General features: G+C 49.8%; 1 protein-coding gene across 1 annotated transcript; it reads right to left on the bottom strand.

Annotated features, from left to right (window-relative positions):
• Positions 1–13881: 13881 nt before the first annotated feature.
• On the bottom strand, positions 13882–47154 carry MUC16 (mucin 16, cell surface associated). Its single transcript, XM_074977921.1, has 50 exons — positions 47073–47154; positions 46621–46809; positions 39444–39586; positions 39283–39350; positions 38988–39160; positions 38696–38725; positions 37999–38141; positions 37838–37905; positions 37528–37700; positions 37236–37265; positions 36539–36681; positions 36378–36445; positions 36068–36240; positions 35776–35805; positions 35079–35221; positions 34918–34985; positions 34608–34780; positions 34316–34345; positions 33619–33761; positions 33458–33525; positions 33148–33320; positions 32856–32885; positions 32159–32301; positions 31998–32065; positions 31688–31860; positions 31396–31425; positions 30699–30841; positions 30539–30606; positions 30229–30401; positions 29937–29966; positions 29240–29382; positions 29079–29146; positions 28769–28941; positions 28477–28506; positions 27780–27922; positions 27619–27686; positions 27309–27481; positions 27017–27046; positions 26145–26287; positions 25975–26042; positions 25396–25568; positions 24885–25048; positions 24094–24161; positions 22900–23054; positions 22217–22377; positions 21685–21752; positions 20768–20943; positions 20601–20645; positions 19583–19662; positions 13882–14010 (listed from the first exon to the last, which is right to left on the bottom strand). The coding sequence occupies exons 1-50, from the start codon at positions 47152–47154 to the stop codon at positions 13882–13884; spliced, it is 5427 nt and encodes a 1808-aa protein (XP_074834022.1).
• Between the last annotated feature and the right edge of the window lie 22551 nt (positions 47155–69705).

Genomic DNA, 69705 nt, shown 5'->3' with positions numbered 1-69705 from the left:
TATTTCGATGTGGTGCTGCCCAACGTCGAAGTTGAACGTCGATGTTGCCAGCCCTGGAGGACATGTAGACGTTATTCATCGAAATAGCTTATTTCGATGTCGCTACATCAAAATAAGCTATTTTGATGTAGCGTGCACATGTAGACGTAGCCCTTATGTTCTGCTCTGCTCAGTGCTCATTAGGCCTCAGTTGGAGTATTGTGTACAGTTCTGGGCACCACATTTCAAGAAAGATGTGGAGAAATTGGAGAACATGAGCTATGAGGGACGACTGAAAGAACTGGGCTTGTTTAGTTTAGAAAAGAGAAGACTTAGAGGGGACATGATAGTGGTTTCCAAGTATCTCAAAGAGGGTTACAAGGAGGATGGAGAAAAATTCTTCTCCTTGGCCTCTGAGGATAGGAGAAGAAACAGTGGACTTAAACTGCAGCAAGGGAGGTTTAGATTAGACATTACGAAAAACTTCCTAACTGTCAGGGTGGTTAAACACTGGGATAAGTTACCTAGGGAGGTTGTGGGATCTCCATCACTGGAGATATTTAAGAGTAGGTTAGATAGAGACCTACGGGGGATGATCTAGATGGTGTTTGGTCCCTGCCAAGAGGGCAGGGGACTGGACTCGATGACTGCTTGAGGTCCCTTCCAGTTCTAGTGTTCTATGATTCTGTGATTCTAAGTTGAAGGCTGCTATCAAATCGCCGCTCAGTCATCTCTTCCGCAAACTAAACAAGCCCAAATCCCTCAGCCTCTCCTCATAGGTCATGTGCGCCAGCCCCTTAATCATTTTTGTTGCCTTCCGCAGACCTGCTCCAATGAGTCCACATCCTTTCTATACTGGGGGGGCTCAGAACTGGATGCAATACTCCAGAGGTGGCCTTACCAGTGCCCAGAAGAGGGGAATACTAATTTCTCTAGATCTGCTGGAAATGCTCCTCCTAATGCACCCCAATATGCTGTTAGCCTTCTTGCTCTCAAATGCTCTTGAAGGGACAAGTATCGCACTAGCTTCTTGTCATGGGTTAACATTTCCTGATCCCTTTGAACAGGTCTGAGACCCTGGAACAGAGCAAGACCATTCTAAGGAGTGAGGCAAAAGTCAAAAATCAGAGCTGTTCGCCACCAGCCCCACTACCCTGACTCTGCCACTGGCCAAAAGCCAGTGATTCAGAAGAGGATAATCCCATAGTGCACCTGGCTAACTGTGCTGTTCTGTCCCTCAGGCTGTCAGTTTGGGCCCGGAGATGTGAGCCCTGCTCAGCAGGCTGAACCCTAGATGTGCTTGTGCTGGGTTCCCCTGGCCCCACGAACTGGGCTGCAGGCTGGAGAGGCTGCAGTGGAGATGCAAAGGGAGGGCTTGGCTAGTAAAAGGGGCAGAGGATGGGGAGGGTTGCTAGGGGAGTGGGCGCTCTTGGGAAAGGATTCCTGGATTTTAAGGCGCTCCCCTGCTCTGTGGGGTTTGAGTCCTCGGCTTTCAGGGTGAGACAGATGCTGAAGGCGGTAGCCGGGCCTGGACCCCCGAGGGTGTGGGAGGAGTGGTCAGGAGATTCTGGGCCCCTGGAAAACACGGTGCTGAAACCCTTCCCCCCAAGTCATTTGCTGTTAGGTGCTTGTGAGGGGTCATGCCGCATGGCCAGGGCAAGGGTTAAATGGAGCCAGAAGCAATCAGTTGCACCAGGGTGGGCCAGGCCCCAGTCAGAAGGGGGCTTGCTGGGAGGGCTGGAGCCAAATGATGAAGGCAGGGTGGGTGGGGGAGTCAGAGGCCTTGGGGAGAGAGGGGTTGGGTGCACATGTGGGGAGCCATGATGGGCGTGCAGGACAGAGCCTTCTGGGGCCACAGAGCTGGGAAGGGGCTGAGGCAGGGTGGTGTAGCCAAGGGAGGCAGCCCTTAGGCTGGGTGCAGGGGGAGCCCTGGAGGAAGGGAGTCAGGAGGCTGGCCGAGAGCTGTGGCTGCCGTCCCAACACTAGGCCATCAGACAGTTGTTTGAGGAGGGGACGGGGAGTCTTTGACACCCGGGAAGGGCCTGAACCTGAGCTGTGGTCTGAGAAGAAGCAGAGTGCGGCCGCCTGGCAGGGTCTCAGCTCCTGGCTGGCAGGTGGCCCAGGGGAGGCGAGCCAGCTGGCTGGGGGGGGGAAGGGGGGAGGGTGCACACGCTGGTGGATCTCCATGTGCCTCAGTGGAAGGCCACATTACGGAAAACACCGTGGCCTCTGGCTCCCCAGAGATGGAGGGAAATGATGGTTAAAAGGAAGGTGACACGTCCTCACAGCAATAACCTCCATTCCCACACCCAGCCTGGAGCCACGTGGCCGAAAGCTCCACAGGCTCGAATCTGGGCCTCTCTGGGGCCTGCAGGTGGTTGGGCCTGAAGGACGCTCTCTGCTAAGGAATCTCCTTGGTTGGGGTAGAGCTGGCCTTGCTCCCTGGACTAGCGGCTGGACTGATGACGAAAGCCCCACATTAGAAGACAACAAGAAGTCCTGTGGCACCTTACAGACTAACAGATATTTTGGAGCATCAGCTTTCATGGGCAAAGACCCACTTCATCAGATGCATGAGTGGGGGGTGGTGGTTTCAGAGCGGTATTTAAAGAGTGGGGTCCCAGTAAGAGGGAGGGCCAGAGCTGACAAGGTCTATTCAGCAAGGTGGAAATGGCCCAGTATGAACAGTACTTATCAAAAGAGGAAAAAACAAGTCAGATCAGACAGGGGGTTGTGAGCCTTTGTCAGAGTCTAATGGGGAGATATTAGCACCCAGAACAGAGAAGCTGCCTTTGTAAGCTGTGAGCCACTCCCAGTCTCTGTTTAATCCATGGTTAATGGAGTCAAAATTTGCAAATAAATTGCAGCTCAGAGATTTCTCTCTCCATTTGATTTTTGAAATTTTTTTTCGTTTCAGGACTGTTACCCTTAAATCTGCCACTGAGTGTCCAGGGAGATTGAAGTGTTCCCCCACAGGCTTCTGTACGTTACCGTTCCTGATGTCTGATTTATGTCCATTTATTCTTTTACGGAGAGACTGTCCAGTCTGGCCAATGTAAATTGCAGTGGGGCATGGCTGGCACATGATGGCATATATCATATTAGTAGATGTGCAGGTAAAGGAGCCCCTGATGGTATAGTTGGTGTTAGGTCCTGTGATGATGTCACTGGTGTAGATATGTGAGCAGAGTTGGCAGCAAGGACTGTTGCAGGGGCTGGTTCCAGGCCTAGAGTCCCTGGTTTGTGATTTGTAGTGGCTGGTGAGGATTTGTTTAAGGCTGGCAGGCTGTCTGTAGGCGAGGACAGGCCTGCATCCCACGGTCTGTGAGAGTGAAGGGTCATTGTCCAGGATGGGTTGCAGATCACTGATGATGCGCTGGAGAGGCCTTAGGTGGGGGCTGTATGTGATGGTCAGTGGTGTTCTCTTGCTTTCCTTGTGAGGCCTGTCTTGTAGCAGGTGGCTTCTGGGTACCCGTCTGGCTCTATCAGTCTGTTCCCTCACTTCCTTAGGTGGGTGTTGTAGTATGAGGAAAGCTTGGCAAAGGTCTTGTAGATGTTTGTCTCTGTCTGATGGATCAGAGCAAATATGGTTGTACCTTAGTGCCTGGCTGTAAACAATGGATCGCCTCCCTGATACTTGCCACATTAGAGGGTTTCTTTAATCACCACAGATGGTGGGAAGCGCCGTGTGACTTAGGGTAGGAGGTGACAGCAGAGGGATGGGCCAGCAGTTAAAGCATTTGCTTAAAGTTTGGCAAACTTGGCTTTAAGTCTTTTCTCTGCCACAGACTCCCTGTCTGGCCTTGGGTGAGTCCTCTAGTCTCTGTGTGCTTTAGTTCCTCGCCCCTCCCCCTGTAAAATGGGGCTACTCGGCACGTCTGTACTGCACTGAGGTGTTGTGAGAAGGCAGATGCTTGTGGGAGAGGGCTGCTTATGTGCCTGAAATAGAACTGCCCGAAAGCCGCTTTACTGAACACAGGAATCTGGGCAGTCTGCTGCAAGACCCAGAAACAGACTTCTAGGCCTGTCATGAGCACAGCCAATTGTCAGCCCTCATTTATTTTGTCCTGTGCCTTGTGGCACTCCACTGCCAGGCGGGCCCCCGGGGCTTTTTCCTCAGCCCACGTCCAGATTCCAACCAGTCCCTCTGGATGCTGTACATCGGGGGCAGGGAGGGAGGGAGCTTCCTCTGGCTCCGGAGTGAGGAATGCAAGCCCTGAAACTCCTCATGGCCTTCCTTACCTGCCCTCCCCGAGCCCTGCTGGGACAGGCAGAATAGTCACGACAGATGCCACTAGGTGAGATTTTAACTCTTCGTTTCCTCCAGTTTATAATTTTTGCTTATGCTTAACTCAGAACCCCCTGTGCTTTCCCCAAGGGGCGTGGGCATTGAAGCCTGGTATTCTGCTGAGTTATGAATAACTGTGCTGTTGCTTTGTGGTATCATCTAGGAGCTGCAGTTATGGCCTAGACCCTATTGGGCTGGGTGTGAAGAGGTGGATGCTAAATTCAGTGTACGGATTATCTACCCCAAGCACCCCCAAACCCTGAAATTGGCTTAAAAAGCCTGTGGATTTACAAAAATAGTACCTTTGGGTCCTCTTATTGGCCTTCTGGGTTACTGAACTGTCCTCCTCTGAAACCCCCCACTCATGCATCTGATGAAGCAGGTCTTTGCCCCCAAAAGCTTATGCTCCAAAATACCTCTTAGTCTGTAAGGTGCCACGGGACTTCTTATCCTTTCTGTGAAATCACAGGGGGCTAGAAACTTCCTCTTCCAACTCCACAGATTTTCACATACTGCCATGACTCCTGGAGCTGGGGCTTTAAGAATAATGCTAAATGTTACTTGAAATCATGATGTGGTGACATTGAGCATGGAATGGCTACACCAGTGGGGCCTGATCCCGCAAAGACTTAACGTGCTTAACCTTGGGAATCAGAGAGGTAGCCATGTTAGTCTGTATTTTCAAAAACAACACAAAGTCCTGTGGCACCTTATAGACTAACAGATATTTTGGAGCATTAGCTTCCGTGAGCAAAGACCCACTTCATCAGAACTTTGAGTGAACTTTGGGTATGTGAACAATCCCTTTTAGGTTAATAGGGAAACTCTTATTTACTCAGTCTCTGTATTTATCTTCTGGTCTTTCATGAACTGGGCTCCCTCAAGGGATCCAGTTTTATTCTGCCTTACGCAGGTGTAAATCTGATACTGATGTAAGTGAGGGTGAACTGAACTGTTCAACAGCCCGTGCAAGCTGCATGATCAAAGAGCTGTTGTTTCTCTCCCTCAATTTCTGCTGTGAGCTCTTTGGCTGCAAGCCATGTGGGAAGGAAAACACCACTTACCAGGCTCCTTTGTTGCAGTGGTACACGCCCAGGAACATGCCACTCTTTTCTTCCAGCGGCAGTGCTTGCGCACGCAGATGGGAGCGGTCTGAGCTGGAGAGCTCAGCAGTTTGCCCGTTCTCTGTCACTCTCCCTCACACGAAGCAGTCAGGAGCCTGTCATGAAATAATCTCAGCAACTTTAAATAGTTTTGAAATCAGAGCAGCCACTGCAGAATAAAGTCACATATTTCAGGGTTGAGTTATTCCCAGGTATCTGTGCAGGTCAGTTTCCGTAGGTGGACAAGCCCTAAGTGTGTAAGCCTTACGTCAATGACCTCCTGAATCCCAGTCTACAAGGCTATCCTCCCTCTGGGCCGGGCGGGCACAGCCTGTGTTCTGTAAGCTAAGGCATTAACGAGCCCCATGCACATGCCCGTATCAGACGGCGGTGCTGGCATTGGCTGAGGGTACTCGGTGCTCTAGGTTGGCTTAAGGTGCTCTGTAAGAAGGGTGTGCCAAACACAGAGTGATGCAGAAAGCTGCCCTCTGAGACCAGGCAAGTTATCCTCTTCAGTCCCAAGAGCAGCACTGGCTGTGTGGCACACCAGGCCCAGGGAATGGCTTGCACATGGCTGCAGGATCAAGGCCAGACAGTGCAGCAACAGAAGGGAGATGCAGGAAAAAATGGAGCAGAAAGCCCTGCACCATTGGAACCAGGGCTCTTAGTGGGGTCAGGGCCAGGCACTAGGCACCTGTCTAACAGTCTGGGACTCAGATTCTGCACCCAGTGCCAGGTGCAGCATTGCTGGCCGCTAAGCTCCGTGCAAGGCTGCTCTTGGAGCCAGGTGTCCTCCGTGCAAACTCCTGATGGTGCCAAATCAGAATGTGGCCAGGCTGGGGGTGCCGCATCTCCTGGCTTTTTTCCTTGGACTTTGGGGAAGGGGCAGTGCCAAGCCCACACTGTTTTCTGCCCGTAAGCGGTAAAGCATCTAGGGCTGGGCCTGGCTCTGCAGTTACTTCCCTCCCGGAGACTGGGGGGCTTCACTGACCCTGAGGGAGCAGGAACTGCTGGGTGGAAGTCTCTGGCCTTTGATCAGCAAGAGGTCAGCTGATATGCGCCCAGCTACTTGGATCAGCAGCCTCCTCGTGGGGGGAGCTCGGGTCTGAGGTATGGCTGCAGCTTTAGCTAACGACATATGCTGCGGTGACACCTCAGACGGCAGTGCGGATGGAGCCTGGGGGGGCGGTGCCCACCCGCTCTGTGAGTCAGTCACAGAGGCTGGCCCACGCTGGGGTCGCGCGAGGCCTCCGTTGCAACGTGTGCTGCAGGGGGAATCTCTGAAGAGCCAGCTGGCCACAGCCACCAGCCCTTTGTCACCCGGGCACTAACTGGAAGGCAGCGTGCGTTGCTCACTGCCGGCTCCGGTCAGGTGCTGCGCTGCCCAGCCGCAACCAGGAGACGATGCGGCTGACGGCGAACTCCTGCGGCTCTGCCTCTGCAGGCACAGCTAAGGATGCTTCCTACCTCGCAGACAGCATTGCTCCTCTCCCGGTGCTTGCCACGGAGAAGCTGAAGGGCTGCCGTGGCTGCCAGGTCAGGAGCTCAGCAGACCATGCTGCCATGCCCGTGGTCTGAACAGTGGTGAACAGTGAGCGATTCCCAGGCAGGGTATCTGTGAGGAGGGGCTGGTGATTGTAATGCCATGTCTATGAGCACACAGCTTTTAGGGGGCCCTGCTCCACCCACGGCCAAGCCCCGTTTGGATTATCATAACATTGCAGAATCCTGGGGCTGGAAGGGACCTCAGGAGGTCATTGAGTCCAGCCCCCTGCTTCAAGCAAGATCAACCCCCACTAAGTCACCCCAGCCAGGCCTTTGTCAAGCTGGGACTTAAAAACCTCTAGGGATGGAGATTCCTTTCATTCCACTCACCCTCACTCTGACCCACCGCCCAGGCACTGCGCTGGCTCCGAAGCTCCACAGACCTTGGCCTGTGCTGGGCAGTTGGGCTAGCCAGAGCTCTTTGTCTCATTTGGCAGCCACTGGCACCCATTGCTGTGATCTCTAGCTGCTTGTCACAGAGCCTGGCTGGGTGCGTTGGTGCATCCTTCATTAGACGCATGCTCATGTTGCTTTACTGGCTGTGCGCCTCTCTAACTTTTGGGGGCAGGGTGGCACAGAGGGAGGGCCAGAACATCCGTGGCCACTCAAGACCCTGCCCCTGCTACACATGCCTCCCCCACTGTAAGGAGGAGGGTGGATTGGACCCCCACCCCCCACCACGAAGCATGGTCTGGCCTGGCTCCCACCTCTTTGCATGTTATATACATGGGATAAAGAGGGTAGAGCTTCCTGCTGCCTTATGGGGTGGGGCTGTGGGGCTCAGGAGGAGGGAAAGTTTGGTGGAGCTGAACTCACAGGCCTGAGTGGGACCTGAATTGCAGGACAGGCAGATGGGAATGCTGGTCGGGGAACCGGCTGGAGCTGGAGGTTAGGGGCAGAATTAATTGCTAGGCAGGGGATGGGGGAAGACGGAGTGAGAACTCCTGGGGGTGGGGTAGGGCTGAAACCAGCTCCCCAGTCCTGCGTCTGCCTTGAGCAGCCTGTGCCTGTAGCCACCTTGTACCAAGGCAAGAACGCACAAAGGCTGGCCAGGGGCTCAGCACCAGCGCGCAGCAGGTGGTGATGTGATGCAGAGGCGGCTGAGGGGCTGTGAGGCGTGAGAAGTGCTGCTGGAGGGCAGCATGGGAAGAAGAGGCTGGGGAGGTGGGCACTCCGACCCCCACGGAGCTGTACTGGGGGGTTACCAGGCTGTTCGTTCTTCCTCTGGGCAAGAAGAAACCTGACCAAACCACCCAGCTGTGCACACTTCCTCAGCTCCCGTGGCTGGATGCCCCATCTGATGGGCTGTGGTAACAGCAGTGGCTGCAAAAAGGGCCCTGAGGGGGTGACAAGGGCAGGGAAAAGAAAGCATCCCCTTGCCAGACCCCTCTGACCCAGAGGGCCTAGCTCTCTGGCCTTTGGCTTCTGCGCACACTGGGCCCTGCGTGGCCCGTCAGTGAACGAGGCACGCCCGGGAGAAGACATACGCCTGGGGCACCTCGGTGCTGCCCCAGAAATGCCCCGTTAACATCACTGCCTTCACCGCAGCAGCCAAGGAAAGGAAACTGCCTTGGGGCCCTGACTGTGTTCATGGAGGTCGGACTCTGAGCCACCTGCCAAACCGGTCAGGCTGGCGCTGGGAAATGCGTTTCTTTCTCCAAGGCTGCCCTTGCCAGGCGGCTGCAGCTGCCCCCCACCTTCCCCCGGCAGGGTGTCCCGTATTTGGCACAGGGAAATACCATCACCCTAATGTGGGGGCAGGGGAAGTGACCTCTTCTGCTGTGCAGCCTGCAGGCACCGCACGCTGCCCAAGGTATCCCTGGCCTGGGTGGTTGGGTGGCAGTAAGGGGGAAGGGTGAGGGAAGAACGAGGGGGAGGCAGGACTTGTGGCATGGGGAGGGGGGGTTCTAGGGTCCCATCCCTGGGGCACTGGGGGCAGGTTGCCAAGGGCCCCACCCTGCCTTGGGGGGGCCCTGCCCTGCCCTGCACTCACAGCAGCACTGTCTGACCCAGGCCACCCCAGATGGGTGGTTTCCTGACTTGCTCTTCCAACTCTGCAAGGTCGGCCGGAGCGGCACGCTGCAGAGGAGGAAAAGCCCAGCAAAGGGAGGCGGGTTTGGAGCAGGCAGCCCGCCAAGGGAATGGCTCCAAGCCCGGCGCCCAGCTGCAGTAGGAAAGACATGACGGACCAAGGGTGCTGGGGCGAGAGCTGTGTTCAGATGCTGGCGTGTCAGTCACCAGGCCAGAGCCCAGGCTGCAGGTTCCTGTTTCGCTCTCTCGGCCCTGAAACACCGGCAACACCAGGCCTGGAGACTGACACGCCAGCATTTGAACACAGCTCTTGCTACAGGGCTCGTGCCAGTCAAGCGGCTGCTCAGAGGCCTGGATTCGTTTGATTTTCAGCCTGTGCCCCTTGCTGCGTTGTCAGGAAGAAAAGTCCAAAATGTTTGGCAGAGAAATAGAAACATCCCCGGCCTCCCGGCCGTACGTGTCAGACCTCCCTACCCCTGGTCTGTGTGTGTCAGACCTCCCAGCCCCCTGGTCCATACGTGTCAGACCTCCCCACCCCCTGGTCTGTACGTGTCAGACCTCCCCACCCCCTGGTCCGTACATGTCAGACCTCCCTTCCCTCTGGTCCATATGTGTCAGACCTCCCCACCCCCTGGTCCATACGTGTCAGACCTCACTACCCCTGGTCTGTGTGTGTCAGACCTTCCGGCCCCCTGGTCTGTGTGTGTCAGACCTCCCGGCCCCCTGGTCCATACGTGTCAGACCTCCCCACCCCCTGGTCCGTACATGTCAGACCTCCCTTCCCTCTGGTCCATACGTGTCAGACCTCCCCACCCCCTGGTCCATATGTGTCAGACCTCACTACCCCTGGTCTGTGTGTGTCAGACCTCCCGGCCCCCTGGTCCATACGTGTCAGACCTCCCCACCCCCTGGTCTGTACATGTCAGACCTCCCTTCCCTCTGGTCCATACGTGTCAGACCTCCCCACCCCCTGGTCCATATGTGTCAGACCTCACTACCCCTGGTCTGTGTGTGTCAGACCTCCCGGCCCCCTGGTCCATACGTGTCAGACCTCCCCACCCCCTGGTCCGTACATGTCAGACCTCCCTTCCCTCTGGTCCATATGTGTCAGACCTCCCCACTGCCCGGTCCGTACATGTCAGACCTCCCCACCCCCTGGTCTGTGTGTGTCAGGCCTCCACACTCCCTAGGCCAGACATACTGAACCACAGACACTGTACAAGCCCTCAAATGACCATCTGAGAGCCTCTCCAGCATCATGTGCTCTTCACAGCAGTGCTGCTCACTGCGGTTCATGGGAGTCTTGGCTATCTGCAGTTCTGTGTGTAAATAGCTCAAGACTGGGGCCCTGGGGTGTGTGGTGCTGTACATACACTTGCTGTCAGTCCCTCCCTGAAAGAGCTAAAAGACAAGGCAGAGGAAGGGAAACAAAGGGCTCACCTATGTGGGATGACTGTCTGTCCTGTATTAGGCAGGGAGCTCCCATATTTGGGATGCCAAAAAGGCATCTCGAGTTATTTTTTAAAAGGGACAAATTGTCCCGTATTTAGGCCCTCGGGGGGGTGAGGGTGGGAGCGGGAGTGCCCACGGCTGCCACTTTCTCAGGGCTCTGGGGCTGGGAGCGCCCACGGCCACTGCTTCCTCTTGGTAGAGTAGGGAGGAGCCAACCCTCCCTTTCCATACCTCCCTGTCCTGTATTTGGGATAGAGAGATCTGGTCGCCCTACATCTAAGGCCAGAGCCACGAGTAGAACTCAGCTCAGAACTCCAGTGTCCTAGTCCAGCCCTGGGCCAGGGCCCCTGTGTAGTGCTGCTCTGAGCATATCCCTGTAACAGGGGTCAGACCACAGACGAGCTGTTCCACAGCCTGCTGCTTTGGTGAGGCTAACTCTGTTTTGCCCCATGGGATTTTGGTAGAGCCTCAATTTCCGAGCCTGGGAGTACTTTCAATTCTATTGATGCCCCTGTAACCTGTCTCCCCGGAGACACCCAAAAGATCTTTTCATGCTTCATGCACCACTGCCAGGCCCTTTCGCAAGTGGCTGTAAAAACACCAAGCTTTTGAACAGACACCAGGCTGGGTGTTGTCTGTAAGGGATTAAATAAGCAAGTTTATAATCCACTGCCTGAACTGTTCTGATCCGCCTTTAGAAACCAGGCCCAGGAGCTGAACGGAAGCCAAGATGCTGTCATCTGCTCATTTGGTGCCAAGGCTGCTAAGGAGGTTTGAGCTGCCAAGTGAAAACGTGAGCCGGGATGAAAAGATGCAAGGCCGTTGTATAGCACTGGCGCTAATGCTTCTGTTTGCAGTAGAGCAGAGGGTTCAGCTAACAGAGCCAGAAGCTTCCTAAAAGTGTGGGCGTCACAGGTGCTTGAACCATGCCCCCTCACCCTGCCAGCCCGTCCTCTCCAAGGCCCTGACCCTGACCCTGACCCTGACCCACTCCTTCTTTCCCAAGACCTTGCCCACATGCTGCCCCTTCCCCCAAAGCCCTCATGCCGTGTCACCCATTCCTTCCCAATGACCACTCCTGAAGTTCCCCTTCCCTCTCCCCCACCCTCAAACTCTTCTTTCTCCCTCCTCTCGTCCTTAGGACCATAAAAAGTGAAACACTTTAACTTCCAGGGACACTCAAGAATGGATTTAAAAGCAGCCAGCCTTCTGTAAAACATCTTCAACACCAGACTACAAAGGGAAATAGCAGAGCTGCAGTTCATTTGCCTGTTTAAACACACTTATGTTAGGCCCGAAGAAGGACTTAGAACAGGTATCTCACCACAAAGGTAATTCTCCTTCACTTGGTATTCTAGCCTCCTGTTCCACTGCTGGGAGAAAGCCATATCCATCCTGCCTGAATTGGCCTCTGTGCAACTCCCTTCTTTTGATATGTAACCGGTTACCTCTGTGACTGCCACTTCATGGATATGAAGGCATGTTTTTTATGCCCACACATACCTGTTAGGGTTGGTGGACACAGCAAAGTTATTTCAAAATACCTTTCCTAGGCACACACTATTTTGAAATAAATTCAAAACAGCAGTTGGTTTACTTTGAACTAGGTAAACCTCATTGCACGAGGAATAGCGTCTATTTTGAAGTAGAGGCTGTGTAGACAAGAGCCTATTTCCGAATCAGCTGTAGTACATTCAATGCCTGTGTTTCAGAATAAGCGCTATATTGCAGACGCTGTATTTCAAAATAGCTAAGTGCTAGTTCAAAATGCATTTTGGCTGTGGCTACACTTGCATTCCTCTTTTGAAGGAGTCATGCAAATGAAGGAAATCGAAAATGCAAATGTGGTGCATATTTACATATCTTGTGCCTCATTTGCATATTCTTTCAAAAGAGCTTGTTTTGGAAGAAGAAAAGCGGTGTAGACGCAGCTCTTTCGAAAGTAACCTCTATCTTTGAAAAAGTTGCATCTACACCGCTTTTCTTCTTTTGAAAGAAGGATATGCAAATGAGGCACCACATATGTAAATTTGCCCCTCAGTTGCATTTTTGATTTCCATCATTTGCAGGCCTCTTTTGGAAGAGGAATGCAAGTGTAGACACAACCTTTGTGTGTAGCTGTGTTTTTTCAAAATAAGGCTGCTGTGTAGACATCCCCTTTGTCTTCAAGGTGCTGCAAGACTCCTCATTGTTTTTGCAGATTCGAACTCATATGGTGACCTCTCTGAAATAATGGTCTGATTTTGCCATGCTCCTCACCCAGTGCCTTACCATGCAAGAAGCCCCAGCAATTTGAATGGGACTGCTTGGGGAATAAGGTGCTCCCCAGAGTGAGCAGTGATGGACCCAAGGGCCAGTATCTGCATGTGTCATCCCCCAGGATCCCAGACTTGCCCTGAAATGAACACGGCCCTTGTTGTGGGGCTCACGCGGGCACCAGCAAATGAGGAATGAAGAAGTGCAACCAATTAAAACTTCACAAGGGGAATTTAGAGAACCGAGAGGTAATGACCCCAACTGGAATTTGACGAGAACAAAGAGGGTGAGGTTTATTCCTCAGGCAAGATTTCATACCCAGGAATGCTCAGGGTTCGATTTTAGATGCCCTTTCAGAAGTGCCCTGCCCTAGGAGGTCACTGGCCCAGGAATGACTCAGAAATGCCCCCCTGAACCATCACTTTCTGAGTCACCAGCCCTGTCACGCCACTGACCTGTGAATGGAGATGCCTCTAAGTAGCCCTGGCAGATGGAGCTGTTTCAGCTGCTGTGCTACTGAGGAGTGGCTGACCAGGCCTTGCACACCACACATTGCTGGCTCATTAGAAAAGGGACTGACATTGTAGAGGCTGAACGTCTCCAGTCCAGCACTCTCTCATCCAGCAACCCCCCACAACCCGCTCTGATTTTAATTAGCTGGACGACCACTTATAATGGGTGTTGCCAAGTTTCCTGTGGTCCCATCAATGTTGTTTCCAGCCACCACCAGCCCTGGCTCTCGGTGTTCTCTGCTGCTCCTTAGTTGTAATTTACTCCTAAATGTCTCCTAAGAGCCTGGTGAACCGTGGAAGTGTTGGTGATGCTGCTAGACAATATTGACCTCCTGCAAGAGTGCCAGAGGAGAGAGGTTCAACCTGCCATTATCATTGTAAACCCTGGTTATTACAGAATTGCCTCTGAGGAAACCAAGAGTGGGGCCCCCGTAGGACAAGTGCTGCATGGCTGTCCTAGCAGACGTTCCCCGTCCGGAAGAGCTCGATCAGGCAGCCGCAGGGTTGGCGGGTAGGGATAGCCAGCAGTGGTTTATGTGCTTTCCCGTTACAAATTGCTAGGCTCAGTCAGTCACTCTGAGCGTTGCCTCGCTCTGAAATTGAAGTTCACTGTCATGCCCAGCTACCGTGTGTCTAGCCCTTTTGTGGTGCTGAAAGCTGTGATTGGTCTGAGGTAAAGAGTAGCAATGGCCCACTCTGTCCCCAGCTTGGCTTGCTAACGATACTGCCCTGCCCTCTGGCTCGCCTCAGTGCACTTCATCACCAAAGTGCCATGGCCAAAGCAGAGCTGCGCTGAGTGGACCGACACTGTCGGGCCGCACTCCACCCTGGTGGCTTTCTGAGCCTATCAGAGGAAAGGTCATTGACAGAAGACAACCCTTTACGGCTCAGCAAATATGTGCCCAAAGGGCTGCGCCCGCTTACGTAGCTGGTTGGAATCTGGACTAAGCTAGTGGCGACTGAGAGCTGTTACCATCCGATGGCCTTTCTGATGTCGCTGTGTGGTAAGATGGGCCCCTGGCTCCAGCCTTTGTTGGATAGGTGAGTCCAACTTCTTAACTGCCTCCCACTGATGTTACTCAGAGAGCCTCTCTGTGATCTCCCCAGACAGTCACCAAGCACAAATCAAGGGAATCCCTTATTGGTGGATAAAGTCCACCATCGTAATCTGCCTGCTCGTTTTATCATTAACTAAATCCCTTCCTAGTCCCCTCTCCCTACCTGACGCAAGCTGAGCCGGGGGCAGGTCAACCTGAGGCTTGTTTTAAGAGTCATTTTAAAATCCCGCCTCAGCACATGGGGTTGGCTGGAGCAGAGGTCCCCCAGCACTTTGATGCTGTACTTGATACCTAACCCACAGGTGAGAGGCATTGCGTGGCCAAGCCCGACAGCTGTTGGCTCTGTAGCTCCCTACAAGGATCCTGGAAAGCCTGTTGTGATTTCTACCCTCCTGTAATATATTATTCATTTGTCATGTGAGAGCACTTTGGGGTCCTAGTCACGTGACTGCCCACAGGCAGACTCAAGCCTGGGACCTCTGGAGTTTAGGGCAGGAGCCTCTACAGCGTGAGATAAAGGCCACAGACTCTTGGCTAAGGCTGCAGAGGAGACTCCTTTCTTCCCGTAGGTGGTCTGGGTGCCAATGTATGGGAGAGTGAAACACACCTAGGTGTGTGGGTGACGGGCACAGACCAGCACCCACCCCATGGCACTTGGTGCTGTACGCAGAGCAAAAAGGCAATCCCTGCCACTAAGAACATCCCCTCTCAGTCAGTGTCTCTTAGGTGATAAACCTCCCCTGGAATCTGAAGCACTTTAATGGCTGTTTTCTGTTGGTTACTGAGCCAGAAAGAACAAAAAGTCCTGTGGCACCTTATAGACTAACAGATTGTTTTGGAGCATGCATCTGACAAAGCAGGTCTTTGCCCACGAAAGCTTATGCTCCAAAAAAATCTGGTAGTATTTGAGGTGCCACAGGACTTCTCGTTGGTTTGCAGATAGAGACTAAGACGGCTGCCCCTCTGATATGAGCCAGAAAGGCATGTGGGTGCTCCAGTCAGCTCCCATAGGCTCAGCACAGGCCAGTGCAAGGCGATGGGATGAGACTCTTAGAATCACAGAATCACAGGGCTAGAAGGGACCTCAGGAGCTCATCTAGTTCAGCCCCCTGTTTCTAGCAGGATCAACCCTGACTGAGTCATCCCAGCCAGGACCTTGTCAAGCCAGGACTTAAATACCTCTAGGAATGGAGAATCCACCACCTCTCTAGGCAACTCATTCCAGTGCTTCACCACCCTCCTGAGGAAGTAGTTTTTCCTAATATCCAGCCTGCTCCTCTCCTTCTGTAACTTCAGACCATTGCTCCTTGTTCTGCCATCTGGCACCACTGAGAACAGTTTCTCACCCTCCTCTTTAGAGCTCCTCTTCAGGAAGTTGAAGGCTGCTATTAAATCATCCCCTGCCCCAGTCTTCTCTCCTGTAAACTAAATAAACCTAAATCCCTCAGCCTCTCCTCAGAGGTCTTGTGCTCCAACCTCTTAATCATTTTTGTTGCCCTCTGCTGAACCTGCTGCAGCACATCTACATCCTTTTTATACTGTGGAGCCCAAAACTGGACACAATATTCCAGATGTGGCCTCACTACTGCTGAATAGAGGGGAACAACTACTCTAGATCTGCTCGAAATGCTCTTCCCAATACACTGTAGTATGCTGTTAGCCTTCTTGGCTACAAGAGCATGCTGCCTACTCATATGCAGCCTTTCATCCATCGTAACCACTAGGATCCACCTTAACCCCTAAGAAAGCACAAGCTGGCTGTTCCAGCCCTAAGAATAGAAAACAACCGGCAGTTGTGTGTTGCATCTGTTCCCTACAGCAGCCCGAGATTAACATAAGAACGGCCACACTGGGTCAGACCAAAGGTCCATCTAGCCCAGTATCCTGTCTGCCGACAGTAGCCAATGCCTGGTGCCCCAGAGGAGGTGAACTGAAGATTGCACAAGTATACTCTAGTAATCGTAGAATACAACTATTACTAGTGCTTTTATGCCTGCCTCTGTAATTTCCCCTCCATGCCTCTGACAAAGTGGGGTTCTGCCCATGAAAGCTCATGCCCAAATAAACTTGTTAGTCTTTAAGGTGCCACAGAACATAAGAACAGCCAGACTGGGTCAGCCCAAAGGTCCACCTAGCCCAGTGTCCTCTCTGCCGACAGAGGCCAATGCCGGGTGCCCCAGAGCGGGTGAACAGAACAGAAACTCGTGTAAGTGATCGTTCTGCTGGGGACACCCTCACTGCCCAGCCTGGATAACACCCATGGATGGATCCAGCCTCCAGGACTTTATCTCGCTCTTTTTTGAAAGCTCTTAAAGTCCTGGTCTTCACTACCTTCTCGGGCTCACTCACATTGCACTGCTGTGAATGGCTGCGCTCCACATAGGGCAATGGAGAATCGGGGTCTCAAGTTACAAGTAAAGAGGGACTGGGTCAGATAATATGATACAGTGGTCAGCTCCCTGTTGATCTGAAATGTATGAGATGTGTGCATTAGTAAGGGGTGAGAGGGGGCCGCAGATTTGCCTGGCTGCTGGGCAAGGTGTGGAGGATACCTCCAAACTCCGAGGCGGGGCAGGGCCTCGAGCAGAAGGGGTGGGGCCATTATGGCAGGTACAGTGGCTGGGAGCCCTGGGCCACTTTGAATCTCTGAGATACCCCCTTTGCCGCCCTCCCGTTTATGGCCCTGGCACTAGGCAAAAGGAGAACTGATTGAATTTCCTGCAAGGGGTCTTTAAGGCCAAACTTCGACCCCAAAGGGTTCTCAGCAACTTCACCACCAGCCAAAAGCAAAGAAGCAGTTTTAGATGCTGAGTGCGAAAAACCCTCCCAGCCTCATTGGAATGATTCCAGATGCTTTATTTCTGAATAGCAGTCTGTGTTGCAGTATGCTGAGTGACAGGAGACAGCTATCTCTTCGATTCATGGAGTTGTGTTTAATAATGCATATTGAATGAACAAAAAATCTGGTGTCATTTAAAATAAGAAATTATGTTGCTCATTTGTTTAAAACAGCTACATATGTAATTTTTTTTAAATTATAAAGCAGGAAAAAAGTAGAATTAAAGTGCTTTTGTCTTGGTTTTGTTCATTTAGAATAGTCAGTACCTAAAACACCACTAATTAACATAATTTTAATTTCCCCCTTCAGAAACACTATATAACACTGAGTAGCATATAGGCTGCGTTGATTCAGCAGTCACTCCATTTTCTGCTCCCTTTTTTAGACGTATAATATTTGCTCAAAACCCCACAGTGCATAAAAAAATAAATATCTTTTCCCAACACATCTGCATTGCTGGCAGTTTCCCACAGTACAAAATAATTGCTGAGATAAGTGAAAAGTTTTCCTGTATCAAGGCCAAAAGAAAAGATGTATCCAGGCTAACCATAATTTACTACAAGAGCAACAGAATATTCTTTTGAGCAGCTGTAAACATTTTTTCTTTTTTGGTGGATGAATGGGTCTGGGAGAAGAGGCACTTCTGGGTGCATCTGAGTCCATCTCTCCAGTACATCAGTGCGTTTTGCTCACATCTGGGTGTGGGAAATAAACCCCATAGACACTCTGTTGGACCTGGTACATGCCTGCCTTTCTTCTCAGACAAAAGGCGATCTGGTGGGAAGAAAGCACTGTTAATGAGGGAAATGTGAGCCTCTGTATCAGCTTTCCTCTAAGGGCCTAAAAGTGCTTTCCAGGCTGGTAGATATTATCCCCATTTTACAGATGTAACTCAGTGGCAGAGAGGCCCAAGGCCACAACACTACTACACAACAGAGCATTCGCTTTCATCCCATGAAGTCTCTCTCTTTTCCAAAGTTCCCTCTTCAGAATGGCCAGCCCTTGCCTTCTTGCACCTCTGCGTACAATGAACCAGTTTTCTCTTGGCAGCCCTTGCTGGCCTCTCTGGAAAGCAGGCTATGCAGCTTGTGTTGTGAGATCCCTGTGAATGGAGGATTCTAAGGCTGTCCATCTGGCAGACCTATTCTGGGATACTTTGGCATCCCGAAATAGCTACTCCGTGTCTGCAAAATTAACCCATTTTTTCAAAATAGTTTTGGAAATAATGGGCCTGCTATTTCAGCATCGCTGTAGTCCTCATTGCAGGAGAAGTAGGGGATGCTTTGAAATAGTGCATTATTTCAACATTTGGCACTGTTTAGACAGCACCAAATGCTGAAATAACCTGTTTAGAAATAAAGTCAAAAAAAGATATGCAATTTGATCAGTGCAAATTGCGTATCTTATTTTGAATTTGGGCGCCATGTAAATGTAGCCTAAAAAGGAGACACTTTCCTCCCTACCCTCAGGCCCCCAGCAGCCACCCTGCTAAGAGACTGGAAGGGGATCCACCTTCCCACACCCCAAGCAGCAGAGGTGCGGCTGGAGTCTGACCCTTGTTGCTCAGACGTTTGAATGGGAAGCAGTCAGTATGATTCTGGAAGCTGGTTATACTTTTTTTTTAAAGATACCGAATCTTCTGCACTCAGCTGCACACCCACCAAGCAGAGATTTGGAGGCATGGGGGCGGGAATATTTACAAAGAACAAGGACAAAAAGCCACTGATCTTCTTTGGGCTTGACCTCACCTTCACTTTCCTGGATTTCGCCATCTCGCTTCTTCAGCTTTTCAGCCTCCTTCCTTGATAGCTGGAACTCCACTAAACTCACTTTTGTTCCTTTTGTCAATCGCACGGATGTTTTGATCTGAGCTATTTAACTCTGAAATATCACCGCACTGTAACTGGAGGGGCCCTGAGCCGAAAAGGAGCCGTGGGTGGGTTGCAAGCTTCCTGTAGAGGGAGCTGCTGGCAGAGGTGCTGCCTCCAGAGCCAGGCACTGAAGAAAGGCAGGTGCTGGCTGGCAGCTCCCCCTATGAGGGCAGCGTGGAACTTAGGACGTCAATGACCCCTCCTAAAATAGCCTTGTTATGAGCCCCTCTTCAATTCTCCTTTGGGTCAGGACCTCTAAGTTGGGAGAGGTTTGTCTCTCCTGTGAACTCTGTGTTATGCAGGGTAAAAGGACACACAAGGGCAGATTTCATGGGAAGAGACAAGATTTCATGGCCTGTGAATTTGGTAGGGCTCTAGTAATAACTTATTCAATGGAACAGACAAATTCCTCCAGTGCCTTGGAAGTCACCTCAGTCAATCAGGGAAGATTTGTCTTATTGTTTTCCTGTATGCATCCATCCCACTGGTGTTCTCCATTTGCTCCTAACTTTCTACTTCATTGGTAGGATTTACATTTGATGTGTCTAAAGCAGCCAGAATTTCCTGGTTCTCTGGCTTGGCCCCAGCCACTGGGCCCCGAGGGTAGCTGAGAATCTGAGGAGGCAGGGCAGTAAAGGGGCCACTTACCAAGAAACACAAGAGGAAGAGGATGATGAAGCTGAGCAACGCCGAGAGGCAGATGAGGATTATCGCCCAGAAAGGGAGCTCTGAAAGCACAAAGACATAAATTACAAAGCTCTCCATTCAGTCCTTTTGCTCTGAAGTTTAAGGGTGGGGTTGGAGTATGTGGAAAGGGAAAATGCTCCCCATGTGTTTTCAGGCTTTGGTCTCCATAAGTGCCAGAATTATGGGACAGATGGGCACTGGCCTGCGTGAAGGAGAGCAGGGGGGTCTGGAGTTTCTAGTGTGAAAATGTCCACATCACTACAACACCACGACAACCGGCACTAACTGGGCGGCAGCAGCAGCAGGATGGAAAGATTCATGGATGACCAACTTCTCTGTTAGCCACTGATCAGGTCTGATGGTACACGTCAGTCCTTGCTCAGCTCTCCCTGCGACACATGACAGGTGAGGCTCCTGAGGGCTGTAACACTTGGGTCAAATTCTGGCAGTCAGGCATGGTGCAGGGTAGCTGGATGGGGCTGGTGGGCCGGGATGTACGAAAGTCAGACTAGATGGCCTGATGGTCCCCTCTGGCCTCAGACTTTGACTCTCCAGGTTGGAGGAGAAGCCTGGTGGTGCAATGGAATCATGTGCAGCTTCTCCCCAGGGCGTCTAGTCAGTGGGTAGGCTGTAGTGTTGGGTGCATAATGCAAAGGTTTCCCAGAAACATTGCACCAAGTTTGTCATGGGTGTGTCATGGCTGGGCTCACCACACTTCTGCATGTGGTTTTTGCAAATACTGACATGGCCATATGGTGTCTGGAGCAATCTTCTGAGTTGTTCTTTCCCCAGGGCATCTGTACCTGATACTCATCCATGACTTTAACTGCCCCTTCTTGAGTGCTGGGAGCCAGTTCCCTACACTCCTGACCCTGAAGCCATGAGTACATCAATCCAAACCCATGTCTGTACTAACTTTCTGGGGCTTGACATCTTTTTCTGGAGCCTTCAATGTGAATGGCTTCTCAGAAACACTTACCAGATCTACGGGATTCTCCCGTCGTTGTGTTGAGAGGAGAATAGTCTGGAAAGAAAAGAGGACCTTGTGAAGGCAAGGGAAACAGAGAGAAAGTGGATTCAAAAACTCCCGTGGAACCTTGGTCCCAGCAATGTGCTCGGATTTCATGGCTCTGCCGTGCCACTCACCATTCACAAGCAAGCTGTCCTTGTCTAGAGAGTAGCTGTTCCCTAGCTGAGTGACTCCATTGGTTAGACGTTTAAACTCTTCATACACTTCTTCTCTTTGAAAGCTCTTTGAGGTGCTATCCAGTGTAAATTTGCAGACGGCATTAATACCAGTGTAAGTTTTCCCGGGGATGAGCCTGGAAAATGCAAGCCACACACCACTGATGTAGGAGGAGGAACACACAACAGAAATTGCTGAAATACACCGAGTGAGATAGATCAGGAGTGTAAAACAGGGCTGAAAGTCAGTAACAGAGTGAAGAGTAAGCCACGGCGGTGTTCACACTCAGCTCATGATTGCAGATCTCAGAGCCATATTTTGTTAGCACACTGGCCAGGTTTCTAACTTTTTAGAAAAAGAGGAAGGAGCTGCTATTGCAGGCTTGCAAAATTTCACTCGCCCTGGACAAATCACTTTTCGGATGGACAAGTCAAACTCTCTCCCCCTTCCCCAGCCCAGTAACTATCAGGGAGTGTGGAGAAAGAGGTTGTGTGGGTTTTGTACTTGAGCTGGTGAATTTTCCTTAAATTTTTGCACCGCGCCTTCATTGGGAGTTTTGGATGTGGCTAAACTGATCCGTTTTTGCCTAGAGATTAGCGTAGCGTGAAAGAGACTTTCCCACCACACACACGAAGTGCTTTTTGCCTTTGTGGAAACACTCTAGGTAAGGCAAAACTGAGCAAGTGTAAATGTGATTTTCTTTTCCCTCTGCTGAACCCCATCCAGGCATCTTACTGAGGTATGGGCCAGGGCACATGCACTACCCTCCAATAATGTGACCCATCCAGGGCTCCCAAGTCAGACTTTCAGTAAACTTTCCATTGGCCTTTAAAGGCTAACAGTTCTTCTGTCACATAGCCCACGCAAAAGGACACACCTGAAGCTTTCAATGGAACAGCCAGTGAAGTACTTCTGGATGCTGCTGCTTCTGAAAATGTTTTCAAGCTGGGAGGAAAAGGAAAACCAATTATTGCAATGTGGGCACCAACAGGAGCGTATTAAGTCATACTGGAATAAGAGAAAGGAATCTGTCCTTACTGTTCGTGAAACTTATGGCAAAATTCCCATGGGACCAGGATCAGACCCATCTGCAGACCATTAGGCCAGGTCTACACTAGACCGAAATGTTAATCTAAGATACGCAATTCTAGCTACGACAATTGCATAGTTGGAATTGACGTATCCTAGACTGATTTTTCTGGTCATTCTCACAGCTGGAGGTTGACGGGAGAAACTCTCCTGTCGACCTCCCTTATTCCTCACAACAACGAGACATACTCGAGCGAACTGCAGAGCCCTGCTGGTTAGATTTAGTGCATCCCCACTAGGCACACTAGATCAAACCCTGAAAGATTGCCTGTGAAGGAGTCCATCTTCCAGTAAGTATAGACAGACCCTTAGAACTTTACCTCTTTTTCAATCTTCTGCTTGTGCATCCGATGAACACTTGAGTTGGGTTGTTTCAGATCCAACAGGTAGGCAAGGTTCGTGATGGTAAAGTTGAGCCTGAAAGTTTCTTGCTGGGAACTGATGGGCCGCTGAGTCACGGGGTTAATCACCGGCTCCAAAACTAAAAGAAAGAAAGAAAAGAAGCTGGTTGAAAATACAGTGAAGAGCTGCAGGCCGAGACCCATTGGACCAGAAGTGCTGTCTCATCAGAGCTGTCCTGCTTTAAAGCTGGGAAACTAGAACGAGCCCGGAGGCATCAGAGGAATTTGAATTTCACAGGGATTTGGGGATTTGAAAGTCCCCATCCTAAGGTGTTTAAAACTTTCCTGTCATTGCTTTGGGGTTTTGTACATCATGGTTTTATTCAAAGCAGTCAAACTTGATGAAATCCCAATAGATGGTTTCAATTACCCCTCCCCTTGTGTAGCGGGGAAAGACGGAGCATGTCACCGATGTCTCGGCATGTTGGATTAAGCCAAACTCCATGGGCCAAAAAACTGGTTCATGAGCTCTGGGAATTCACAAGCTTGGACCAGGAAGGTGAGAATTCTCCTTTAGGGTACAGGCTTTCATATCTGCTGTGAGGGTTTGGTTTAACCAGAGTGAGATCTGTGCAGCTTGCTCTTCTCTGTAGCCTCCATACCATTCACTGTTGTTCCCTGCAGCTGATAGTTGCCTTCCAGCCATTGTTCAGTTGCGTTCTTAGTTCCAGCCTGAAATGCCCTTTGGACGCTCTCCTGGCTGAAGTTGTACGCTGGTGTGAAGAAGCATTCACAATCGACCACTATGGAGCCATACCTGGAGACAGAGAGGGCAAGACTCTTACACAGATCAGCCCTCCAGTGGCCATCTTTGGAGGGGCTATGTTGTCATTTGAAATGTTTGTGGAGATTTTACATTCGGGCAGCGAGGGATTCAGCCCTGGAGACAAAATCTCTCTGTATCTACAGACCAGGCATGCACTGCCCTTACCAAGTCTCATGCCAACCTTCTTAAACCAATAGGGGCCAGCTCTGGGGCTAAAAGAGAGGTGTTTTATCTGTGATGTGTCCCAACCTCGTCCTCTGCTGAGATTGCCAAGAAGCAATGGGATTTTCCAATGGGCCCTAAAGGAGTTAGAGGCTCACACCCCAAAATAAGTCAATGGGAGTCCATTGCTCAACTCCCTTTGAAAATCCCAGTTGAGTACCTGGTGAGCTGGAGGGGAGGGGAAAGGTTTGATGTGGTCACTTGTCTAGAAGGAACTGGAGTAAGAACCACCCAGCTCCTTCCTGACTGGCCACCAGGCCTCGGTGGAATAAAGATGATGTTTGATCTGAATGACCCTGGCACCGATTCATCTGTCTTGAGGTGAGAGGGGTTGGGGGCCTTGTGAGCCATGCCTTGAGTCCCTGAGTCTCCCTACAAAGAGTGCTAATGGCATTAAATGCCCAGTAAGAAACCAGGCAGCTGGTAGACCATTCTGTTGACACTAGCAGCATTTCCAGGAGCTGGCAGAGCTGTTCTGAGCCTAGACACATTCTCAGAGAGGTCATCACCAGCTCATCTCTCCCTTAATAACCAGAATCGGTGACTCGCTCTCAGGGGCAGAGTCTGACCCCTAAAGACACACGGAGATCAGCTACAGCATGTTGCATGGCCTCAAGCCTGTCACTGATTTTAACCCCTGATCATTGAAGCCTGGGCATGTTGGTGAGAAAGAAGTAAGGGACTCAGAGCAGGCACGGCACATGCTGGCACAGAGAGGAATTCAGCCAGGGACAAGGGAGCATGGCACAGAGGCAATGGCATGAGCCTCTGTGTGGTTTAACAAACAGAACTGAATTGTGACACACACCTCAAGCCTGTGACATTGCAAAACAGGAATCTGCCTTGAAGATCACTCTTTCTGAAAAGCTCATTCATCTGAAATAAACACAGAATTAGCTGTTAGCATTAGTGGGGGGTGACCTCATTCCTGATGCTGCAGAGCAGTAGAAAGAGCCTAACATGGCTGGAGATGGCACTGATTTTATTTCTGAAGCTTGCATCCTTCGGAACATGTTCCTACTGACGTTGAGCATGGCAGCCCTTCATCCCAGCCTTTCCCATCAGCACCCCAAGAAGAGCTCTTGGCTGCCAGCCTGGTTCACACGCCGGTGGTTGAAGGGGCAACCTGCAGAGCTAAGAGCCTACGTTGCTCTCTCTCTAGGAGGGGGTGTAACAGATTCATGTATTCTCTGGGTCAGGTGTAGAGGAGGACCTGTAGCACACTCACCCGTGGGTTACACCTACATGTGGTGGGATCAGTTTGTGCTGACTCCTGAATTTGTTCACTATTGTACATATGCCAACAGACATGGACTCTCCCTTGGCTCACACTTGTCGCTTCCTGGTAATCAAATCTTGTGATTGCACTGGAGTGTAGGGAACTCCTCCAAACATGAGACATCCTGCAGCTTCTCATGACTTAATTTACAGACCACGTGTGGGGTCTGGCGGCAATAGAACGGACTGAGATGTGAAACCCTGACAATTTTGTTGTAACCATTTTGAATGCCAGCAATTACAATCAATCAAACTCCTCCTGGAAGTTGGTGTGAGTATAAGATGGAATAGCCGAGGCAGATCCTGAAAGGGGCATCTCACCTTGTCAGTGATATCTTTCTGTAATGCTTGGTAGGACGATGACTTGGGGTCTGGGTTGGTAAGGTTTGCATTGATTATTCTGAAGTTGAGCTGATACCCTGCACTCTCTGGAGGCACCATAGCAGGAGGCTCTGTAGTAGTAGTTAGGTCTGAGGGGTGGAATCCTACATAAATAAATTTGAGAAAGGGTTAAGGGTGATTTTTGACTGAAGTCTCAACCACATACCTAAAGGCAATCTAAGAGTGCCCTTGTTTGATAAAGATGAGCACAGCTGCGAGTTTTTTAATGGAGCTATTGGCCAAATGAAGAACCTCCATGACAGCACCTTCATGGTGGATGGGCTTGGTTCTTGTGCCAAAGCTTGTGGACTGCCATAAACCAGAAATCACCGAAAGAAGAGGACATTCATCTGGTGCTACTAGAAAGCTCGAGCCCTTATGAAACAAAGGCATGAATTAAAGTCTGCAGGTGACCCTCAGGCAATGCCTGCTGTTTTCTCTGGGTGTTTACCATTCACGTAAAGGCTGTTCTTCTCCATGGTGTAGGCTCCTAGCTTGGTGATGCCCTCTGTTGTGTTGCTCAGCTCATGGTAAAGAGTCTCTCTGTCAAAGGTGGCGACTGTGAGGTTGATTTTGTAGCTGCACATGACATCAACCCCAGTGTCACCCTGGCTATTCACAGACCTATAGAAACACATAGGAGCTTTAGGACAGTTGACAAGGACAGAAAATTCCCCACCTTCTTTATGTTATGGCAGAGGCTGACATGGGGAGCAATAGACAAAATCAGTTTTCACGCACAGACCCAGCAGCTGCATTGGATAGTTAAGGGTTTGAACTCACAGACCCAATAGTCAAATGAAATCATGAAGTTTTACGGTGGTGGTTTTGACTGACCTGCAAATTGCAATGCGAACATTAATTTGATAGAGGCAAGGGAGAAACAATTAAGTCTGAAGGATACATAGGCAGAGCTCAGTTTGGGGGAGCCTGGAGGTTATAAAGAATTATGCTGCTTTATAGCAGCTGGGGTCTTAGCCCAAATAAGTCTGTCAAGAAAACACAAACACCTTCACACCAGAGCTCTTACCTAAATGCCAACACAAAGCAGCCAGTGTAGACAGGGCCAATGATGCTGTTTTTGAGTAGAGGGCCAATCTAGTGAAGAAAGGAATTGTATCAACATGTCATGCTGAGAATGAGACAAGACAGATATCAAATGGGCTAACTCAGGGAAGCGTATGGGTCTGGCAGACTCACATAATGAAGCATGATTTTCTCTGTAGAATTGAACTTGGGGGAACCTGGTATCCCCAGATCGGTAGTGAATTGGAGGTTGGTTAAAGTGAAGTTCAGTATGAAGTTCTCTGTTAGCAATGGACTTTGTGCAGCTGGAGTCACAGCTGAAACAAATAAGGAAAAGTATTGCTTTAAAACTCCAATTGTGCAAAATGGAAGAGAAATGCACGGGTCTCTCAGATGATTTCACGACACACAAAATCTACGGGTCCCAGACAAGAATCCCGCATATTATGGATAAAAAGTTTGGAGGCTGGAGTGGGGGTTGTTGTTGGCACAGATGCTGAAACAATGACGTAACAAAATGAAAAGTCAATGTTCCCCCTGAGTGAGGCAAAAACCTACCACAGGACTAAGGGCGAAGAAGGTGGGGATCCTGGCTCTCCACCTGCCAAAGGGGAGGGAACAAAGGCTAAGGGGGTGTGGCACAGTCAGCCTCGGGGTCCCCCCTTTCTCCCTCAGAACAGTGTGCGGAGGGGCAGCTCAGCAATGCAGCAGTATTTGAAAGAGACCTGGAGCTCCAGCAACCAATGCTGCTACTTATGCCACACTCCGCAAAAACACCCCGTTCACATTTCCTGCCCCATTGATGGTCTTGTATTCCCCCCATACACCTACGGAAACACATCTCTGCTTCCACAGCTGTAGGTATAGGCAAATCGCAAAGGGGCTTTTGCCTTTCCCCCAAAAGAACAACAGTAAATTCGCCTCAAAGGGCCAATTCCATTCCACGCTGAGCGGAGGCGCATTTCTACACAAGCACCATTCACCAGCTTCTCTCACGAACTCTCTCCCCATCCTGTTCCCTAAAGATCGTTCTGAACTCTACTCACTTGACAGAGCTGCTGCTGCTGCGTTATAACCTGGAATGAGAAGGGAAAATGATAAGAGGGTAACAAGACGGGAGGGGAAGGAAACAGTGACAAGGAAAAGGGAAGGTGGTGCAGAAAAAGACATAGCCCATAACACTAAAGCATTGACTTTCTGTGTTCTCTCTTATTCGGGAATGGAAAATTTTAGTAGCTTCATAACTGTGACCTCTGATGTCTGTAACGTATATCTTGTCTCTCTAGTTACACCTGTGCAAATAATTCCCAAGAATGGGTACCGAAATAAGCCGATTACCATTGATGTAGAGGCTGTCCCGGTCCAGGCGGTAGGGGCCCAGAGTGCTGGTGCCATTTGTCATGTTGCTGATTTCATGGTAAATCCTCACTCTGTCGAACGGCAGAGCACTGGTGTTGGGCCTGTAGGCGCAGACGGCATCCACAACGGTGTCGCTCCCAGATCTCCCCGGTCTGCAAGAGGGGACATGGTGCTGGATTTAATATCTCTTGAAATGATTTGATGACACCTGTCCAATTCTGAACAACTTCACAACAAAGGGACTTTCCCACGCTTGGCTGATCTGGTGATTTTGGGACCTGGATCTTACCTAAAACCCTTCACTTCGCATCTGAGGTGAGTTGGGCCGATGCTGCTGTTTCCAACCACTTGGTTGATCTAACAAAGAGAGGATGTCGTAAGTGTGTTGTACTACTGAGAGCAGCAGGTACCCCCAAATTGCAAGGCAGGCTGTGAGCCAATCCCACTTACCAAAGAGACCAAAACTTTCCCTGTAGCATTGTACCGGGTAGACTGAGGATTTTCCAGGTCTGACTGATATACGAGATTTGTAATGGAGAAGTTCAGGGTAAAATGTTCGGTGGCTGGAGTGGGGGTTGTTGTTGGCGAAGAAGCTAAAACAATGATGTAACAAAATGAAAAGCCAGTGTTCCCCCTGAGTAGGGCCAAAAGCCACCACAGGCCAGGGGGCGAGGTAGGTGGGGATCCTGGCTCTCCACTCTCCAAAGGGGAGGGGAAAATGGCTAATGGGGTGTGGCACAGGGCAGGCAGCCTCGTGGCCCCCCATCCTCCCTGAGAACAGCATCTGGAGGGGCAGCTCAGCAATGCAGCAGTATTTGAAAGAGACCTGGAGCTCCAGCAACCAATGCTGCTACTTATGCCACACTCCGCAAAAACACCCCGTTCACATTTCCTGCCCCATTGATGGTCTTGTATTCCCCCCATACACCTACGGAAACACATCTCTGCTTCCACAGCTGTAGGTATAGGCAAATCGCAAAGGGGCTTTTGCCTTTCCCCCAAAAGAACAACAGTAAATTCGCCTCAGAGGGTCAATTCCATTCCACGCTGAGCGGAGGCGCATTTCTACACAAGCACCATTCACCAGCTTCTCTCACGAACTCTCTCCCCATCCTGTTCCCTAAAGATCGTTCTGAACTCTACTCACTTGACAGAGCTGCTGCTGCTGCGTTATAACCTAGAATGAGAAGGGAGAATGATGAGAGGGTAACAAGACGGGAGGGGAAGGAAACAGTGACAAGGAAAAGGGAAGGTGGTGCAGAAAAAGACATAGCCCATAACTCTAAAGCATTGACTTTCTGTGTTCTCTCTTATTCGGGGATGGAAAATTTCAGTAGCTTCATAACTGTGACCTCTGATGTCTGTAACATATATCTTGTCTCTCTAGTTACACCTGTGCGAATAACTCCCAAGAACGGGTACCGAAATAAGCCGATTACCATTGATGTAGAGGCTGTCCCGGTCCAGGCGGTAGGGGCCCAGAGTGCTGGTGCCATTTGTCATGTTGCTGATTTCATGGTAAACCCTCACTCTGTCGAACGGCAGAGCACTGGTGTTGGGCCTGTAGGCGCAGACGGCATCCACAACGGTGTCGCTCCCAGATCTCCCCGGTCTGCAAGAGGGGACATGGTGCTGGATTTAATATCTCTTGAAATGATTTGATGACACCTGTCCAATTCTGAACAACTTCACAACAAAGGGACTTTCCCACGCTTGGCTGATCTGGTGATTTTGGGACCTGGATCTTACCTAAAACCCTTCACTTCGCATCTGAGGTGAGTTGGGCCGATGCTGCTGTTTCCAACCACTTGGTTGATCTAACAAAGAGAGGATGTCGTAAGTGTGTTGTACTACTGAGAGCAGCAGGTACCCCCAAATTGCAAGGCAGGCTGTGAGCCAATCCCACTTACCAAAGAGACCAAAACTTTCCCTGTAGCATTGTACCGGGTAGACTGAGGATTTTCCAGGTCTGACTGATATACGAGATTTGTAATGGAGAAGTTCAAGGTAAAACGTTCGGTGGCTGGAGTGGGGGTTGTTGTTGGCGAAGAAGCTGAAACAATGACGTAACAAAATGAAAAGCCAGTGTTCCCCCTGAGTAGGGCCAAAAGCCACCACAGGCCAGGGGGCGAGGTAGGTGGGGATCCTGGCTCTCCACTCTCCAAAGGGGAGGGGAAAATGGCTAATGGGGTGTGGCACAGGGCAGGCAGCCTCGTGGCCCCCCATCCTCCCTGAGAACAGCATCCGGAGGGGCAGCTCAGCAATGCAGCAGTATTTGAAAGAGACCTGGAGCTCCAGCAACCAATGCTGCTACTTATGCCACACTCCGCAAAAACACCCCGTTCGCATTTCCTGCCCCATTGATGGTCTTGTATTCCCCCCATACACCTACGGAAACACATCTCTGCTTCCACAGCTGTAGGTATAGGCAAATCGCAAAGGGGCTTTTGCCTTTCCCCCAAAAGAACAACAGTAAATTCGCCTCAAAGGGTCAATTCCATTCCACGCTGAGCGGAGGCGCATTTCTACACAAGCACCATTCACCAGCTTCTCTCACGAACTCTCTCCCCATCCTGTTCCCTAAAGATCGTTCTGAACTCTACTCACTTGACAGAGCTGCTGCTGCTGCGTTATAACCTAGAATGAGAAGGGAGAATGATGAGAGGGTAACAAGACGGGAGGGGAAGGAAACAGTGACAAGGAAAAGGGAAGGTGGTGCAGAAAAAGACATAGCCCATAACTCTAAAGCATTGACTTTCTGTGTTCTCTCTTATTCGGGGATGGAAAATTTTAGTAGCTTCATAACTGTGACCTCTGATGTCTGTAACATATATCTTGTCTCTCTAGTTACACCTGTGCGAATAATTCCCAAGAACGGGTACCGAAATAAGCCGATTACCATTGATGTAGAGGCTGTCCCGGTCCAGGCGGTAGGGGCCCAGAGTGCTGGTGCCATTTGTCATGTTGCTGATTTCATGGTAAACCCTCACTCTGTCGAACGGCAGAGCACTGGTGTTGGGCCTGTAGGCGCAGACGGCATCCACAACGGTGTCGCTCCCAGATCTCCCCGGTCTGCAAGAGGGGACATGGTGCTGGATTTAATATCTCTTGAAATGATTTGATGACACCTGTCCAATTCTGAACAACTTCACAACAAAGGGACTTTCCCACGCTTGGCTGATCTGGTGATTTTGGGACCTGGATCTTACCTAAAACCCTTCACTTCGCATCTGAGGTGAGTTGGGCCGATGCTGCTGTTTCCAACCACTTGGTTGATCTAACAAAGAGAGGATGTCGTAAGTGTGTTGTACTACTGAGAGCAGCAGGTACCCCAAATTGCAAGGCAGGCTGTGAGCCAATCCCACTTACCAAAGAGACCAAAACTTTCCCTGTAGCATTGTACCGGGTAGACTGAGGATTTTCCAGGTCTGACTGATATACGAGATTTGTAATGGAGAAGTTCAAGGTAAAACGTTCGGTGGCTGGAGTGGGGGTTGTTGTTGGCGAAGAAGCTGAAACAATGACGTAACAAAATGAAAAGCCAGTATTCCCCCTGAGTAGGGCCAAAAGCCACCACAGGCCAGGGGGCGAGGTAGGTGGGGATCCTGGCTCTCCACTCTCCAAAGGGGAGGGGAAAATGGCTAATGGGGTGTGGCACAGGGCAGGCAGCCTCGTGGCCCCCCATCCTCCCTGAGAACAGCATCCGGAGGGGCAGCTCAGCAATGCAGCAGTATTTGAAAGAGACCTGGAGCTCCAGCAACCAATGCTGCTACTTATGCCACACTCCGCAAAAACACCCCGTTCGCATTTCCTGCCCCATTGATGGTCTTGTATTCCCCCCATACACCTACGGAAACACATCTCTGCTTCCACAGCTGTAGGTATAGGCAAATCGCAAAGGGGCTTTTGCCTTTCCCCCAAAAGAACAACAGTAAATTCGCCTCAGAGGGTCAATTCCATTCCACGCTGAGCGGAGGCGCATTTCTACACAAGCACCATTCACCAGCTTCTCTCACGAACTCTCTCCCCATCCTGTTCCCTAAAGATCGTTCTGAACTCTACTCACTTGACAGAGCTGCTGCTGCTGCGTTATAACCTGGAATGAGAAGGGAGAATGATGAGAGGGTAACAAGATGGGAGGGGAAGGAAACAGTGACAAGGAAAAGGGAAGGTGGTGCAGAAAAAGACATAGCCCATAACTCTAAAGCATTGACTTTCTGTGTTCTCTCTTATTCGGGGATGGAAAATTTTAGTAGCTTCATAACTGTGACCTCTGATGTCTGTAACATATATCTTGTCTCTCTAGTTACACCTGTGCGAATAATTCCCAAGAACGGGTACCGAAATAAGCCGATTACCATTGATGTAGAGGCTGTCCCGGTCCAGGCGGTAGGGGCCCAGAGTGCTGGTGCCATTTGTCATGTTGCTGATTTCATGGTAAACCCTCACTCTGTCGAACGGCAGAGCACTGGTGTTGGGCCTGTAGGCGCAGACGGCATCCACAACGGTGTCGCTCCCAGATCTCCCCGGTCTGCAAGAGGGGACATGGTGCTGGATTTAATATCTCTTGAAATGATTTGATGACACCTGTCCAATTCTGAACAACTTCACAACAAAGGGACTTTCCCACGTTTGGCTGATCTGGTGATTTTGGGACCTGGATCTTACCTAAAACCCTTCACTTCGCATCTGAGGTGAGTTGGGCCGATGCTGCTGTTTCCAACCACTTGGTTGATCTAACAAAGAGAGGATGTCGTAAGTGTGTTGTACTACTGAGAGCAGCAGGTACCCCCAAATTGCAAGGCAGGCTGTGAGCCAATCCCACTTACCAAAGAGACCAAAACTTTCCCTGTAGCATTGTACCGGGTAGACTGAGGATTTTCCAGGTCTGACTGATATACGAGATTTGTAATGGAGAAGTTCAGGGTAAAATGTTCGGTGGCTGGAGTGGGGGTTGTTGTTGGCGAAGAAGCTGAAACAATGATGTAACAAAATGAAAAGCCAGTGTTCCCCCTGAGTAGGGCCAAAAGCCACCACAGGCCAGGGGGCGAGGTAGGTGGGGATCCTGGCTCTCCACTCTCCAAAGGGGAGGGGAAAATGGCTAATGGGGTGTGGCACAGGGCAGGCAGCCTCGTGGCCCCCCATCCTCCCTGAGAACAGCATCCGGAGGGGCAGCTCAGCAATGCAGCAGTATTTGAAAGAGACCTGGAGCTCCAGCAACCAATGCTGCTACTTATGCCACACTCCGCAAAAACACCCCGTTCACATTTCCTGCCCCATTGATGGTCTTGTATTCCCCCCATACACCTACGGAAACACATCTCTGCTTCCATAGCTGTAGGTATAGGCAAATCGCAAAGGGGCTTTTGCCTTTCCCCCAAAAGAACAACAGTAAATTCGCCTCAGAGGGTCAATTCCATTCCACGCTGAGCGGAGGCGCATTTCTACACAAGCACCATTCACCAGCTTCTCTCACGAACTCTCTCCCCATCCTGTTCCCTAAAGATCGTTCTGAACTCTACTCACTTGACAGAGCTGCTGCTGCTGCGTTATAACCTGGAATGAGAAGGGAAAATGATAAGAGGGTAACAAGACGGGAGGGGAAGGAAACAGTGACAAGGAAAAGGGAAGGTGGTGCAGAAAAAGACATAGCCCATAACACTAAAGCATTGACTTTCTGTGTTCTCTCTTATTCGGGGATGGAAAATTTTAGTAGCTTCATAACTGTGACCTCTGATGTCTGTAACATATATCTTGTCTCTCTAGTTACACCTGTGCAAATAATTCCCAAGAACGGGTACCGAAATAAGCCGATTACCATTGATGTAGAGGCTGTCCCGGTCCAGGCGGTAGGGGCCCAGAGTGCTGGTGCCATTTGTCATGTTGCTGATTTCATGGTAAACCCTCACTCTGTCGAACGGCAGAGCACTGGTGTTGGGCCTGTAGGTGCAGACGGCATCCACAACGGTGTCGCTCCCAGATCTCCCCGGTCTGCAAGAGGGGACATGGTGCTGGATTTAATATCTCTTGAAATGATTTGATGACACCTGTCCAATTCTGAACAACTTCACAACAAAGGGACTTTCCCACGCTTGGCTGATCTGGTGATTTTGGGACCTGGATCTTACCTAAAACCCTTCACTTCGCATCTGAGGTGAGTTGGGCCGATGCTGCTGTTTCCAACCACTTGGTTGATCTAACAAAGAGAGGATGTCGTAAGTGTGTTGTACTACTGAGAGCAGCAGGTACCCCCAAATTGCAAGGCAGGCTGTGAGCCAATCCCACTTACCAAAGAGACCAAAACTTTCCCTGTAGCATTGTACCGGGTAGACTGAGGATTTTCCAGGTCTGACTGATATACGAGATTTGTAATGGAGAAGTTCAAGGTAAAACGTTCGGTGGCTGGAGTGGGGGTTGTTGTTGGCGAAGAAGCTGAAACAATGACGTAACAAAATGAAAAGCCAGTGTTCCCCCTGAGTAGGGCCAAAAGCCACCACAGGCCAGGGGGCGAGGTAGGTGGGGATCCTGGCTCTCCACTCTCCAAAGGGGAGGGGAAAATGGCTAATGGGGTGTGGCACAGGGCAGGCAGCCTCGTGGCCCCCCATCCTCCCTGAGAACAGCATCCGGAGGGGCAGCTCAGCAATGCAGCAGTATTTGAAAGAGACCTGGAGCTCCAGCAACCAATGCTGCTACTTATGCCACACTCCGCAAAAACACCCCGTTCGCATTTCCTGCCCCATTGATGGTCTTGTATTCCCCCCATACACCTACGGAAACACATCTCTGCTTCCACAGCTGTAGGTATAGGCAAATCGCAAAGGGGCTTTTGCCTTTCCCCCAAAAGAACAACAGTAAATTCGCCTCAAAGGGTCAATTCCATTCCACGCTGAGCGGAGGCGCATTTCTACACAAGCACCATTCACCAGCTTCTCTCACGAACTCTCTCCCCATCCTGTTCCCTAAAGATCGTTCTGAACTCTACTCACTTGACAGAGCTGCTGCTGCTGCGTTATAACCTAGAATGAGAAGGGAGAATGATGAGAGGGTAACAAGATGGGAGGGGAAGGAAACAGTGACAAGGAAAAGGGAAGGTGGTGCAGAAAAAGACATAGCCCATAACTCTAAAGCATTGACTTTCTGTGTTCTCTCTTATTCGGGGATGGAAAATTTTAGTAGCTTCATAACTGTGACCTCTGATGTCTGTAACATATATCTTGTCTCTCTAGTTACACCTGTGCGAATAATTCCCAAGAACGGGTACCGAAATAAGCCGATTACCATTGATGTAGAGGCTGTCCCGGTCCAGGCGGTAGGGGCCCAGAGTGCTGGTGCCATTTGTCATGTTGCTGATTTCATGGTAAACCCTCACTCTGTCGAACGGCAGAGCACTGGTGTTGGGCCTGTAGGCGCAGACGGCATCCACAACGGTGTCGCTCCCAGATCTCCCCGGTCTGCAAGAGGGGACATGGTGCTGGATTTAATATCTCTTGAAATGATTTGATGACACCTGTCCAATTCTGAACAACTTCACAACAAAGGGACTTTCCCACGCTTGGCTGATCTGGTGATTTTGGGACCTGGATCTTACCTAAAACCCTTCACTTCGCATCTGAGGTGAGTTGGGCCGATGCTGCTGTTTCCAACCACTTGGTTGATCTAACAAAGAGAGGATGTCGTAAGTGTGTTGTACTACTGAGAGCAGCAGGTACCCCCAAATTGCAAGGCAGGCTGTGAGCCAATCCCACTTACCAAAGAGACCAAAACTTTCCCTGTAGCATTGTACCGGGTAGACTGAGGATTTTCCAGGTCTGACTGATATACGAGATTTGTAATGGAGAAGTTCAGGGTAAAATGTTCGGTGGCTGGAGTGGGGGTTGTTGTTGGCGAAGAAGCTAAAACAATGATGTAACAAAATGAAAAGCCAGTGTTCCCCCTGAGTAGGGCCAAAAGCCACCACAGGCCAGGGGGCGAGGTAGGTGGGGATCCTGGCTCTCCACTCTCCAAAGGGGAGGGGAAAATGGCTAATGGGGTGTGGCACAGGGCAGGCAGCCTCGTGGCCCCCCATCCTCCCTGAGAACAGCATCTGGAGGGGCAGCTCAGCAATGCAGCAGTATTTGAAAGAGACCTGGAGCTCCAGCAACCAATGCTGCTACTTATGCCACACTCCGCAAAAACACCCCGTTCACATTTCCTGCCCCATTGATGGTCTTGTATTCCCCCCATACACCTACGGAAACACATCTCTGCTTCCATAGCTGTAGGTATAGGCAAATCGCAAAGGGGCTTTTGCCTTTCCCCCAAAAGAACAACAGTAAATTCGCCTCAGAGGGTCAATTCCATTCCACGCTGAGCGGAGGCGCATTTCTACACAAGCACCATTCACCAGCTTCTCTCACGAACTCTCTCCCCATCCTGTTCCCTAAAGATCGTTCTGAACTCTACTCACTTGACAGAGCTGCTGCTGCTGCGTTATAACCTAGAATGAGAAGGGAGAATGATGAGAGGGTAACAAGACGGGAGGGGAAGGAAACAGTGACAAGGAAAAGGGAAGGTGGTGCAGAAAAAGACATAGCCCATAACACTAAAGCATTGACTTTCTGTGTTCTCTCTTATTCGGGGATGGAAAATTTTAGTAGCTTCATAACTGTGACCTCTGATGTCTGTAACATATATCTTGTCTCTCTAGTTACACCTGTGCAAATAATTCCCAAGAACGGGTACCGAAATAAGCCGATTACCATTGATGTAGAGGCTGTCCCGGTCCAGGCGGTAGGGGCCCAGAGTGCTGGTGCCATTTGTCATGTTGCTGATTTCATGGTAAACCCTCACTCTGTCGAACGGCAGAGCACTGGTGTTGGGCCTGTAGGTGCAGACGGCATCCACAACGGTGTCGCTCCCAGATCTCCCCGGTCTGCAAGAGGGGACATGGTGCTGGATTTAATATCTCTTGAAATGATTTGATGACACCTGTCCAATTCTGAACAACTTCACAACAAAGGGACTTTCCCACGCTTGGCTGATCTGGTGATTTTGGGACCTGGATCTTACCTAAAACCCTTCACTTCGCATCTGAGGTGAGTTGGGCCGATGCTGCTGTTTCCAACCACTTGGTTGATCTAACAAAGAGAGGATGTCGTAAGTGTGTTGTACTACTGAGAGCAGCAGGTACCCCCAAATTGCAAGGCAGGCTGTGAGCCAATCCCACTTACCAAAGAGACCAAAACTTTCCCTGTAGCATTGTACCGGGTAGACTGAGGATTTTCCAGGTCTGACTGATATACGAGATTTGTAATGGAGAAGTTCAAGGTAAAACGTTCGGTGGCTGGAGTGGGGGTTGTTGTTGGCGAAGAAGCTGAAACAATGACGTAACAAAATGAAAAGCCAGTGTTCCCCCTGAGTAGGGCCAAAAGCCACCACAGGCCAGGGGGCGAGGTAGGTGGGGATCCTGGCTCTCCACTCTCCAAAGGGGAGGGGAAAATGGCTAATGGGGTGTGGCACAGGGCAGGCAGCCTCGTGGCCCCCCATCCTCCCTGAGAACAGCATCCGGAGGGGCAGCTCAGCAATGCAGCAGTATTTGAAAGAGACCTGGAGCTCCAGCAACCAATGCTGCTACTTATGCCACACTCCGCAAAAACACCCCGTTCGCATTTCCTGCCCCATTGATGGTCTTGTATTCCCCCCATACACCTACGGAAACACATCTCTGCTTCCACAGCTGTAGGTATAGGCAAATCGCAAAGGGGCTTTTGCCTTTCCCCCAAAAGAACAACAGTAAATTCGCCTCAAAGGGTCAATTCCATTCCACGCTGAGCGGAGGCGCATTTCTACACAAGCACCATTCACCAGCTTCTCTCACGAACTCTCTCCCCATCCTGTTCCCTAAAGATCGTTCTGAACTCTACTCACTTGACAGAGCTGCTGCTGCTGCGTTATAACCTAGAATGAGAAGGGAGAATGATGAGAGGGTAACAAGATGGGAGGGGAAGGAAACAGTGACAAGGAAAAGGGAAGGTGGTGCAGAAAAAGACATAGCCCATAACTCTAAAGCATTGACTTTCTGTGTTCTCTCTTATTCGGGGATGGAAAATTTTAGTAGCTTCATAACTGTGACCTCTGGTGTCTGTAACATATATCTTGTCTCTCTAGTTACACCTGTGCGAATAATTCCCAAGAACGGGTACCGAAATAAGCCGATTACCATTGATGTAGAGGCTGTCCCGGTCCAGGCGGTAGGGGCCCAGAGTGCTGGTGCCATTTGTCATGTTGCTGATTTCATGGTAAACCCTCACTCTGTCGAACGGCAGAGCACTGGTGTTGGGCCTGTAGGCGCAGACGGCATCCACAACGGTGTCGCTCCCAGATCTCCCCGGTCTGCAAGAGGGGACATGGTGCTGGATTTAATATCTCTTGAAATGATTTGATGACACCTGTCCAATTCTGAACAACTTCACAACAAAGGGACTTTCCCACGCTTGGCTGATCTGGTGATTTTGGGACCTGGATCTTACCTAAAACCCTTCACTTCGCATCTGAGGTGAGTTGGGCCGATGCTGCTGTTTCCAACCACTTGGTTGATCTAACAAAGAGAGGATGTCGTAAGTGTGTTGTACTACTGAGAGCAGCAGGTACCCCCAAATTGCAAGGCAGGCTGTGAGCCAATCCCACTTACCAAAGAGACCAAAACTTTCCCTGTAGCATTGTACCGGGTAGACTGAGGATTTTCCAAGTCTGACTGATATACGAGATTTGTAATGGAGAAGTTCAGGGTAAAATGTTCGGTGGCTGGAGTGGGGGTTGTTGTTGGCGAAGAAGCTGAAACAATGACGTAACAAAATGAAAAGCCAGTGTTCCCCCTGAGTAGGGCCAAAAGCCACCACAGGCCAGGGGGCGAGGTAGGTGGGGATCCTGGCTCTCCACTCTCCAAAGGGGAGGGGAAAATGGCTAATGGGGTGTGGCACAGGGCAGGCAGCCTCGTGGCCCCCCATCCTCCCTGAGAACAGCATCCGGAGGGGCAGCTCAGCAATGCAGCAGTATTTGAAAGAGACCTGGAGCTCCAGCAACCAATGCTGCTACTTATGCCACACTCCGCAAAAACACCCCGTTCACATTTCCTGCCCCATTGATGGTCTTGTATTCCCCCCATACACCTACGGAAACACATCTCTGCTTCCATAGCTGTAGGTATAGGCAAATCGCAAAGGGGCTTTTGCCTTTCCCCCAAAAGAACAACAGTAAATTCGCCTCAGAGGGTCAATTCCATTCCACGCTGAGCGGAGGCGCATTTCTACACAAGCACCATTCACCAGCTTCTCTCACGAACTCTCTCCCCATCCTGTTCCCTAAAGATCGTTCTGAACTCTACTCACTTGACAGAGCTGCTGCTGCTGCGTTATAACCTGGAATGAGAAGGGAAAATGATAAGAGGGTAACAAGACGGGAGGGGAAGGAAACAGTGACAAGGAAAAGGGAAGGTGGTGCAGAAAAAGACATAGCCCATAACACTAAAGCATTGACTTTCTGTGTTCTCTCTTATTCGGGGATGGAAAATTTTAGTAGCTTCATAACTGTGACCTCTGATGTCTGTAACATATATCTTGTCTCTCTAGTTACACCTGTGGAAAGAATTCCTAGGAACAGGTCATGAAATGAGCTGATTACCATTAACGTAGAGGCTATCCTGGTCCAGGCGGTAGGGGCCCAAGGTGGTGATACCATTTGTCATGTTGCTGATTTCATGATAAATCCTCACTCTGTCGAATGGCAGAGAGGTGGTGTTGGTCCTGTAGGTGCAGACGGTATCCACACCAGTGTCGCTCTGAGATCTCCCTTGTCTGCAAGAGATTTAATATCTCTTGAAATGATTTGATGACAACTATCCCATTCTGAACAACTTCACAGCAAAGGAACTTTCCCACTCTTGGCTGATCTGGTGATCATGGCACTTGGATCTTACCTATAGCCCAGTACTTCGCATGTGAGGTGAGCTTGGCCGATGCTGCCGTTTCCAACCGCTTGGTTGATCTAGCATAGAGAGGATGTCGTTAGTGTGTTTGACTGCTGAGAGCACCAGGTACCCCCAGACTGCTAGGCAGGCTGTCCGCCCAACACACTTACATAAGAGAGCACAAGTTTCCCCGTAGCATTGTACAGGGCAGAGTGAGGATTTCCCAGGTTTGACTCATACAGGAGATTGGTAATGGTGAAGTTCACTGTGAAATGTTGGGTTGCAGGAGCTATAAATGTTGTTGGTGAAACAGCTGAGAAAGGAAGAAGACAAACAGAATGTAAAATCAATTAATTCATGTACATTGATTGAACTAATATGTAGCTTTTAAAAACAGAATCAATTATTGTATATTAAAGTTAATTGTATTTATTTAAAGTTGCTGTGTCTAATACATTTGCCACTCCCCTCATATGAGCTGTGTGTACACGTGCACGCTACTTCGAAGTAGCGGCACTAACTTCGAAATAGCGCCTGTCGCGGCTACACGCATCAGGCGCTATTTCGAAGTTAACTTCAAGGTTAGGCGGCGAGACGTCGAAGTCGCTAACCTCATGAGGGGATCGGCATAGCGCCCTACTTCGACGTTCAACGTTCAACGTCGAAGTAGGGACCGTGTAGACGATTCGCGTCCCGCAACGTCGAAATTGCCGGGTCCTCCATGGCGGCCATCAGCTGGGGGGTTGAGAGCTGCTCTCTCTCCAGCCCCTGCGGGGCTCTATGGTCACCGTGGGCAGCAGCCCTTAGCCCAGGGCTTCTGGCTGCTGCTGCGGCAGCTGGGGATCCATGCTGCATGCACAGGGTGTGCAACCAGTTGTCGGCTCTGTGTATCTTGTGTTGTTTAGTGCAACTGTGTCTGGGAGGGGCCCTTTAAGGGCTTGCTGTTGAGTCCGCCCTGTGACCCTGTCTGCAGCTGTGCCTGGCACCCTTATTTCGAAGTGTGCTACTTTGGCGTGTAGGGCTGCGTCTACACGTGCACGCTACTTCGAAGTAGCGGCACTAACTTCGAAATAGCGCCCGTCACGTCTACACGTGTTGGGCGCTATTTCGAAGTTGAAATCGACGTTAGGCGGCGAGACGTCGAAGTCGCTAACCCCATGAGCGGATGGGAATAGCGCCCTACTTCGACGTTCAACATCGAAGTAGGGACGTGTAGACGATCCGCGTCCCGCAACATCGAAATAGCGGGGTCCTCCATGGCGGCCATCAGCTGGGGGGTTGAGAGATACTCTCTCTCCAGCCCTTGCGGGGCTCTGTGGTCACCGTGGGCAGCAGCCCTTAGCCCAGGGCTTCTGGCTGCTGCTGCTGCAGCTGGGGGTCCGTGCTGCATATACAGGGTCTGCAACTAGTTGTTGGCTCTGTGTATCTTGCACTGTTTAATGAAAGTGTGTCTGGGAGGGGCCCTTTAAGGGAGCGACTTGCTGTTGAGTCCGCCCCGTGACCCTGTCTGCAGCTGTGCCTGGCTCCCTTATTTCGATGTGTGCTACTTTGGCGTGTAGACGTTCCCTCGCTGTGCCTATTTCGATGTTGGGCTGAGCAACGTCGAAGTTGAACATCGACGTTGCCAGCCCTGGAGGACGTGTAGACGTTATTCGTCGGAATAGACTATTTCGATGTCGCAACATCGAAATAAGCTATTTCGAAGTTGGGTGCACGTGTAGACGTAGCCTAGACGTACCCTCGCAGCGCCTATTTCGATGTGGTGCCGCGCAACGTCGAAGTTGAACATCGACGTTGCCAGCCCTGGAGGACGTGTAGACGTTATTCATCGAAATAGCCTATTTCGATGTTGCTACATCGAAATAAGCTATTTCGATGTTGGCTTCACGTGTAGACGTAGCCGTAGGCTGCGTCTACACGTGCACGCTACTTCGAAGTAGCGGCAGTAACTTCGAAATAGCGCCCGTCACGTCTACACGTGTTGGGCGCTATTTCGAAGTTGAAATCGACGTTAGGCGGCGAGACGTCGAAGTCGCTAACCCCATGAGCGGATGGGAATAGCGCCCTACTTCGACGTTCAACATCGAAGTAGGGACGTGTAGACGATCCGCGTCCCGCAACATCGAAATAGCGGGGTCCTCCATGGCGGCCATCAGCTGGGGGGTTGAGAGATACTCTCTCTCCAGCCCTTGCGGGGCTCTGTGGTCACCGTGGGCAGCAGCCCTTAGCCCAGGGCTTCTGGCTGCTGCTGCTGCAGCTGGGGGTCCGTGCTGCATATACAGGGTCTGCAACTAGTTGTTGGCTCTGTGTATCTTGCACTGTTTAATGAAAGTGTGTCTGGGAGGGGCCCTTTAAGGGAGCGACTTGCTGTTGAGTCCGCCCCGTGACCCTGTCTGCAGCTGTGCCTGGCTCCCTTATTTCGATGTGTGCTACTTTGCCGTGTAGACGTTCCCTCGCTGTGCCTATTTCGATGTTGGGCTGAGCAACGTCGAAGTTGAACATCGACGTTGCCAGCCCTGGAGGACGTGTAGACGTTATTCATCGAAATAGCCTATTTCGATGTCGCAACATCGAAATAAGCTATTTCGAAGTTGGGTGCACGTGTAGACGTAGCCATGATGTATAGGACACTCTGTTTTGGCAAATACGGGGGGGGGTGGCAAACCCACAGATCTTGAGCCATATGTGGCTCTTGGAACCTTTAATTGTGGCTCCTCCTGAGAGCTGTATGTGGGAAGTGCTGTCTGTCTGTTATGTGACCGATCCCCACCACTTGGTGTCCGACACGTGTGATGGCAGCGGTCCCAGTGGCAGCTCCAGAGGCAGCCTTTCTTTAAATATCTTTATATCAAACTCTGATAGGTTCTGAAACTGCTGTTTTCTGACTGTGCCTAGTTGTAAATTTCTATTATTATGAGCGAAAATGTTTTTTCACCTGTTTGTGTGTGTACGGTGGAACTGGCGTTTACCATCACTTATGAGCTATAATCTATCCCTCCCAAGACTTACCAATTTCCTCTATTGACTTTCATCTGAGATCATATTCCACAGTACCAGATTCTGCCACATTTAGTCCTGCACAACAGTCCTTATTCTGAGTATATTCTATGGCTTCAATATGATGAGTCAATGAGTAAAATACTATTCAGCATGACTAAGCATCAGAGCACCTGTATACTTCCGAGATGGGTGTGTGTGTGTGTGATGTGACAGTGAAACTGACTCAAAGACATTTTGAAAATTTTAGGATTTTTGAGCACAAAACATGAATAAATAATTCCATCTGGCAGAGGGACACTTTTTTGTCCATTTTCCCACTGGCCACTAGCTCCATATAAATGTGGCTTTCATAGCCTCTCCTGTGGCCTGCCCCAACTGTGCCTTCCAGACTGACCTATGCAGAGCCAGCTTGGAGATCTTCCTGGTGTCCACATCTGGAAACCTGTACAACTTTAACTCTCACAAAGCCAAGGGATAGAGTTAGCCCCAAGAAGAGTGGGCCAATGCAGTCCATGGGACAGCCAAGTGTAAAGAAGATGAAGTCAGGAGGAGATTGATTGGGAAATCTTCTCAAAAGAAATAGGAGTGAAGAAGGAGAGGGAAGGAACTTGAGATGCAGGGAGCCCCAAGGTGCCTGAACCTTAAGGTGTGGCAGTGGAGAAACACAAAGAAGAGACTAGAAGGGACTGAAAGGAGAAAAATACATTGAAGCATAAGGAAACACAGTAGACATGTAAGTGGATCAAAGCTGCAAGGTTAAATGAACAGTTTGGAAAAAGACTCAATGACCTAAACATCAAGGCTTCCCCATCTCACCCCAAGACACAATTTCAACATCTGGAGTAACATTTGCAGAAGCATCTAAGTGATTAAGTCTACTGATATTCTCATATATCCTAGCGGCTTTTGAAAATGATACCGTTGAAGAATCAAAGCCTCCTTGTTAGCATTATGCATCCAGTGTAAAGAATCTGACTGAAGAAGGTCTCCCTTGCTGGCAGGGACATCGTGGCTAGAAGAGGGAAGCTGTCCTCTGAGGAGACATGCAGGCAGTAAGTAGCTTCCTTCACTCCCTGTTTCCAGGCATGCCTGTCTGAGGCGAGCGAATGCCAGGTGTTCACACTGATAGAGAGAGCGCTGAGGTCACGCTTGCACGTGTCCTGGTAGCGCAATTTAGGTCGCCCTTTTGGCCTCTTTCCAGATGCCAGTTGGCCGAAGAGGAGGTCCTTCGGTATTCGGCCATCCGTCATGCATGAGACATGGCCCAGCCAGCGCATACACCTCTTTTTGAGGAGGGTGAACATGGAGGTAGTGCCTGCCCTCTCAAGCACTGCGCTATTGGGGACCTTGTCCTGCCATGAGATACCGAGTATGCGCCTAAGGCAGCGCATGTGGAATGTGTTGAGCTGCTGCTCTTGTTTTGAGTGCAAAGTCCATATCATATGCTTAATATTAAGCGCATACTTAAGACTTATCATATGCTTAATATTAAGCACATACGCAAGGGCTTCATCTTAGTTCTTAATATTTCTATGTTGGGCTTGCAAGCAGTTGCTGTAAATGACAAAAAGGTACCAAGCAAAACTGGGACATTGATCGTTCCAATCCCTTTCTACATCACATATTCCTCTCCCATTGTTATTTATGTTAATTAACAACTTGCAAGAAGTATTGAGCTAAGAAGACACATTTATTAAAATAAGATGCTCACATTTGTTCTATTACTTTTAATTTATTTTCAAATCTATTGTATTCTATATTTTTGGAAAGTTTAAATTTCACTAAGTATATAACAAATAATATCTGGCTACAACAGTTGGCATGAAACATTCACTTTTGCTGTCTTCAAAATACCTCAGTCCTAAAATGATAAACACTAAGGCTACATCTACAAAACTGTGATCCTTCCAAAGAAGTTCTTTTGGAAGATCTCTTCTGAAAAGAAACCTTCTTTCAAAAGATAGTGTGTACACACAGAGAGAGAGATTGAAAAAATCAATCTGCTTGTTTTATAGAGAGCATCCACACAGCATCCACTCTTTCGAAAGGACAGTACAGGGAGTGAAAAATCTGTCACCAGGAGGACAGCTCTACAGGGAAAAGGGCCACTGTGGCATCTGCACATATATTTCCCAAAAGAATCTTTTGGAAAGAGGTGTTCTTCCTCCTCTGGGAGGAGAAGAGGACCACTGGGAAAAGTGCTGGGTTCTTCTGATTCAATATTGAAAGAATGCATTTTTCAAAGAGACCCAGTTTTTTCAAAAGAGCTTGCTAGAGTAGACACAGCCTCAGGGACTCTGGGTTTCTGATAGTTGAAATGGGTCTGCATCAATTTTGAAGAAACATCTATAAGAGGAAAATAAGAGACTTACTTGTAAATGCAGCTGTGGTAGGTGCAAGTGATGTTGTGGTCGTCACAGATACGGCTGGGGATGTCTTTCCTCTGACAGTGGTATCCAGAGAGGATATAGACTCAGTTGGGGACATTGTAGAAAGGGCAATCATAGTTCTTCTCTCCACTGTGGTAGACATATAACTTGTCATCTCACTAGGTATAGTGGTGATTGGAGTCATTTTGGTCGTTCCAAGTTCTCTAGTGGTACCTATAGGGGTTGGTATATCACCTGGGAAATTAGTTCCAAGGCCAGATGTAGAAATTTCAGAAGCTCCTGTGTCAGCAGTCAGAGTCATTTGAGTTGTTGTACTTGTGGTTGTCACTCCTATTCGTGTAGGACTAGGGAAGGCAATAGAGTCTGCTGCAGCAGTTGTCTCTAGAGATGAGCTGGAGGTCTCTGCAAGAGAAGGGGAGGCGGTGGCAGTGCTCTCAGCTGAGCTGCTTAAGAAAAGAGGAAGTGTAGTTGTCCCTCCTACAGAACTAGTATTAATAAGGACTGTAGTTTCAGCAGTAGAACTTGTCCCTAGAGGTGATCTGGATGTTTTGCCTCTGGTAGAGGTGGCTGTTGATGTGGTTTCAGGTTGTGATACACTAAATAGGGAAACCATGGTAGTTTTTTCCAAAGTGGTAGGGCTGCCAGTTGGTGTAGTACCATTTGAGGATGAGTTCTGCAGTGCAGTTGTTGAGGTCTCAGCAATGGAAGAGGAGGCTGTGGTTATACTCTCAGGAGGGCTAGATGAGAAAAGGGAAAGTGCAGTTGGCCGACCTATTCCAGTAATACTAGTTATGGCTGTAGTTTCAGCGGAAGAAGCGGTCAATTGAATTGAGGTGGATGTTTTTCTTGTGGCAGTGGTGGCTGTAGTTGGGCTTTCGGATTCAATTGTACTACGAAAGGAAATGCTAGTTGTCTTTCCCAAAGTGGTAGGGCTACCGGTTGGTGGAATCCCACTTGGAGATGTGGTCTGCAGAGGAGCTGTAGAAGTCTCTGGTAAAGTTGAGGTGGCTACAGTTGTGCTTTCAGATGCTCTCGTCGGAAACAATTCTCCAATAGTTGTCGCTCTTATTATTCCCATAGTTGATGCTCCTGGTGTTACAGATTCCATACGTGTCTCCAGAGCAGAGGTGGATGATTCCCCAGAAGCAGCTGCCTCCGTGCTTTGAATATGGGAGGCTGACGGTAGGGAAAGTGTGCCTGACTCCTCAGCTGTTCTACTACTCGTCACCTTCTCGGTGTGTGAAGTGCTATCTACAGGAGATATGGATGTCTCTGTCATAGCAGATATGGCTACAGGGGTGCGCTCAGTGATGCTGCTGGTTGGCAGAGCAGCTGTTGTTGTCATCTCCCTTGGAATGCTGCTGGATATTCCGGTAGATGATGCTGTGGAAGTGGTGACTAGTGGAGCTGTGGCGGTCTCTGGAACAGAAGAAGAGGCTATGGTTGAACTCTCAGGAGAGCTAGCAGAAAAAAGAGCAGATGTGGTTCTCCCTCCTATTACAGTGGTACCGGCACGGGATGCAGATTCAGCTGTAAAACTAGTCCCGAGAACTGAGGTGGATGTTCTGCCTGAAGCAGAGCTGGCGGGAGATGCGCTTTCAGATTGATATGTAGCAAGCAGGGAAATGGTAGTTGTCTTTCGCAAAGTAGTAGGACTAATGCTTGGTGGAATCTCACTTGGAGATGTGGTCTGCGGTGCACTTGTGAGGGTCTCAGATGAAACTGAGGAGCCCACAGCTGAGCTTTCGAATGCTGGTGTTGAAAACAATTGTCCCATAGTTTTTGCTGATAGTGTTCGTGTAGATGATTTTTCTGATGTTTCAGATGTTGTGCTTGTCTCGAGGACAGAGGTGGATGTTTCTCCTACAGTAGCTACAGTCGTCCTTTCAGACCGTGAGGATGAGGGTAGGAAAAGCGTGGTTGACAGCTCAGCTGTAGTTGTTTTATTACTCATCACCTTTTCTGTTGGTGATGTGCTCTCTACAGGAGATGTGGATGTCTCTGACAAAGGAGATGTGGCTGCGGGTGTCCTCCCCATGCTGCTGCTGCCCGGCAGAGAAACTGCGGCTGTCAGCTCTCTTTGAACACTGGTGGATATTCTCGTAGATGACAGTGTAGGTGTGGTCACTAGTGGTGCTGTGGAGGTCTCCGGAATAGAAAAAGAGGCTGTGGTAGGACTCTCAGAAGGGCTGGTTGAGAAAAGAGGAAGTGTATTGGCCCCTCCAATTGTGCTTACACTGGCAGAAGCTGTAGTTTCAGGTGCAGTTTTCCCGAGAGGTGAGGTGGACGTTTGGCTTGTGGCAGAGGTCTCTGATAAAGTAGATGTGCTTTCAGATTGAGTTGTAGTAAGAAGGGAAAAGGTGGTTCTCTTTCCCGAAGTGGATGGACTACCGGCTGGTGGAATCTCACTTGGAGATGTGGTCTGCAGTGGAGATATGGCGATCTCTGAAAAAGTGGAGGTGGCTTTAGCTGTGCTTTCAGATGCTGTCATCGGAAAAAATTGTCCTATAGTTGTTGATGTGATTGTTGCTCTACTTGATTTTTCTGCTATTTCAGACGTTCCACCTGTCTCCAGGGGAGGGGTGGATGTTTCTCCTACAGTAGCTGCCGTCGTGCTTTCAGACTGTGAGGCTGAAGGTAGGAAAAACGTGGTTGACAGCTCAGCTGCAGTCGTTCTACCACTCGTCAACTTTTCTGTGGGTGATGTGCTCTCTACAGAAGATGAGGATGTCTGTGACACAGGAGATGTGGCTGCAGGTGTGCTCCCCGTGCTCCTGCTGCCTGGCAGAGAAGCTGCAGTTGTCAGCTCTATTGGAACACTGGTGGATATTCTCGTAGATGATAGTGTGGGTGTGGTCAGTCGTGGTGCTGTGGAGATCTCCGAAATGGAAGAATAGGCTGTGGTAGGGCTCTCAGAAGGGCTGGTTGAGAAAAGAGGAAGTGCATTGGTCCCTCCAATTGCACTTGCACTGACAGGGGCTACAGATTTTGGGGAAGTTTTCCATAGACGTGAGGTGGAAGTTTGGCTCATAGCAGAGGTCTCTGATAAAGTAGATGTGCTTTCAGACTGAGTTGTACTAAGAAGGGAAAAGGGAGTTGTCTTTCCCGAAGTGGTTGGACTACCGGGTGGTGGAATCTCACTGGGAGATGTGGTCTTCAGTGGCGCCGTCGTGGTCTCTGATAAAGTGGAGGTGGCTTTAGCTGTGCTTTCAGATGCTGTCGTCGGAAACAATTGTCTCATAGTTGTTGATGTGATTGTTCCGGTAGATGATTTTTCTGCCCTTTCAGACGTTGCGCTTGTCTCTCGGGGAGAGGTGGATATTTCTCCGACAGAAGCTGCAGTCATGCTTTCAGACTTTGAGGCTGAAGGTAGGAAAAGCGTGGTTGACAGCTCAGCTGCAGTCGTTCTACCACTCGTCAACTTTTCTGTTGGTGATGTGCTCTCTACACCAGATGAGGATGTCTCTGACATAGGAGATGTGGCTGCCAGTGGCCTCCCAGTGCTGCTGATCCTTGGCAGAGAAACTGCGGTTGTCAGCTCTCTTGGAACGCTGGTGGATATTCTCGTAGATGATAGCGTAGGTGTGGTCAGTAGTGGTGCTGTGGAGGTCTCCGGAATAGAAAAAGAGGCTGTGGTAGGACTCTCAGAAGGGCTGCTTGAGAAAAGAGGAAGTGTTCTGGTCCCTCCAATTGCGCTTGCACTGGCAGTGGGTGCAGTTGCTGGGGCAGTTTTCCATAGAGGTGAGGTGGACGTTTGCCTTAGGACAGAGGTCTCTGATAAAGTAGATGTGCTTTCAGACTGAGTTGTACTAAGAAGGGAAAAGGGAGTTGTCTTTCCTGAAGTGGTTGGTCTACCGGTTGGTGGAATCTCACTGGGAGATGTGGTCTGCAGTGGAGCTGTGTTGGTCTCTAATAAAGCGGAGGTGGCTTCAGCTCCGCTCTCAGATGCTCTCGCCGAAAAAAATTGTCTCAGAGTTGTTGCTGCGATCGTTCTTGTAGTTGATATTACTTCCTTTTCAGATGTTGTGCTTGTCTCTAGGGGAGAGGTGGATGTTTCTGCTACAGTCGTTTCAGTCGTCCTTTCAGACTGTGAGGCTGAAGGTAGGAAATGCGTGGTTGACAGCTCAGCTGTAGTCCTTCTACCACTCGTCAACTTTTCTGTTGCTGATGTGCTCTGTTCAGAAGTTGAGGATGTCTCTGACATAGGAGATGTGGCTGCAGGCGTGCTCCCAGTGCTGCTGCTGCTTGGCAGAGAAACTCTGGTTGTCAGCTCTCTTGGAACACTAGTAGATATTCTCATAGATGATAGTGTGGATATGGTCAGTAGTGGCGCTGTGGAGATCTCTGCAATAGAAGAAGAGGCTGTGGTAGGGCTCTCAGAAGGGCTGGTTGAGAAAAGAGGAATTGTATTGGTCCCTCCAATTGCGCTTGCACCGGCAGGGGCTGTAGATTCAGGAGCAGTTTTCCATTGAGGTGAGGTGGACGTTTGCCTTATGACAGAGGTCTCTGATAAAGTAGATGTGCTTTCAGACTGAGTTGTACGAAGAAGGGAAAAGGGAGTTGTCTTTCCCGAAGTGGTTGGACTACCGAGTGGTGGAATCTCACTGGGAGATGTGGTCTTCAGTGGAGCCGTCGTGGTCTCTGATAAAGTGGAGGTGGCTTTAGCTGTGCTTTCAGATGCTGTCGTCGGAAACAATTGTCTCATAGTTGTTGACGCGATTGTTCCGGTAGTTGATTTTTCTGCCCTTTCAGACGTTGCACTTGTCTCTCGGGGAGAGGTGGATATTTCTCCGACAGAAGCTGCAGTCATGCTTTCAGACTTTGAGGCTGAAGGTAGGAAAAGCGTGGTTGACAGCTCAGCTGCAGTCCTTCTACCACTCGTAAACTTTTCTGTTGCTGATGTGCTCTGTTCAGAAGTTGAGGATGTCTCTGACATAGGAGATGTGGCTGCAGGCGTGCTCCCAGTGCTGCTGCTGCTTGGCAGAGAAACTCTGGTTGTCAGCTCTCTTGGAACACTAGTAGATATTCTCATAGATGATAGTGTGGATATGGTCAGTAGTGGCGCTGTGGAGATCTCTGCAATAGAAGAAGAGGCTGTGGTAGGGCTCTCAGAAGGGCTGGTTGAGAAAAGAGGAATTGTATTGGTCCCTCCAATTGCGCTTGAACCGGCAGGGGCTGTAGATTCAGGAGCAGTTTTCCATTGAGGTGAGGTGGACGTTTGCCTTATGACAGAGGTCTCTGATAAAGTAGATGTGCTTTCAGATTGAGTTGTACTAAGAAGGGAAAAGGGAGATGTCTTTCCTGAAGTGGTTGGTCTACCGGTTGGTGGAATCTCACTGGGAGATGTGGTCTGCAGTGGAGCTGTGTTGGTCTCTAATAAAGCGGAGGTGGCTTCAGCTCCGCTCTCAGATGCTCTCGCGGAAAAAAATTGTCCCAGAGTTGTTGCTGCGATCGTTCTTGTAGTTGATATTTCTTCCTTTTCAGATGTTGTGCTTGTCTCTAGGGGAGAGGTGGATGTTTCTGCTACAGTCGTTTCAGTCGTCCTTTCAGACTGTGAGGCTGAAGGTAGGAAATGCGTGGTTGACAGCTCAGCTGTAGTCCTTCTACCGCTCGTCAACTTTTCTGTTGCTGATGTGCTCTGTTCAGAAGTTGAGGATGTCTCTGACATAGGAGATGTGGCTGCAGGCGTGCTCCCAGTGCTGCTGCTGCTTGGCAGAGAAACTCTGGTTGTCAGCTCTCTTGGAACACTAGTAGATATTCTCATAGATGATAGTGTGGATATGGTCAGTAGTGGCGCTGTGGAGATCTCTGCAATAGAAGAAGAGGCTGTGGTAGGGCTCTCAGAAGGGCTGGTTGAGAAAAGAGGAATTGTATTGGTCCCTCCAATTGCGCTTGAACCGGCAGGGGCTGTAGATTCAGGAGCAGTTTTCCATTGAGGTGAGGTGGACGTTTGCCTTATGACAGAGGTCTCTGATAAAGTAGATGTGCTTTCAGACTGAGTTGTACGAAGAAGGGAAAAGGGAGTTGTCTTTCCCGAAGTGGTTGGACTACCGGGTGGTGGAATCTCACTGGGAGATGTGGTCTTCAGTGGAGCCGTCGTGGTCTCTGATAAAGTGGAGGTGGCTTTAGCTGTGCTTTTAGATGCTGTCGTCGGAAACAATTGTCTCATAGTTGTTGATGCGATTGTTCCGGTAGTTGATTTTTCTGCCCTTTCAGACGTTGCGCTTGTCTCTCGGGGAGAGGTGGATATTTCTCCGACAGAAGCTGCAGTCATGCTTTCAGACTTTGAGGCTGAAGGTAGGAAAAGTGTGGTTGACAGCTCAGCTGCAGTCGTTCTACCACTCGTCAACTTTTCTGTTGGTGATGTGCTCTCTACACCAGATGAGGATGTCTCTGACATAGGAGATGTGGCTGCCAGTGGCCTCCCAGTGCTGCTGATCCTTGGCAGAGAAACTGCGGTTGTCAGCTCTCTTGGAACGCTGGTGGATATTCTCGTAGATGATAGCGTAGGTGTGGTCAGTAGTGGTGCTGTGGAGGTCTCCGGAATAGAAAAAGAGGCTGTGGTAGGACTCTCAGAAGGGCTGCTTGAGAAAAGAGGAAGTGTATTGGTCCCTTCAATTGCGCTTACATTGGCAGGGGCTGCAGTTGCTGGGGCAGTTTTCCATAGAGGTGAGGTGGACGTTTGCCTTAGGACAGAGGTCTCTGATAAAGTAGATGTGCTTTCAGATTGAGTTGTACTAAGAAGGAAAAAGGGAGTTGTCTTTCCTGAAGTGGTTGGTCTACCGGTTGGTGGAATCTCACTGGGAGATGTGGTCTGCAGTGGAGCTGTGTTGGTCTCTAATAAAGCGGAGGTGGCTTCAGCTCCGCTCTCAGATGCTCTCGCCGAAAAAAATTGTCCCAGAGTTGTTGCTGCGATCGTTCTTGTAGTTGATATTTCTTCCTTTTCAGATGTTGTGCTTGTCTCTAGGGGAGAGGTGGATCTTTCTGCTACAGTCGTTTCAGTCGTACTTTCAGACTGTGAGGCTGAAGGTAGGAAATGCGTGGTTGACAGCTCAGCTGTAGTCCTTCTACCACTCGTTAACTTTTCTGTTGCTGATGTGCTCTGTTCAGAAGTTGAGGATGTCTCTGACATAGGAGATGTGGCTGCAGGCGTGCTCCCAGTGCTGCTGCTGCTTGGCAGAGAAACTCTGGTTGTCAGCTCTCTTGGAACACTAGTAGATATTCTCATAGATGATAGTGTGGATATGGTCAGTAGTGGCGCTGTGGAGATCTCTGCAATAGAAGAAGAGGCTGTGGTAGGGCTCTCAGAAGGGCTGGTTGAGAAAAGAGGAATTGTATTGGTCCCTATAATTACGCTTGAACCGGCAGGGGCTGTATATTCAGGAGCAGTTTTCCATTGAGGTGAGGTGGACGTTTGCCTTATGACAGAGGTCTCTGATAAAGTAGATGTGCTTTCAGACTGAGTTGTACTAAGAAGGGAAAATGGAGTTGTCTTTCCCGAAGGGGTTGGACTACCGGGTGGTGGAATCTCACTGGGAGATGTGGTCTTCAGTGGAGCCGTCGTGGTCTCTGATAAAGTGGAGGTGGCCTTAGCTGTGCTTTCAGATGCTGTCGTCGGAAACAATTGTCTCATAGTTGTTGACGCGATTGTTCCGGTAGTTGATTTTTCTGCCCTTTCAGACGTTGCGCTTGTCTCTCGGGGAGAGGTGGATATTTCTCCGACAGAAGCTGCAGTCATGCTTTCAGACTTTGAGGCTGAAGGTAGGAAAAGCGTGGTTGACAGCTCAGCTGCAGTCGTTCTACCACTCGTCAACTGTTCTGTTGGTGATGTGCTCTCTACAGCAGATGAGGATGTCTCTGACATAGGAGATGAGGCTGCCAGTGGCCTCCCAGTGCTGCTGATCCTTGGCAGAGAAACTGCGGTTGTCAGCTCTCTTGGAACGCTGGTGGATATTCTCGTAGATGATAGCGTAGGTGTGGTCAGTAGTGGTGCTGTGGAGGTCTCCGGAATAGAAAAAGAGGCTGTGGTAGGACTCTCAGAAGGGCTGCTTGAGAAAAGAGGAAGTGTTCTGGTCCCTCCAATTGCGCTTGCACTGGCCGGGGCTGCAGTTTCTGGGGCAGTTTTCCATAGAGGTGAGGTGGACGTTTGCCTTATGACAGAGGTCTCTGATAAAGTAGATGTGCTTTCAGATTGAGTTGTACTAAGAAGGGAAAAGGGAGATGTCTTTCCAGAAGTGGATGGACTACCGGTTGGTGGAATCGCACTGGGAGATGTGGTCTGCAGTGGAGGTGTGTTGGTCTCTAATAAAGCGGAGGTGGCTTCAGCTCCGCTCTCAGATGCTCTCGCCGAAAAAAATTGTCCCAGAGTTGTTGCTGCGATCGTTCTTGTAGTTGATATTTCTTCCTTTTCAGATTTTGTGCTTGTCTCTAGGGCAGAGGTGGATGTTTCTGCTACAGTCGTTTCAGTCGTCCTTTCAGACTGTGAGGCTGAAGGTAGGAAATGCGTGGTTGACAGCTCAGCTGTAGTCCTTCTACCACTCGTCAACTTTTCTGTTGCTGATGTGCTCTGTTCAGAAGTTGAGGATGTCTCTGACATAGGAGATGTGGCTGCAGGCGTGCTCCCAGTGCTGCTGCTGCTTGGCAGAGAAACTCTGGTTGTCAGCTCTCTTGGAACACTAGTAGATATTCTCATAGATGATAGTGTGGATATGGTCAGTAGTGGCGCTGTGGAGATCTCTGCAATAGAAGAAGAGGCTGTGGTAGGGCTCTCAGAAGGGCTGGTTGAGAAAAGAGGAATTGTATTGGTCCCTCCAATTGCGCTTGAACCGGCAGGGGCTGTAGATTCAGGAGCAGTTTTCCATTGAGGTGAGGTGGACGTTTGCCTTATGACAGAGGTCTCTGATAAAGTAGATGTGCTTTCAGACTGAGTTGTACGAAGAAGGGAAAAGGGAGTTGTCTTTCCCGAAGTGGTTGGACTACCGGGTGGTGGAATCTCACTGAGAGATGTGGTCTTCAGTGGAGCCGTCGTGGTCTCTAATAAAGTGGAGGTGGCTTTAGCTGTGCTTTCAGATGCTGTCGTCGGAAACAATTGTCTCATAGTTGTTGACGCGATTGTTCCGGTAGTTGATTTTTCTGCCCTTTCAGACGTTGCGCTTGTCTCTCGGGGAGAGGTGGATATTTCTCCGACAGAAGCTGCAGTCATGCTTTCAGACTTTGAGGCTGAAGGTAGGAAAAGCGTGGTTGACAGCTCAGCTGCAGTCGTTCTACCACTCGTCAACTGTTCTGTTGGTGATGTGCTCTCTACAGCAGATGAGGATGTCTCTGACATAGGAGATGTGGCTGCCAGTGGCCTCCCAGTGCTGCTGAGGCTTGGCAGAGAAACTGCGGTTGTCAGCTCTCTTGGAACGCTGGTGGATATTCTCGTAGATGATAGCGTAGGTGTGGTCAGTAGTGGTGCTGTGGAGGTCTCCGGAATAGAAAAAGAGGCTGTGGTAGGACTCTCAGAAGGGCTGCTTGAGAAAAGAGGAAGTGTTCTGGTCCCTCCAATTGCGCTTGCACTGGCAGGGGCTGCAGTTGCTGGGGCAGTTTTCCATAGAGGTGAGGTGGACGTTTGCCTTATGACAGAGGTCTCTGATAAAGTAGATGTGCTTTCAGATTGAGTTGTACTAAGAAGGGAAAAGGGAGTTGTCTTTCCTGAAGTGGTTGGTCTACCGGTTGGTGGAATCTCACTGGGAGATGTGGTCTGCAGTGGAGCTGTGTTGGTCTCTAATAAAGCGGAGGTGGCTTCAGCTCCGCTCTCAGATGCTCTCGCCGAAAAAAATTGTCCCAGAGTTGTTGCTGCGATCGTTCTTGTAGTTGATATTTCTTCCTTTTCAGATGTTGTGCTTGTCTCTAGGGGAGAGGTGGATGTTTCTGCTACAGTCGTTTCAGTCGTCCTTTCAGACTGTGAGGCTGAAGGTAGGAAATGCGTGGTTGACAGCTCAGCTGTAGTCCTTCTACCACTCGTCAACTTTTCTGTTGCTGATGTGCTCTGTTCAGAAGTTGAGGATGTCTCTGACATAGGAGATGTGGCTGCAGGCTTGCTCCCATTGCTGCTGCTGCTTGGCAGAGAAACTCTGGTTGTCAGCTCTCTTGGAACACTAGTAGATATTCTCATAGATGATAGTGTGGATATGGTCAGTAGTGGCGCTGTGGAGATCTCTGCAATAGAAGAAGAGGCTGTGGTAGGGCTCTCAGAAGGGCTGGTTGAGAAAAGAGGAATTGTATTGGTCCCTCCAATTGCGCTTGAACCAGCAGGGGCTGTAGATTCAGGAGCAGTTTTCCATTGAGGTGAGGTGGACGTTTGCCTTATGACAGAGGTCTCTGATAAAGTAGATGTGCTTTCAGACTGAGTTGTACGAAGAAGGGAAAAGGGAGTTGTCTTTCCCGAAGTGGTTGGACTACCGGGTGGTGGAATCTCACTGGGAGATGTGGTCTTCAGTGGAGCCGTCGTGGTCTCTGATAAAGTGGAGGTGGCTTTAGCTGTGCTTTCAGATGCTGTCGTCGGAAACAATTGTCTCATAGTTGTTGAGGCGATTGTTCCGGTAGTTGATTTTTCTGCCCTTTCAGACGTTGCGCTTGTCTCTCGGGGAGAGGTGGATATTTCTCCGACAGAAGCTGCAGTCATGCTTTCAGACTTTGAGGCTGAAGGTAGGAAATGCGTGGTTGACAGCTCAGCTGCAGTTGTTCTACCACTCGTCAACTTTTCTGTTGGTGATGTGCTCTCTACAGCAGATGACGATGTCTCTGACATAGGAGATGTGGCTGCCAGTGGCCTCCCAGTGCTGCTGATCCTTGGCAGAGAAACTGCGGTTGTCAGCTCTCTTGGAACGCTGGTGGATATTCTCGTAGATGATAGCGTAGGTGTGGTCAGTAGTGGTGCTGTGGAGGTCTCCGGAATAGAAAAAGAGGCTGTGGTAGGACTCTCAGAAGGGCTGCTTGAGAAAAGAGGAAGTGTTCTGGTCCCTCCAATTGCGCTTCCACTGGCAGGGGCTGCAGTTGCTGGGGCAGTTTCCCATAGAGGTGAGGTGGACGTTTGCCTTATGACAGAGGTCTCTGATAAAGTAGATGTGCTTTCAGATTGAGTTGTACTAAGAAGGGAAAAGGGAGATGTCTTTCCAGAAGTGGATCGACTACCGGTTGGTGGAATCTCACTGGGAGATGTGGTCTGCAGTGGAGCTGTGTTGGTCTCTAATAAAGCGGAGGTGGCTTCAGCTCCGCTCTCAGATGCTCTCGCCGAAAAAAATTGTCTCAGAGTTGTTGCTGCGATCGTTCTTGTAGTTGATATTTCTTCCTTTTCAGATGTTGTGCTTGTCTCTAGGGGAGAGGTGGATGTTTCTGCTACAGTCGTTTCAGTCGTCCTTTCAGACTGTGAGGCTGAAGGTAGGAAATGCGTGGTTGACAGCTCAGCTGTAGTCCTTCTACCACTCGTCAACTTTTCTGTTGCTGATGTGCTCTGTTCAGAAGTTGAGGATGTCTCTGACATAGAAGATGTGGCTGCAGGCGTGCTCCCAGTGCTGCTGCTGCTTGGCAGAGAAACTCTGGTTGTCAGCTCTCTTGGAACACTAGTAGATATTCTCATAGATGATAGTGTGGATATGGTCAGTAGTGGCGCTGTGGAGATCTCTGCAATAGAAGAAGAGGCTGTGGTAGGGCTCTCAGAAGGGCTGGTTGAGAAAAGAGGAATTGTATTGGTCCCTCCAATTGCGCTTGCACCGGCAGGGGCTGTAGATTCAGGAGCAGTTTTCCATTGAGGTGAGGTGGACGTTTGCCTTATGACAGAGGTCTCTGATAAAGTAGATGTGCTTTCAGACTGAGTTGTACGAAGAAGGGAAAAGGGAGTTGTCTTTCCCGAAGTGGTTGGACTACCGAGTGGTGGAATCTCACTGGGAGATGTGGTCTTCAGTGGAGCCGTCGTGGTCTCTGATAAAGTGGAGGTGGCTTTAGCTGTGCTTTCAGATGCTGTCGTCGGAAACAATTGTCTCATAGTTGTTGACGCGATTGTTCCGGTAGTTGATTTTTCTGCCCTTTCAGACGTTGCACTTGTCTCTCGGGGAGAGGTGGATATTTCTCCGACAGAAGCTGCAGTCATGCTTTCAGACTTTGAGGCTGAAGGTAGGAAAAGCGTGGTTGACAGCTCAGCTGCAGTCCTTCTACCACTCGTAAACATTTCTGTTGCTGATGTGCTCTGTTCAGAAGTTGAGGATGTCTCTGACATAGGAGATGTGGCTGCAGGCGTGCTCCCAGTGCTGCTGCTGCTTGGCAGAGAAACTCTGGTTGTCAGCTCTCTTGGAACACTAGTAGATATTCTCATAGATGATAGTGTGGATATGGTCAGTAGTGGCGCTGTGGAGATCTCTGCAATAGAAGAAGAGGCTGTGGTAGGGCTCTCAGAAGGGCTGGTTGAGAAAAGAGGAATTGTATTGGTCCCTCCAATTGCGCTTGAACCGGCAGGGGCTGTAGATTCAGGAGCAGTTTTCCATTGAGGTGAGGTGGACGTTTGCCTTATGACAGAGGTCTCTGATAAAGTAGATGTGCTTTCAGATTGAGTTGTACTAAGAAGGGAAAAGGGAGATGTCTTTCCTGAAGTGGTTGGTCTACCGGTTGGTGGAATCTCACTGGGAGATGTGGTCTGCAGTGGAGCTGTGTTGGTCTCTAATAAAGCGGAGGTGGCTTCAGCTCCGCTCTCAGATGCTCTCGCGGAAAAAAATTGTCCCAGAGTTGTTGCTGCGATCGTTCTTGTAGTTGATATTTCTTCCTTTTCAGATGTTGTGCTTGTCTCTAGGGGAGAGGTGGATGTTTCTGCTACAGTCGTTTCAGTCGTCCTTTCAGACTGTGAGGCTGAAGGTAGGAAATGCGTGGTTGACAGCTCAGCTGTAGTCCTTCTACCGCTCGTCAACTTTTCTGTTGCTGATGTGCTCTGTTCAGAAGTTGAGGATGTCTCTGACATAGGAGATGTGGCTGCAGGCGTGCTCCCAGTGCTGCTGCTGCTTGGCAGAGAAACTCTGGTTGTCAGCTCTCTTGGAACACTAGTAGATATTCTCATAGATGATAGTGTGGATATGGTCAGTAGTGGCGCTGTGGAGATCTCTGCAATAGAAGAAGAGGCTGTGGTAGGGCTCTCAGAAGGGCTGGTTGAGAAAAGAGGAATTGTATTGGTCCCTCCAATTGCGCTTGAACCGGCAGGGGCTGTAGATTCAGGAGCAGTTTTCCATTGAGGTGAGGTGGACGTTTGCCTTATGACAGAGGTCTCTGATAAAGTAGATGTGCTTTCAGACTGAGTTGTACGAAGAAGGGAAAAGGGAGTTGTCTTTCCCGAAGTGGTTGGACTACCGGGTGGTGGAATCTCACTGGGAGATGTGGTCTTCAGTGGAGCCGTCGTGGTCTCTGATAAAGTGGAGGTGGCTTTAGCTGTGCTTTTAGATGCTGTCGTCGGAAACAATTGTCTCATAGTTGTTGATGCGATTGTTCCGGTAGTTGATTTTTCTGCCCTTTCAGACGTTGCGCTTGTCTCTCGGGGAGAGGTGGATATTTCTCCGACAGAAGCTGCAGTCATGCTTTCAGACTTTGAGGCTGAAGGTAGGAAAAGTGTGGTTGACAGCTCAGCTGCAGTCGTTCTACCACTCGTCAACTTTTCTGTTGGTGATGTGCTCTCTACACCAGATGAGGATGTCTCTGACATAGGAGATGTGGCTGCCAGTGGCCTCCCAGTGCTGCTGATCCTTGGCAGAGAAACTGCGGTTGTCAGCTCTCTTGGAACGCTGGTGGATATTCTCGTAGATGATAGCGTAGGTGTGGTCAGTAGTGGTGCTGTGGAGGTCTCCGGAATAGAAAAAGAGGCTGTGGTAGGACTCTCAGAAGGGCTGCTTGAGAAAAGAGGAAGTGTATTGGTCCCTTCAATTGCGCTTACACTGGCAGGGGCTGCAGTTGCTGGGGCAGTTTTCCATAGAGGTGAGGTGGACGTTTGCCTTAGGACAGAGGTCTCTGATAAAGTAGATGTGCTTTCAGATTGAGTTGTACTAAGAAGGGAAAAGGGAGTTGTCTTTCCTGAAGTGGTTGGTCTACCGGTTGGTGGAATCTCACTGGGAGATGTGGTCTGCAGTGGAGCTGTGTTGGTCTCTAATAAAGCGGAGGTGGCTTCAGCTCCGCTCTCAGATGCTCTCGCCGAAAAAAATTGTCCCAGAGTTGTTGCTGCGATCGTTCTTGTAGTTGATATTTCTTCCTTTTCAGATGTTGTGCTTGTCTCTAGGGGAGAGGTGGATCTTTCTGCTACAGTCGTTTCAGTCGTACTTTCAGACTGTGAGGCTGAAGGTAGGAAATGCGTGGTTGACAGCTCAGCTGTAGTCCTTCTACCACTCGTTAACTTTTCTGTTGCTGATGTGCTCTGTTCAGAAGTTGAGGATGTCTCTGACATAGGAGATGTGGCTGCAGGCGTGCTCCCAGTGCTGCTGCTGCTTGGCAGAGAAACTCTGGTTGTCAGCTCTCTTGGAACACTAGTAGATATTCTCATAGATGATAGTGTGGATATGGTCAGTAGTGGCGCTGTGGAGATCTCTGCAATAGAAGAAGAGGCTGTGGTAGGGCTCTCAGAAGGGCTGGTTGAGAAAAGAGGAATTGTATTGGTCCCTATAATTACGCTTGAACCGGCAGGGGCTGTATATTCAGGAGCAGTTTTCCATTGAGGTGAGGTGGACGTTTGCCTTATGACAGAGGTCTCTGATAAAGTAGATGTGCTTTCAGACTGAGTTGTACTAAGAAGGGAAAATGGAGTTGTCTTTCCCGAAGGGGTTGGACTACCGGGTGGTGGAATCTCACTGGGAGATGTGGTCTTCAGTGGAGCCGTCGTGGTCTCTGATAAAGTGGAGGTGGCCTTAGCTGTGCTTTCAGATGCTGTCGTCGGAAACAATTGTCTCATAGTTGTTGACGCGATTGTTCCGGTAGTTGATTTTTCTGCCCTTTCAGACGTTGCGCTTGTCTCTCGGGGAGAGGTGGATATTTCTCCGACAGAAGCTGCAGTCATGCTTTCAGACTTTGAGGCTGAAGGTAGGAAAAGCGTGGTTGACAGCTCAGCTGCAGTCGTTCTACCACTCGTCAACTGTTCTGTTGGTGATGTGCTCTCTACAGCAGATGAGGATGTCTCTGACATAGGAGATGAGGCTGCCAGTGGCCTCCCAGTGCTGCTGATCCTTGGCAGAGAAACTGCGGTTGTCAGCTCTCTTGGAACGCTGGTGGATATTCTCGTAGATGATAGCGTAGGTGTGGTCAGTAGTGGTGCTGTGGAGGTCTCCGGAATAGAAAAAGAGGCTGTGGTAGGACTCTCAGAAGGGCTGCTTGAGAAAAGAGGAAGTGTTCTGGTCCCTCCAATTGCGCTTGCACTGGCCGGGGCTGCAGTTTCTGGGGCAGTTTTCCATAGAGGTGAGGTGGACGTTTGCCTTATGACAGAGGTCTCTGATAAAGTAGATGTGCTTTCAGATTGAGTTGTACTAAGAAGGGAAAAGGGAGATGTCTTTCCAGAAGTGGATGGACTACCGGTTGGTGGAATCGCACTGGGAGATGTGGTCTGCAGTGGAGGTGTGTTGGTCTCTAATAAAGCGGAGGTGGCTTCAGCTCCGCTCTCAGATGCTCTCGCCGAAAAAAATTGTCCCAGAGTTGTTGCTGCGATCGTTCTTGTAGTTGATATTTCTTCCTTTTCAGATTTTGTGCTTGTCTCTAGGGCAGAGGTGGATGTTTCTGCTACAGTCGTTTCAGTCGTCCTTTCAGACTGTGAGGCTGAAGGTAGGAAATGCGTGGTTGACAGCTCAGCTGTAGTCCTTCTACCACTCGTCAACTTTTCTGTTGCTGATGTGCTCTGTTCAGAAGTTGAGGATGTCTCTGACATAGGAGATGTGGCTGCAGGCGTGCTCCCAGTGCTGCTGCTGCTTGGCAGAGAAACTCTGGTTGTCAGCTCTCTTGGAACACTAGTAGATATTCTCATAGATGATAGTGTGGATATGGTCAGTAGTGGCGCTGTGGAGATCTCTGCAATAGAAGAAGAGGCTGTGGTAGGGCTCTCAGAAGGGCTGGTTGAGAAAAGAGGAATTGTATTGGTCCCTCCAATTGCGCTTGAACCGGCAGGGGCTGTAGATTCAGGAGCAGTTTTCCATTGAGGTGAGGTGGACGTTTGCCTTATGACAGAGGTCTCTGATAAAGTAGATGTGCTTTCAGACTGAGTTGTACTAAGAAGGGAAAATGGAGTTGTCTTTCCCGAAGGGGTTGGACTACCGGGTGGTGGAATCTCACTGGGAGATGTGGTCTTCAGTGGAGCCGTCGTGGTCTCTGATAAAGTGGAGGTGGCCTTAGCTGTGCTTTCAGATGCTGTCGTCGGAAACAATTGTCTCATAGTTGTTGACGCGATTGTTCCGGTAGTTGATTTTTCTGCCCTTTCAGACGTTGCGCTTGTCTCTCGGGGAGAGGTGGATATTTCTCCGACAGAAGCTGCAGTCATGCTTTCAGACTTTGAGGCTGAAGGTAGGAAAAGCGTGGTTGACAGCTCAGCTGCAGTCGTTCTACCACTCGTCAACTGTTCTGTTGGTGATGTGCTCTCTACAGCAGATGAGGATGTCTCTGACATAGGAGATGTGGCTGCCAGTGGCCTCCCAGTGCTGCTGAGGCTTGGCAGAGAAACTGCGGTTGTCAGCTCTCTTGGAACGCTGGTGGATATTCTCGTAGATGATAGCGTAGGTGTGGTCAGTAGTGGTGCTGTGGAGGTCTCCGGAATAGAAAAAGAGGCTGTGGTAGGACTCTCAGAAGGGCTGCTTGAGAAAAGAGGAAGTGTTCTGGTCCCTCCAATTGCGCTTGCACTGGCAGTGGCTGCAGTTGCTGGGGCAGTTTTCCATAGAGGTGAGGTGGACGTTTGCCTTATGACAGAGGTCTCTGATAAAGTAGATGTGCTTTCAGATTGAGTTGTACTAAGAAGGGAAAAGGGAGTTGTCTTTCCTGAAGTGGTTGGTCTACCGGTTGGTGGAATCTCACTGGGAGATGTGGTCTGCAGTGGAGCTGTGTTGGTCTCTAATAAAGCGGAGGTGGCTTCAGCTCCGCTCTCAGATGCTCTCGCCGAAAAAAATTGTCCCAGAGTTGTTGCTGCGATCGTTCTTGTAGTTGATATTTCTTCCTTTTCAGATGTTGTGCTTGTCTCTAGGGGAGAGGTGGATGTTTCTGCTACAGTCGTTTCAGTCGTCCTTTCAGACTGTGAGGCTGAAGGTAGGAAATGCGTGGTTGACAGCTCAGCTGTAGTCCTTCTACCACTCGTCAACTTTTCTGTTGCTGATGTGCTCTGTTCAGAAGTTGAGGATGTCTCTGACATAGGAGATGTGGCTGCAGGCTTGCTCCCATTGCTGCTGCTGCTTGGCAGAGAAACTCTGGTTGTCAGCTCTCTTGGAACACTAGTAGATATTCTCATAGATGATAGTGTGGATATGGTCAGTAGTGGCGCTGTGGAGATCTCTGCAATAGAAGAAGAGGCTGTGGTAGGGCTCTCAGAAGGGCTGGTTGAGAAAAGAGGAATTGTATTGGTCCCTCCAATTGCGCTTGAACCGGCAGGGGCTGTAGATTCAGGAGCAGTTTTCCATTGAGGTGAGGTGGACGTTTGCCTTATGACAGAGGTCTCTGATAAAGTAGATGTGCTTTCAGACTGAGTTGTACGAAGAAGGGAAAAGGGAGTTGTCTTTCCCGAAGTGGTTGGACTACCGGGTGGTGGAATCTCACTGGGAGATGTGGTCTTCAGTGGAGCCGTCGTGGTCTCTGATAAAGTGGAGGTGGCTTTAGCTGTGCTTTCAGATGCTGTCGTCGGAAACAATTGTCTCATAGTTGTTGAGGCGATTGTTCCGGTAGTTGATTTTTCTGCCCTTTCAGACGTTGCGCTTGTCTCTCGGGGAGAGGTGGATATTTCTCCGACAGAAGCTGCAGTCATGCTTTCAGACTTTGAGGCTGAAGGTAGGAAATGCGTGGTTGACAGCTCAGCTGCAGTTGTTCTACCACTCGTCAACTTTTCTGTTGGTGATGTGCTCTCTACAGCAGATGACGATGTCTCTGACATAGGAGATGTGGCTGCCAGTGGCCTCCCAGTGCTGCTGATCCTTGGCAGAGAAACTGCGGTTGTCAGCTCTCTTGGAACGCTGGTGGATATTCTCGTAGATGATAGCGTAGGTGTGGTCAGTAGTGGTGCTGTGGAGGTCTCCGGAATAGAAAAAGAGGCTGTGGTAGGACTCTCAGAAGGGCTGCTTGAGAAAAGAGGAAGTGTTCTGGTCCCTCCAATTGCGCTTCCACTGGCAGGGGCTGCAGTTGCTGGGGCAGTTTTCCATAGAGGTGAGGTGGACGTTTGCCTTATGACAGAGGTCTCTGATAAAGTAGATGTGCTTTCAGATTGAGTTGTACTAAGAAGGGAAAAGGGAGATGTCTTTCCAGAAGTGGATCGACTACCGGTTGGTGGAATCTCACTGGGAGATGTGGTCTGCAGTGGAGCTGTGTTGGTCTCTAATAAAGCGGAGGTGGCTTCAGCTCCGCTCTCAGATGCTCTCGCCGAAAAAAATTGTCTCAGAGTTGTTGCTGCGATCGTTCTTGTAGTTGATATTTCTTCCTTTTCAGATGTTGTGCTTGTCTCTAGGGGAGAGGTGGATGTTTCTGCTACAGTCGTTTCAGTCGTCCTTTCAGACTGTGAGGCTGAAGGTAGGAAATGCGTGGTTGACAGCTCAGCTGTAGTCCTTCTACCACTCGTCAACTTTTCTGTTGCTGATGTGCTCTGTTCAGAAGTTGAGGATGTCTCTGACATAGGAGATGTGGCTGCAGGCGTGCTCCCAGTGCTGCTGCTGCTTGGCAGAGAAACTCTGGTTGTCAGCTCTCTTGGAACACTAGTAGATATTCTCATAGATGATAGTGTGGATACGGTCAGTAGTGGCGCTGTGGAGATCTCTGCAATAGAAGAAGAGGCTGTGGTAGGGCTCTCAGAAGGGCTGGTTGAGAAAAGAGGAATTGTATTGGTCCCTCCAATTGCGCTTGAACCGGCAGGGGCTGTAGATTCAGGAGCAGTTTTCCATTGAGGTGAGGTGGACGTTTGCCTTAGGACAGAGGTCTCTGATAAAGTAGATGTGCTTTCAGACTGAGTTGTACGAAGAAGGGAAAAGGGAGTTGTCTTTCCCGAAGTGGTTGGACTACCGGGTGGTGGAATCTCACTGGGAGATGTGGTCTTCAGTGGAGCCGTCGTGGTCTCTGATAAAGTGGAGGTGGCTTTAGCTGTGCTTTCAGATGCTGTCGTCGGAAACAATTGTCTCATAGTTGTTGACGCGATTGTTCCGGTAGTTGATTTTTCTGCCCTTTCAGACGTTGCGCTTGTCTCTCGGGGAGAGGTGGATATTTCTCCGACAGAAGCTGCAGTCATGCTTTCAGACTTTGAGGCTGAAGGTAGGAAAAGCGTGGTTGACAGCTCAGCTGCAGTCGTTCTACCACTCGTCAACTGTTCTGTTGGTGATGTGCTCTCTACAGCAGATGAGGATGTCTCTGACATAGGAGATGTGGCTGCCAGTGGCCTCCCAGTGCTGCTGAGGCTTGGCAGAGAAACTGCGGTTGTCAGCTCTCTTGGAACGCTGGTGGATATTCTCGTAGATGATAGCGTAGGTGTGGTCAGTAGTGGTGCTGTGGAGGTCTCCGGAATAGAAAAAGAGGCTGTGGTAGGACTCTCAGAAGGGCTGCTTGAGAAAAGAGGAAGTGTTCTGGTCCCTTCAATTGCGCTTACACTGGCAGGGGCTGCAGTTGCTGGGGCAGTTTTCCATAGAGGTGAGGTGGACTTTTGCCTTATGACAGAGGTCTCTGATAAAGTAGATGTGCTTTCAGATTGAGTTGTACTAAGAAGGGAAAAGGGAGTTGTCTTTCCTGAAGTGGTTGGTCTACCGGTTGGTGGAATCTCACTGGGAGATGTGGTCTGCAGTGGAGCTGTGTTGGTCTCTAATAAAGCGGAGGTGGCTTCAGCTCCGCTCTCAGATGCTCTCGCCGAAAAAAATTGTCCCAGAGTTGTTGCTGCGATCGTTCTTGTAGTTGATATTTCTTCCTTTTCAGATGTTGTGCTTGTCTCTAGGGGAGAGGTGGATGTTTCTGCTACAGTCGTTTCAGTCGTCCTTTCAGACTGTGAGGCTGAAGGTAGGAAATGCGTGGTTGACAGCTCAGCTGTAGTCCTTCTACCACTCGTCAACTTTTCTGTTGCTGATGTGCTCTGTTCAGAAGTTGAGGATGTCTCTGACATAGGAGATGTGGCTGCAGGCGTGCTCCCAGTGCTGCTGCTGCTTGGCAGAGAAACTCTGGTTGTCAGCTCTCTTGGAACACTAGTAGATATTCTCATAGATGATAGTGTGGATATGGTCAGTAGTGGCGCTATGGAGATCTCTGCAATAGAAGAAGAGGCTGTGGTAGGGCTCTCAGAAGGGCTGGTTGAGAAAAGAGGAATTGTATTGGTCCCTCCAATTGCGCTTGAACCGGCAGGGGCTGTAGATTCAGGAGCAGTTTTCCATTGAGGTGAGGTGGACGTTTGCCTTATGACAGAGGTCTCTGATAAAGTAGATGTGCTTTCAGACTGAGTTGTACGAAGAAGGGAAAAGGGAGTTGTCTTTCCCGAAGTGGTTGGACTACCGGGTGGTGGAATCTCACTGGGAGATGTGGTCTTCAGTGGAGCCGTCGTGGTCTCTGATAAAGTGGAGGTGGCTTTAGCTGTGCTTTCAGATGCTGTCGTCGGAAACAATTGTCTCATAGTTGTTGAGGCGATTGTTCCGGTAGTTGATTTTTCTGCCCTTTCAGACGTTGCGCTTGTCTCTCGGGGAGAGGTGGATATTTCTGCGACAGAAGCTGCAGTCATGCTTTCAGACTTTGAGGCTGAAGGTAGGAAAAGCGTGGTTGACAGCTCAGCTGCAGTCGTTCTACCACTCGTCAACTTTTCTGTTGGTGATGTGCTCTCTACAGCAGATGAGGATGTCTCTGACATAGGAGATGTGGCTGCCAGTGGCCTCCCAGTGCTGCTGAGGCTTGGCAGAGAAACTGCGGTTGTCAGCTCTCTTGGAACGCTGGTGGATATTCTCGTAGATGATAGCGTAGGTGTGGTCAGTAGTGGTGCTGTGGAGGTCTCCGGAAAAGAAAAAGAGGCTGTGGTAGGACTCTCAGAAGGGCTGCTTGAGAAAAGAGGAAGTGTATTGGTCCCTCCAATTGCGCTTGCACTGGCAGGGGCTGCAGTTGCTGGGGCAGTTTTCCATAGAGGTGAGGTGGACGTTTGCCTTATGACAGAGGTCTCTGATAAAGTAGATGTGCTTTCAGACTGAGTTGTACTAAGAAGGGAAAAGGGAGTTGTCTTTCCTGAAGTGGTTGGTCTACCGGTTGGTGGAATCTCACTGGGAGATGTGGTCTGCAGTGGAGCTGTGTTGGTCTCTAATAAAGCGGAGGTGGCTTCAGCTCCGCTCTCAGATGCTCTCGCCGAAAAAAATTGTCCCAGAGTTGTTGCTGCGATCGTTCTTGTAGTTGATATTTCTTCCTTTTCAGATGTTGTGCTTGTCTCTAGGGCAGAGGTGGATGTTTCTGCTACAGTCGTTTCAGTCGTCCTTTCAGACTGTGAGGCTGAAGGTAGGAAATGCGTGGTTGACAGCTCAGCTGTAGTCCTTCTACCACTCGTCAACTTTTCTGTTGCTGATGTGCTCTGTTCAGAAGTTGAGGATGTCTCTGACATAGGAGATGTGGCTGCAGGCGTGCTCCCAGTGCTGCTGCTGCTTGGCAGAGAAACTCTGGTTGTCAGCTCTCTTGGAACACTAGTAGATATTCTCATAGATGATAGTGTGGATACGGTCAGTAGTGGCGCTGTGGAGATCTCTGCAATAGAAGAAGAGGCTGTGGTAGGGCTCTCAGAAGGGCTGGTTGAGAAAAGAGGAATTGTATTGGTCCCTCCAATTGCGCTTGAACCGGCAGGGGCTGTAGATTCAGGAGCAGTTTTCCATTGAGGTGAGGTGGACGTTTGCCTTATGACAGAGGTCTCTGATAAAGTAGATGTGCTTTCAGACTGAGTTGTACGAAGAAGGGAAAAGGGAGTTGTCTTTCCCGAAGTGGTTGGACTACCGGGTGGTGGAATCTCACTGGGAGATGTGGTCTTCAGTGGAGCCGTCGTGGTCTCTGATAAAGTGGAGGTGGCTTTAGCTGTGCTTTCAGATGCTGTCGTCGGAAACAATTGTCTCATAGTTGTTGAGGCGATTGTTCCGGTAGTTGATTTTTCTGCCCTTTCAGACGTTGCGCTTGTCTCTCGGGGAGAGGTGGATATTTCTCCGACAGAAGCTGCAGTCATGCTTTCAGACTTTGAGGCTGAAGGTAGGAAAAGCGTGGTTGACAGCTCAGCTGCAGTCGTTCTACCACTCGTCAACTGTTCTGTTGGTGATGTGCTCTCTACAGCAGATGAGGATGTCTCTGACATAGGAGATGTGGCTGCCAGTGGCCTCCCAGTGCTGCTGAGGCTTGGCAGAGAAACTGCGGTTGTCAGCTCTCTTGGAACGCTGGTGGATATTCTCGTAGATGATAGCGTAGGTGTGGTCAGTAGTGGTGCTGTGGAGGTCTCCGGAATAGAAAAAGAGGCTGTGGTAGGACTCTCAGAAGGGCTGCTTGAGAAAAGAGGAAGTGTTCTGGTCCCTTCAATTGCGCTTACACTGGCAGGGGCTGCAGTTGCTGGGGCAGTTTTCCATAGAGGTGAGGTGGACGTTTGCCTTATGACAGAGGTCTCTGATAAAGTAGATGTGCTTTCAGATTGAGTTGTACTAAGAAGGGAAAAGGGAGTTGTCTTTCCTGAAGTGGTTGGTCTACCGGTTGGTGGAATCTCACTGGGAGATGTGGTCTGCAGTGGAGCTGTGTTGGTCTCTAATAAAGCGGAGGTGGCTTCAGCTCCGCTCTCAGATGCTCTCGCCGAAAAAAATTGTCCCAGAGTTGTTGCTGCGATCGTTCTTGTAGTTGATATTTCTTCCTTTTCAGATGTTGTGCTTGTCTCTAGGGGAGAGGTGGATGTTTCTGCTACAGTCGTTTCAGTCGTCCTTTCAGACTGTGAGGCTGAAGGTAGGAAATGCGTGGTTGACAGCTCAGCTGTAGTCCTTCTACCACTCGTCAACTTTTCTGTTGCTGATGTGCTCTGTTCAGAAGTTGAGGATGTCTCTGACATAGGAGATGTGGCTGCAGGCGTGCTCCCAGTGCTGCTGCTGCTTGGCAGAGAAACTCTGGTTGTCAGCTCTCTTGGAACACTAGTAGATATTCTCATAGATGATAGTGTGGATATGGTCAGTAGTGGCGCTATGGAGATCTCTGCAATAGAAGAAGAGGCTGTGGTAGGGCTCTCAGAAGGGCTGGTTGAGAAAAGAGGAATTGTATTGGTCCCTCCAATTGCGCTTGAACCGGCAGGGGCTGTAGATTCAGGAGCAGTTTTCCATTGAGGTGAGGTGGACGTTTGCCTTATGACAGAGGTCTCTGATAAAGTAGATGTGCTTTCAGACTGAGTTGTACGAAGAAGGGAAAAGGGAGTTGTCTTTCCCGAAGTGGTTGGACTACCGGGTGGTGGAATCTCACTGGGAGATGTGGTCTTCAGTGGAGCCGTCGTGGTCTCTGATAAAGTGGAGGTGGCTTTAGCTGTGCTTTTAGATGCTGTCGTCGGAAACAATTGTCTCATAGTTGTTGAGGCGATTGTTCCGGTAGTTGATTTTTCTGCCCTTTCAGACGTTGCGCTTGTCTCTCGGGGAGAGGTGGATATTTCTCCGACAGAAGCTGCAGTCATGCTTTCAGACTTTGAGGCTGAAGGTAGGAAAAGTGTGGTTGACAGCTCAGCTGCAGTCGTTCTACCACTCGTCAACTTTTCTGTTGGTGATGTGCTCTCTACACCAGATGAGGATGTCTCTGACATAGGAGATGTGGCTGCCAGTGGCCTCCCAGTGCTGCTGATCCTTAGCAGAGAAACTGCGGTTGTCAGCTCTCTTGGAACGCTGGTGGATATTCTCGTAGATGATAGCGTAGGTGTGGTCAGTAGTGGTGCTGTGGAGGTCTCCGGAATAGAAAAAGAGGCTGTGGTAGGACTCTCAGAAGGGCTGCTTGAGAAAAGAGGAAGTGTATTGGTCCCTTCAATTGCCCTTACACTGGCAGGGGCTGCAGTTGCTGGGGCAGTTTTCCATAGAGGTGAGGTGGACGTTTGCCTTAGGACAGAGGTCTCTGATAAAGTAGATGTGCTTTCAGATTGAGTTGTACTAAGAAGGGAAAAGGGAGTTGTCTTTCCTGAAGTGGTTGGTCTACCGGTTGGTGGAATCTCACTGGGAGATGTGGTCTGCAGTGGAGCTGTGTTGGTCTCTAATAAAGCGGAGGTGGCTTCAGCTCCGCTCTCAGATGCTCTCGCCGAAAAAAATTGTCCCAGAGTTGTTGCTGCGATCGTTCTTGTAATTGATATTTCTTCCTTTTCAGATGTTGTGCTTGTCTCTAGGGGAGAGGTGGATCTTTCTGCTACAGTCGTTTCAGTCGTACTTTCAGACTGTGAGGCTGAAGGTAGGAAATGCGTGGTTGACAGCTCAGCTGTAGTCCTTCTACCACTCGTTAACTTTTCTGTTGCTGATGTGCTCTGTTCAGAAGTTGAGGATGTCTCTGACATAGGAGATGTGGCTGCAGGCGTGCTCCCAGTGCTGCTGCTGCTTGGCAGAGAAACTCTGGTTGTCAGCTCTCTTGGAACACTAGTAGATATTCTCATAGATGATAGTGTGGATATGGTCAGTAGTGGCGCTGTGGAGATCTCTGCAATAGAAGAAGAGGCTGTGGTAGGGCTCTCAGAAGGGCTGGTTGAGAAAAGAGGAATTGTATTGGTCCCTATAATTACGCTTGAACCGGCAGGGGCTGTAGATTCAGGAGCAGTTTTCCATTGAGGTGAGGTGGACGTTTGCCTTGTGACAGAGGTCTCTGATAAAGCAGATGTGCTTTCAGACTGAGTTGTACTAAG

This window comes from Carettochelys insculpta, chromosome 27 (genome assembly GCF_033958435.1).
Source record: "Carettochelys insculpta isolate YL-2023 chromosome 27, ASM3395843v1, whole genome shotgun sequence".
Lineage (NCBI taxonomy): Eukaryota > Metazoa > Chordata > Testudines > Carettochelyidae > Carettochelys > Carettochelys insculpta.
This window is presented reverse-complemented; position numbering and strand designations above follow the sequence as displayed.

Bases quoted from the DNA above. Each gene is read 5' to 3' on its own strand.
- MUC16 (XM_074977921.1), bottom strand. From the start codon at position 47,154: ATGACAGCATCTGAAAGCACAGCTAAAGCCACCTCCACTTTTTCAGAG. The intron at 25,049-25,395 runs GTAAACACCCAG...TTATTTATGTAG, and splicing joins GAACAGCCTTTACGTGAATG to GATTCCACCCCTCAGACCTA. The intron at 14,011-19,582 runs GTAAGTGGCCCC...TTCCTCTGATAG, and splicing joins TCTTCCTCTTGTGTTTCTTG to GCTCAGAAAGCCACCAGGGT.